Here is a 57,065-nt window from a genome sequence, read left to right on the forward strand (position 1 = left end):
ATCAACGCCGGGAGACAACAGAGGCCGATAAGAGATCTGCCACTGCAGCAGAAACAGCAGCAGTCGTGTTTTGCGTATGTGGTTAGACCAGGAACAAGCAGTATTTAAGTTTTGGAAACATTAAGTGGGACTTGCGTCACGCATGCAAGAGTATTTAAACGTTCTTAAAAATTAATTGACAATCTTTCTACTTGATGTGTCTCTTTTGTTGTTGATGACACAATTGTGTCTGCAACCAAAATTCTAGAAACTCATATCATTAGTGCTGATGAGGTGTTTCAAACATTGCGTTGCTTTCCAAAGACAACAACGAAGGTTATGTTGCGGTACTGAACTTTTTGTCTCTTAATTGACCCTTGTATGGTGTTTATTTTTTTGTTAATCAGAAGATGTTGTGGGTCTGTTGGACCTGCTGTATTTTGAGGTTTTTAATTCAACACAATCAAACAATTTATATTAAAATACTCAACAAATGTTTTCTTCATCCCAATTAGAAGCATTGTAAACAGCAAATATGATTAATAATTTAATCCAGGTACACAATTTCCACACTTTTATTAGCTATGTAACACATAGCTAACACATGCGGACGATGAAAAGTTTCTCTGATATAAGTTTTTGGCAGAAAATGTGCCACGGCCAATAAGTCTCAGTTAAAAAAATAGTGAATCATATTATTTTTGCTTGCAATTAAAATGAGTCCCACAGACCCAAACACCATATGAGGGTTTAAAAAAAAGTACAGTCATCAAATCAAGTCAAGAAAAACTCAATGTTACAGATTGCCTCTTTAAATATATGACACCGAGTTGTCATTGTCATCCTCTAACGAAATACACAGCATGTCGTATCATTCAAAAGAAATACACAGCATGTCGTATCATTCAAAAGAAATACACAGCATGTCGTATCATTCTAAACATGACTGCAACAAACACAATCACTGCTGCTGATTTCAGAGCAAAGATAATGATGATGCATTTGACTGTCATCTATGACATGTTGTGTTATGTTTACCTCTTTCCTGCTTCTTATACAAATATATTATCTTCATTTTCATACTGTACTAATTCATTTGGTCACTATGTGTGTGTGCCAATAAGTGTCCAGCCCTGCGATGACTAACTGCTAATAGTCCTCACTTTGTCTAAAAGCTTCTTTTCTTTCAGAGCCAAACTTGAGTCTGTGTCTGCCAGAGAGAAATGAATCATCATTTTTGATGCCCAGAGAGTGATCTCAGTCTGACAGTAAAGAACCAACTTTCCTGCCCAAAACAAGTGCCCTCTAACAGCGTGTGTAGTAAATATTTAATGCCTCCTTCATAGCCTCCATACAACTTGTTTTGCCGACAAACTCCTAAAAAAACCTACACTTTTGGAATCAGATACAAATGTAATTGGTGGTGGCATGATGAGAAGTGGGGTTTGGGTATTAAACATACTTTAAACTATTCATTTAATTAAAAGTGTCTCCACATTTTGAAACTTTACAGCATTGTTTTTTTGTCTTAAACCAAACACAAAAGTATTGTGAAATGTGTATTCTGCAGGAATAAATAAGGCAGGCTTGAAAAACTGTCAAACCCTGTCTCTTTGAGAAGACATGTTGATACGTCACTGAAGGAAAAGCACAGGAGTACAGAATACAATTATTGATGGTTGGATTTCATTTTGCTGCTTCAGTTTCAAAGTCCAAGGCACAGAGTCATGACTTACTGGCGCATTTTAATACAATAATCATGAATCAACAATACTCTACAGCTTCTCCTGTCATAACAGGTCTACATGTCTGCTGTGAAACAAGCATATCCAGCATATATTTTCAGTGTTTAACATGTAACAGTTAAAGTATTTCACATGTTCCAACACTATTGACCCACACTGAATATTATTGGTTTCGATACTGAGCGTGCACCAGTATAACTGTGTGACTAATAAAAACACACCCTGGAAACCATGCAGCTCCTTCTAAACAGCCACAACAGTACATCACTCGCATCACCATATTGCTCAGTTGCATTTGGTGCCGGCAGCAATAAAATACAAACTTATTGAATGTCTTTGTCATACAACGATTTATTTCTTTACCTTGTTTTCTAGGTTACGTCATTGTTTTAATTTGTAAAAAAGCAAATTAATATGTTTCTACATGTTTGGGTCACACTTGTTGAATTTTCCCTTCAGTGTATTGCACATAATTTCAGTTCACAGGACATGCTAACACTGTCTCATTTGTCATGTTCGCAGGCCGGTCGTATTTACCTTAAAAACTAATTTAAACTAAAAACTAAAATATATTACTTGTTAAGATGCCTCTGGAATGTTGTTATTAAAGTATCTCTATAGTTTCTTGAGGAAGGTTTATATTCATTGGTCTATAATCTGACATGTCATATCATATATATGATATAATGTGTTCAATACTGGTTCCCTGCGCAATATGCATTCAAGTCTCTCTCAAGGGAATAGGTATAGGACTTGAATAGGTTGATGATGGAGGGATTTCAAATTTGACTTAGGTGTGGTCCACAGCTCGTAAGCATCAGGGTACATGTGTAAGTCAGCTGATTGTGCTGTTTTTTTGCTCTTTCAAAAGGTTGCCTTGTCCAATACCAATCCATCTTTCATTAACTTCAAATTGTCTAATATCACTAATGTAATATTTAGCTCAGCATTAAAGCACAACAAACAAAGGTTGGTACCAGAAGAGAAAAAGTACAAAAGTCACAATAGTGGCAGTAGAAACCGGTCCTGTCATGTACACATGCTGCACAGTCCGCAGCCACTCACTCCAAAATAACACTCGTCTTACCTCTTCATCTCCCAGGTACTGCAACACTTCTTTTCCGCCGCTGGTCCTGATCTCGACCCGAGGAGAGACGTTGCCTCCTCGCCTTTCCACGCCAGGGGAGATTTTGTGGTCACTCGCCGGGCTCTGCGCCTCCTGGCCGGTCTCCCGTCCGGCGCTCCTCGGGGTGCGGGAGCCCCTCTGGCCAACGCTCAGGGCGTCAAAGTCTATGGTTTTACTCTCAAACGCGCCCTCGACGCTGCAGAACAAGCCGCCGTATTTCTGCCGGGGCACCTGGTCGGCCGTGCCGGGTCGGGCCAGATAAACCGGCAGGTCGTCCTGTGCCTTGTTGTCCCAGTTTCCCCTGCGCTCTGCCATGGTGGAGCCCTGCACGAGTGACCGAGAAAGACGGTTGAACCAGTGCCGAAGTGGTTTGTGTGTGTGCGTGTGTGTGTGTGTGTGTGTGTGTGTGTGTGTGTGTGTGTGTGTGTGTGTGTGTGTGTGTGTGTGTGTGTGTGTGTGTGTGTGTGTGCGCGCGCGTGTTCTGTGGAGTTGCCTTAAAACTAGCGGGGACACTGGAGCCACCATATATGGTTTCTGTCCGATTTTAAATATATATATTTTTTTAATGTGTGCAGACATGTGGACTTTGACTGTTTGTAGTTCAAATTAGCAATGAAACACAGAAACATCTGCAGTAAAGGGGCAAGCAGGGTCTGCCTAGAAATATGTAACTTGGCCTACTCACTACTTGTTTTAAAAACATACATTTTCCTTATTGTTGTAGTTTAGTTTATCAGGATAAGCTCCACTATTGTATTCGCCCTTAAAGTCGCCATATGTCTACCGGTTCCAATAATCTGCGGTGCTGATATCGAAATCAACCGATTGGTTTCAGGTGAGCACTCACAAGGTCACGTCAAGCAGGTAAAAAAGTTCCCAAGGTGCAAACGGAGCTGTCCACTTTGTCGCTGTCCTTTCAGCACCACTCGCGACGTGTGACGTGTACACCGTGGCTCCACCTCTTGGCTATCGAGGCGAAAGCACCTCAACTCAAAGTTCGGCAAACGTTGCAAAAGTTTCTGCGCGCGCCTGCGTGTGTTTGTGCGCGTGCGTGGTAGTCTGGGTTTTCCACAGCGACACCTCACGCGCCAGCACAAATGAGACGGGATCGTGTCAGCAGAGAGAGAGAGACAGAGAGAGAGACAGAGAGAGAGCAGCAGCTTCCAGGCTGAAGGTCTCAAACTGAGAGGCTGCTGAGTCCGCAGGAGGCAACACTGTCACTCAGTTATGCAATTATGTAACGGCCATATATCAGCATGTTTCACAAGTTGGAGTGGGTAAAGTTGTGTGACTGGGTCTTGTTGCTTGTTTTATTAGTCCTCCAGTTCTGAAGATTTTACAACATACCGCTACGTGCTGATAAATATTAAATGACAAAAGGAGAAAAATGGTATTCTCCTGGATTTTGCTCCGGTTTAAACCAGCTAAAGACTTAAATTAATATGACTATTGGCATATGTCATCAGTAATTAGTCTACATGAGTAAAATCACATCACAAATCTAATTTAGGCAAAGTGCCTTACATACATGTATTGTATATAATGTATGTATATAATGTATTACATTTTGTACTGTTCAAAATCCCAATTAAAATTGCTGATATGGATTAAAAATGAAAAGAACAATGGCAGTTTATTCTGGCACAGTAAGAAGGTGGCTTTTGTGTCACTGTGAGGTTGATGCTTGGTGAACATTTCCATCAGCACAACAACCAAACAAGCCTCTCAGATCAAGTGAGTGGGTGAGTCCACAGAGATGAGTATCAAGGTCAGTCCCTCTGTATTGAGAATCACACAGGCCACGACCTCGGGTCTCACCTAACAGGTTGTTAGCAGCTGAAATGAAGCCTTGTTTTCAGACAAAGGTCTACTTCATGGGGAGCAGCAGTCTGAGCCGGCATCCAGTCCTTTCCTCTCATGCTTCTGCAGAGGAAACTAGCTCATGCATCTCAACAAACTTTTAAACAAAAATGTTATTTGGCAAAGGGAAACATTTAGCTGCCAAAACAATCTAATGGAGTGAAGGAATTAATGCTAGAAATAAATATAGTACCGCACATTATTTACCCTTTAGGTACAACGTAAGTTGCTTTGAAGATAACATTATTGTTCTGATCTTGTGTGCATTACATGTGTTGTTGTTATTTTGAGTCAAAGTGGCTGACATTGCCTGTTTTTACAGATTATTTGACATTTAGGGAAAGCACACCAGTTCAAATGCAGATGGGAAAGAGGGGGATGATCAAGCTCTCTATGTTCTGAAAAGATGGCTTAGTGGGGATTTTATTCAGGGGACTGAAGCTGAGTAAAATATGATAAGTAGCACATTCCTTTGTGAATATCACTGTTGCAGTTCCTGTGGCTCTGCTGGCATCCAGCACAGCAACTTGTCGGCCAACAGAAATTTCTCCTCACATGAATGTGATTAAAAAGCATCAAGGTTTGTGGAGATGCCAAGAGCCCGCTAAAATGCCCTGTCTCTGTAATTGTGTAGTGACTTAGAGAGTTATTGTGTTCCGTCTGTCCTGTGGTCCGTTCCTCCAGTGTGTTACTTGTGTTTAGACAGTAAATCAGGCAGAGAGGAGGACAGAACAAAAGAAAACTGCATGACAGCATTTACATATCGACACTTTGTGCTTTGGCTGGTCTACACAGTCATACGCTGACACCTCAGATGACTTAAAAGGGATCAAATACCATGTGATAGAACAAGGACAGTGCTCCAAGGCCAGTGCAGATGTTTGTTTTACTGTGGTCTAGAAGGAGCAGACTAGACTGACTGGGAGGCAGAGGAGCCTCCAGCTCACACTGTCTGGTTCTCAATGTCGGCGGTGTCATGATAGCTGCAAAACATACAAACAAAACATCCGGTCATTCAGGGTACATAAGTCATCTAGTATTCTTTTGTGTGCTAATAATGACCAAAGATGCTCGCTCACAGGATATTGCCTGTACTTATTGAGGCTTTGAAAGCAATGACAGCAGTATTGCTGGAACAAAGCAGGAGACAATCCCCCCATCTACATATAAAAAATGGATGTAAGGTAGGCATGCTCGTTAAATGAATGCTCTGTGTAAGAAAACAGCTCTGATGATTCCACTGGCTTGAGTGCATGTGCATCCAGGCATGATGGAATGACAGCAGTATAGGACAGGGTGTTGGCGAATCCAAATGTCTTGATAGATTTGGCAGTGAGAGAGAGAGAGACCTTTGAAAACTGGGGAAGTGGGCCACTGTCCCACAGGCGAGTCGATAGGAGTTAATTCAAACTGGAAATGCATAAGGCCTGACAAGTTACAAGTGAGCTCTGCATTGGCGCATTATTACTGTCCACAGATGATCGCACCGCTTTCTGTGATATTTCTACGTATCTGTTGTGTGTTGAGCAATGTATGTCTGACAAAATTATGTTTTTCCACCACAAGATACAAAATATAATATGCACACAGGGAAATGTATCTTATTGTATTGTAACAACCATCACTATGTTTAGTCTCACAACACACCTTTACTTCAGTCTAACATCCAACAGTCTGCCAGTTGAATTGTAGGATACAACTTCATGCCCTCACATTTGATCTAATTTGGTCTGGCTGACACTAATTTATTATTTTATTAGGAACTGGGGAACTCAGACTTCAAACATTGCTCTTTGTTATTCACATCAGCAGGGAGCCGCTGCAGTGGCTCACAGTCACCAGCAGGAGTGAACCTTTGTCAACATGCGCAGGGTGATTAGGAGAGAGCAAAGATAAAGACCTACATTCAAGACTTGCCTGGTGCAGCCAAATAATAAATGAACGGAAAACAGAGGTCAAAGCTACAGGAAAAGAAAAAAAAACACTTCAGCTGCTTTGCACTATAACTGATGCTGGAAATGAATAATTCTCACTGTTGTTCAAAAAAGATGAAAAGAAACCAAGTGAGCTGCCGGTCCACCATGTTTAAAAGGAGTATGGGCCATGAAGTCAATGTTGCTAAGCAGCTGAACAGAGCACATTGGGCAGCTGCATCCGCCTTGGATGGTTTGGCTGCCGACCAGCTGCTGCTGAAATAAGGTTAAAGAGCCTCCAAGGATGTCCTGTCAGACATTTCTATCATGTAGCCCTTCCAGCGAGGCTGGCTTTCTAGCAAGCAATGACTCAAGGGTTTCCATGTCATCTAGTATGACTCATAATTATCTCCAACAGGAGGATCATGCTAACGGTTGCGTGTGCATGTGTGTCCGTGTCTAAGTGAGTGTCCATTGCTAATCTTGCATTCTGCTGCGGCAAACTGCAAACTGTTCGTGGTGCGTTTGACTAACGGCTAACAAAACTCCCAGTACATAGACACTGCTGCACCTCTCAGCCGTCGTTCTCTGGCTCACTTAAATGACTTTGAACAGTGTGTTTGGCTGAAGAAAGCGAGTTTAATTGATCTCTTTTTGACAAGATTGTGTGAAACGACAACTTACTTATTGCCTTCATACATTGTCGCTTGTCTTTTACGACGCCTTCCAGCCAATTGGTTGACAGACAAGGGGTCGCCATCTGTCTAAATCACACAATACAGCAAAGTCGTTGCAGACCCCCCTGAAAGAGATCTGCGTTCTACTGATTGCACCTTTCTAGTTACAATATGAGTTTTAAACTGCCCACTGTTTACTGAGCTGAGAAAGCATTGAACAGATGTTCTGCAGAGGAAACTGTTTCTATTTACACACATCAATATCTTTTGATATTATGCGTTTAGAAACTGAGAAACATGCAGAATTTATTGTAGATAGCAGAAGGAAAATGACACACAAACTCTTTTCACAGGATGTGTTTTAAAATGAAGAGGCAGTTATTCAGTTAGCCGGAGCACAGTGACCTCTGAGAGTGACCCCTGCGTGGGTGCTGAGAAGAGGACAGATGTAAGTGCTTTTATAACTGTTCTAAAACTTTAAACCTGGCTCGACCCCTGTTCTCTTCTGGTTTGGCGAGGACAGTCAGGACTAAAGTGAAAAGACAGGCTGTTATCCTGGACTGACCCAGCTATTCTGCCTTTTTTTAAAAAGCTTGTTTTTTATGATTATAGTAATATATCACTCACCTTAGAATGTTTCATAACGCTGAGCCCTAGAATGTTTGAGTTGTTTCTATTAATTAATCTATGAGAAACTTTTGAAATATCACAGAAAATAATGACATTTGCGTTGAATGCTATTGCCATCGCTATTTCTGTCCATTGAGTGAAAACATGTGCAGCGCACTTCAGATGGAAGAATAACTGACACCAGCCAGCGCTCAGAGGCTTTTTCTCTCTTCCTGACCTGAAGGAAGCAGATCCCCATGAGGGACAACTGATGACAAACACCATTAGACACCGACAGGAGTCAGCAAAAAGATGCACCACAAACAATAACTTGATGCATAATGTAAAATTGAATCCTGTTCACCAAAGTAAAGATTGATAAAAGATTGATAAAAGATTAGATCATTCTGGGCCCCAAAGGGTGATACAACAAATGCATGTCTCTGAGACTTTTATATCAATAGAAAGCTCAGAGACAGCTAATAAATGCAGCTTGTGTTGGGATTGTTTCATTCATTGTACCAAGTATCAGCAGTTCACTTTTAAGCTCAATTTGTTTCAACATGGATGAGAAATTCTCAGAAAACATCTACAACTGGGCAACTTCATCTGCCGAGAAAGATCATGTGATACCATTTTCAGCTCCAGAAAAGCTACTAAATTAACTTTTTGGTTTAAAATAATATCATTTAAAGAGCACATTGCAGTAGATATGGCAAATTAATAAATGAGAGAAATGTCTCAGATTGTTACTATTATTCTTTAACTCTCGTAAATATAGTTAGAAATGCTCACCTTCGACAGAAAACCCATAGCAAGCAAACCTGCAATAAAGATGCAAAAAGAAGACAATTTATTCTTTAAGGTCAAAGGCCATGTTTTGTTTTATTTTTTTACAGCATTACTCCTTTTTTTTCCTGTTTCTTTAATAATCTAGACGAAAGAAGGAGAAGGGGTTAAAGTCTCGCTGGAAGACAAAAGGGGTAACGATCAAAAGAAATCCTCTGTGAAATAAAGAAAAATATATATACAGTACATTATATGATGATATCAACCGCCTGAAAAAATAATCGTTGAAACTGAACATACAAGCGGATAAAGGGGGGCATTTAAGGCCACTGCTAGTTAGCTGAGTTTCCACAGAAATAGTCTCAGTCGTTCCCCTTGATAAAATGAATGGAGCGGGGCATAGTTACTGTCCGCTATGTAATGAGATGCCTTGATACACTAGACCTGTGAATGGAGAGGTGGTATGGTGGAAGATACACCAGCTCAGGTACATAGGGAACAAGGACGGCCTACTAGTAAATATTACAGGGACTGGGCAGTTGGCTTGACAGGAGAGAAGTGAAGCAGGTGTCTTGTTGCGTTCACTTTCTCCCGTTTCATTTTGGGGAAGTGGCTAGTAGTGTTTTGTAAAAGAGACTTGTTAGTATCAAAGACATTTTTGTTAGTAAAAAACAGGGGAACCTGCAGTGGTCTTGGGTCAGAGAAATGCGTGGACTTATAATGTGTGTTTCTGTCTTTTCCGTCACGAAATTCAACTGCTGAATTTAGCTTTTGTCCATTTTTGGTGCATCAAGGAAGTACTGATGACATAACTACAAGATTTGAATTTTATCCGACCAGAGTTGATAACGATATTTTGCAAGCTAGTTTGAAAATATTTACAAGTTTGTTCAAAGATTGTGTAACTGTATAGGTTGAATGAAAAGTCGCTCAGGTGAAACCAGCACCCCCCTGCTGGCCAAGCAGAGCAGAACATTTTTTAGACAGTAGCTTAATAAATACAGTAATATGTTTGTGATAAAGGGAGAAAGAAAAAGGAAAGGGGAGGCAAAAATCTCACTATTCCACATTCATATTTCAACAATTTTTCATTTATAATTTTCAAGGAAATAAAGTTCATCTTTGCAGCCGTCACCACAATATAACAGAGCAATGTATACCCTTTTTAGTCATTTATAAACCACATCAACTGTTCAAGCTGCTGAAGAGAATAAAATAAAACTGCAACTATTCACAGAAATAAAAGGGGAGACTAAATAAAATAATTCAGCAACATGTACATATCAACAAATGTATATATTACAGTACAGAATAAGGATGTAGTTCAGTGGAAATCTTGGGACACAGTATCTTGGTGGTAGGAGCTGTAAAAAAAGAAAAGAAAGACAACCAGAGAATAAAGCTCTTACAGTCTGCTGGTTTTTGAGATAAATTAAGAAGCAGTTTGACAATCTGTGGACATCCATGTTGAGTGGAGCTGGATCAGAGAGTAATTCGATTTTTTTTTTGTTCTCTTTTTACCTCTCCACTCAAGTCTTTCATGTCTTTTCGGTGAAGACGCGTCAACCTGAGTGTCCTGTATCCCCCTTTTAGTGTCACTACACATCGTCTCAGCAGCACAGTTCTGCCTTTTTCCAGGTACGGCATATAACATCTGGAGAGTCCAAGCGGTGTGTGTAAGCATCCTTCGGAAAACAGCGAGGACAGGCCAGCTCGGTGACTCACTATGTCCCATCGTGTTTTTCATAACAATCTGACCTAAGACCAGTTCTGGCCTCAGCACCCATGGGCCCTGAGTTGGCTCGCCTCTATTCACCAAGAGGTTGCATTCATGAAGAACGTCCTTTTTGAGTTTGGAAAGGAAAGGAAAGAAGAGAAGGAGAGAGAAGTTGTGGTCCGGTGGTTTGTTTGTCTCGCTGTCTGTCAGGAGCTCCGTCTGTTTATATTCCCGCTTAATGTTGGTGAATGACATATTATTACCCTGCATGGCAGAGAAAACATTTCCCAGGCTTTGGTTTGGATTTGTCAAAGCGTGTGTGTGTGTGTGTGTGTGTGTGTGAGTGTGTTTGCATCTGCATGCGTCTGTATATGCATGCGTGTCTGTAAACTGTGCGCACGTAGATATATGTGTGTCTGTGTCTCTGCATCTACTGGAAGTGTCTCACTAATTGTGTGTCATTCTTGACGCCTGTTACAGCACACCCAGCTATTTGGAGAGACAATTCATGTCCAACACCGCTCTTTAAAAAAAAAAGAAAGACGTCATCCTGTGCAGCATCCTGAGAACCCCACCCCCATTTAAAAAAAGAAAGGAATAAAATCTTAAGTGTGAACGTCCACAGCCAACACACGACACATCCACCTATACCGACAGCAGTCACTGATGTTAGGACAATAGCAGCCACTGCTACGCACATTGTTCCACACTTGTCCAGAAAATAAATAACACTGCAGTCACAAACAAGATCTCCAAGCTGACACACCACCTGAGAGACAGAGAGAGAGAGAGAGAGGGGGGGGGGGGGTCATAGAGAGTTAGAGGAGTCAAAAGTACTGTGACAAAGCAAAGAACTGCAGTAACACTGCACATTTTATTAGATTGTATTATTGTAGTATTTAGCAATGTTCCAGCAAATATGTCTGCAATTCACACTCCTTAAATTTAAAACAACTGTAAGTTAATTGGTAGAGTATACTCTTAGGTACATACTGTTTTTATATTTTATTTTTTTATATAGTGTTATGTTGGCTAACTGCTAAAGCGCCAGGTATTTTTCTCAGATGTAGTTGGAGACCAAACTAGGGTGAAAAAGGTGAAAACAAGTGGTACTCTGCATCTGCTATAACAGCTGTAGCTGAGCAACAAATTAGCAGTCACAACTTTCCCACGTGATAATATGTCCCTGTTGTTCTTAAAGCATGTTGCGCTGCCCCAAAAGCAACAAGAAACAACAGAATCTTCCTGCCAGACCCTTTGCAATCACCCAAAGACTGCATGCATCATTATTACAACACATGTAGAAACATGGGGTCAAAGCCAAGCGGTGTCAACGAACAAATGCACAAGAGAGAGGGCGAGATGACGATGTTGATGGCACGGTTTGCTTTCGGAGCTGCCTGGAAACTTTACAATGAGCAGAAAACGATATGCTGATGAAATACAGAAGAAGAAAACATGAACGTTAACAGCAGTAGCCCAGTGGCAAGATGTTGAGAGTGCAACGGTAAAGAAGGACTGAAAAGTGAATGCAAGGTGAAGCTACTAAATGTGGAGGAGGGAGAGTGAACAGACTAGGGTCAAATCAAGTTTGCTTATGGAAAGCGCTGGTCCTCCCAGTGGTCACATTGTGATACCGCAAAAGGGAAGCCTGTCTCAAAATGTCGCCGTTGCACCTTTTTTGTTGTTGTTTGTTCAATGTTAATCTGAGGGTTAAGTGCAGTCCAAAATAAGTATTTTGAGAGATGGTTTGTGTAGACTTTATTGGACGATGTATACTGCTCTCATTTGCTAATTTGCACTATGGAAAGATATATAATGACACTAGTTTTGTTGAAATTTAGTTTCCTTTCATTGGCATACTGAGTAAACACAAAATTTGATTACTTTAAAACTATTTTTTTCAAAATAAAAATAAACACTTTTTATTCTGAAGGTCGTAAGCACATATTAGGAAGTCTTAATAATGCAACAGAAATGTATTCATGAGCGCTTTTTTAAAGGCAAGTCAGGCTCTGCGGCCAGAGTATTCCCAGTTCGTACTTTGGCGGCTGCATTAAGCCAAAACACTTGCTGGAAAAGTATTTGACCGAGCTCCAGAAGAGAGTCGATGGCGGAGTGAACTTTCTACTCAAAGCCCTCAGGACTCACCTCTGCTACAGGACACGCCAAAGACTTCAAGGCCAAAGGATAAAGGCAAGAGAAAAGAACAAGAACAGAAACAGAAACTGGAGGGAGAAAGAAAGAAAGAAAGAAAGAAAAAGAGAGAGAGATGAAGAAGGGACAAAGAAAGTGAGAGGATTAGAGGCACACTCAAGATATGTTAGTAACAGCAGAGACAGAAACAGAAGATTACTGTTCAGGAAATCTAAGGATATAATTTCATATTTCATTTTGAGAGTACTTTCATTCACATAATGTGAAAAGAAATAGAATATAAATACACCCAAAATTAAATTTGACATTCATTCCACAGGCTTGAGGTGAACAAGTCTATGATCATGGCTGCCAATGCGCAAGATATTTAAAAGTATGAACTCTGTAGTATTTCAGTCTGTGTGAAGGTATTTATTGTTTTACAGAAAGACATGAGACATGGTCTACCTTTTCCTCCAGGTCTTTAATCTGCCTCCTCTGGATTTCCGTCTTGTCTTCAAGGTCACGAATCCTCTGCAAATATTCATAGAGAAAAAACTGTAAGGATTTTGAAGTGAGGAGTCAATTGTCTCTCGCCAAGGGAGATTCACACACACACACACACGCACACACACACACACAAATCATTGATACGGACATAGACGGACCTGGTGTGCCTGGTGCAGCAGCTCCATCCTCTCCTGGAGGATCTGGCAGTCGTACTCTCGACTCTTCCTCAGCATCTGCCTCCTCAGCTTCTCCACCGCTGTCCGCAGCTCATCCTTCTGAAGTTCATCCAGAGGCTCGCCGTACTTTATCACCTGGAGGAACAAGACGGGCGGGCATCAGACACAGTGGAGCGCCCTTTCACCCTATTAGACAGTCATGGGACATTGTCAGAAATAGCATCTGAATTACAGTAAGAAAAAAAAAAGAAGAAGATGAGATCACGATGACCTTTGATTTTCAAAATTCTCATCAATTAATTTGCATGTCATGGTGGACGTTTGAGCCAAACATTGAAGAAATTCCCTCCAGGCTTTCTTGGGATCTAATGTTCACGAGAAAAGAACGGACGACCTAAAAACATAATGCCTGTGGCTGTCTGCGGCATAAAAACATACTTCATTTACCACACTTAAATAAATCCTAATGGTTTTATGTGAACACTCTTATGTTATGTTTCCTGGAAGCCTCTGTTTTTATGATCTGTGTTCATAATCACAAAGTTTCTGTCGTTGTTAGAAAATGAATCTGCAATAAATCGTATAAAATGCTCATGTGGACTCAATGTTCCAGATTAGTGGAATGTGCATGATCACAAGGGCGTACGTCAAAAGCACATGAATAAAATCATTGTGTGACGCATTTCTTGACATTTAAATTCATGTTTTAATTTCATAAACTTTAGTTCTTTAGATACCAGCACTGATGTTTTACAAAGTACAAACTGTTTTGTTTGAAATTTACAATAGTTTTTGGAACTATAAGTCTGTAATGTGTTTTGACAGGAAGCACCTTGTCCTGCTGCAGGGCGTTGTATAACGTTGCTTCCAACTCCTGGATTTGCTGTAGAGAGGAGAACACAGGAAGGCTTTTTAGGTCAGACACACAAAAATATGTACAGCTTTGTATTAATTTACCTACATTCCCTGCAGGCTCAATCCAGGCATAACCCCAAACCTTCATCTAAGCTGGTCACGATTCTAACAAAAACCCCAAAACCAAGTTTAACTTGAAGAATAAATTCAAACTCTTGTGAGGACCTGAATATGAGCTCCAACTGTGAATGGATTCTGGCTCCACAAAGTGATGCAGACAAGGACACACAAACACACACGTACCATGTAGGCCTGGTCCATGGCCTGTTTTCTGTAGTCCAGCTCCTCTTCTAGATACCCTTTCTGTTTACAGAACATCTCCTGAACAGAACAAGCCGGTCACAGACGCTGGTTACTGAATGATATTTACTGTGCTGTAATTGTTGGGTCTTTTTAACATCTGTTGAACTGATTTGTTTTTATCGTTTTATTTAATTGTTTTTCTTCTTTTTAATAACATATACTTTTTATAAAGCCCTTTCTAAATTGTGTATTTGGAAAGGTGCTTTACCAAATAAGCTTCTCATAATTATCTCACAGTAAAAAAGACACAGGATTGTTTTGACTCACCATCTCTATCTCCAGGTCGATCATCTTCTGGTGCAGCGATGCCTCCGTCCCTTCGATCTGTTGAATCCACTAGACGGCAAGAAACAGCAAAATGTCAGCGCCAGCTATGAATTCTATGAAAGCTATGAATTCTGTGAATTTTATTTGTGTTATAAGAAGAACCACGACGTGGTTTCCAGACGTACCTTTTCTGCAAGCGACAAAACAGTGCTGGCCTGAATAATGGCCACTTGTTCTTCATTTCTTAAATTCTATACAAAACGGAAGAAAACAAGGTTTAAATGACGGGTCCGTTTTCGCCTAATATGTTGATTTGTTAAATTCCATCTGAATTACCCCATTGTCTCCCAGGATATCGAGAAGTTTGATGAGATCTGGTATGCACACGTCCTGTAAAACAGAATTATAAGGAGAATCCAAAAAATGCATTTACATTCCAATTTTACTTGTTCAGAGTCCAGTCATATTAAACTTTGACTAAAAACAAAAGATGCAGCATGCGCTTAAAAATTGAATACATTTTTTTTAAAGGCTCTTCACAGCCCCCACTTTGCTGTGGCGATAAGAATTGTGGATTCTGTCACAGCTTTTATGATTAATCACTATAATTAAAGTAGACGAGTCCCTCTCACTGCGTACCTTGACCCCCTCCTTCATACAGTAGATCTGCAGAGCACTGACTCCCTCAGAGAAAGGATGCATCCTCAGGTGGTTGAATGGTGGGGACTTCCTCTCGCGCTCCTACGACAACCAAAGCAAATTAAGCATTTGATGATACAAAGTGTGAACTATAACTGAAACGTTCCTCACGAGCCTCTCTTTTTAAAACGGGATGAAACAGCTAAAAAAAAAAATCAATGTTGACATTCAGAGCCAAGCACATTTCCATGAATCAATCCTTTTTTCCACTTTTATATTTTTTAGTGATGATTTTTAAGTTTCAGTAGGCTCTGCTCTTTGCTCCTTGAAAATGCTGTCTACCCATATTTCAGACAAAATTGCTACTCTGAAGAAGCATCAAACAAACGCCTGATAGCAACGATGAAAGCCTTTAATATCTTTTAGGGATGAATCACCGCGTGCCAGTGTACTGAGCACATGTGAGCAAACTGTTCTCCTCTCTGACCACTAGGTGGCAGCTTCGGCCCTCTCAAGCTGCCGTCAGTATCTGCACTGCAGCACAGATTAATCACAAAGACCATGTCAGAGGATAATATGCCTGACTGACGGACTAGCGGGCATCCTGTCTCCATGGCTGAATGGCTGAATGGTAGCTACTTTTACAAAGAAAAAGGTCACTCACCTCCAGCTCCAGTATCCTAAACTCCAACAGTTCATTCTGATCTTTGGAGTCTTGCAGCTCCTGCTGCAGTCGACTGCAGTCTGCCTCCATTTTTTCCAGCTGGACACCAAAGAGAGACAGAATTAATGAGACAGGAAGAGGCAGCTGTTCAGACTGTTTCGACTTTCTACAGTCCCTATGTTATGTAATATGATACAGTGACAATTTGGCCAGTCATGACTGTAGGAAAGTACCTCAAAGTTGTGAGGCTTTAAAAGATCAAATAAAATGCACCACCTGTGACAGGTGTAGTCCAACTGATAACAAAAAAATACATAGTTTTTCAGACAATTATAATACTATTTCTTAAATAATACCAGTACTCTGCACAGAAGAAAGTAACTTATCACGAGAGAAAACACTGAACAATCCAACGAATGATACTTTTTCACACAAACATCTTAAGAAAGACTGATGCGGTTTGATTATTGGAAACAAAACTCGGGTTAAAGTGCAACCTTGTCGTATAGCTCCTGATTCCTTCGTAAGAAGAGCTGCTTCTCATCCACCCATCTGGAGTCCTGATGGAGGACAGAAACACTCAATGCATCAAACCAAAGCTATTGAAAGACAATAGAAATGTAATTTAACACATAATGTTTCAAGAGATATCCCCTGTTAAGCAAAACAATACATTTCCAGCGATGGGCTGGCAGTGAAACAGCTTGCTACTTTCATTAGTGGACAGGCGGAAGGAATCCCAAGACGTTGTATTCTAATTCAATCTTTTACTTGTTGTATAAGTTGTCCTTAATGAGGAAATGAAACACAGCACATACAACATATTTCATATACCTATTCCTCTGTATCAACATTGTAAACAGTAAACATTGTAATTCTTCCGTCTTCTGTGAAGCTGCCTTCTATAATACAAGTTTAAATTTTGAGTGTGTGCAGGTAATAATTACATACTGTGTGGTATTCCTGTTGTTCATTCACACGTGTGCTTGTGTGTCCTACCTGTCCCTTCAGGGTCAGTTCCTTCTCCAAGTCCTCTATTTTGGCTTTATACCTGAGCGTGTCTGCTTGGAGCTGCTCCTGAGCCTGAAACATACGCAACCAGGACTTTCATTAGCTTTAGGGTTCTGTTTGTCAAGTGATGGTCCATTAACCTCAATGTGCTAGTATTGCAGAGGAAATGTTATTCAAAATAAATCATAAAATCACAAAAAACACTTAATTTGCTTCTAATTTTCCATTTCTTGGGCCAACAATGGTCAGACATGTCGTGAAAGCAGCCTCTTTCCTTCGTCACTGTAACACTTGATCTGAGCAGAAGATGTAACAAAATACATTTGAGGCTGCGGATGTAGCCTTTCATTTGCTTGTTTGTCATTTAGTGCTTGAAACGGATTGTTTTTTCCATGTCCACGAAGGTCGCTGTGTGTGTGAACTACTCATTTAAGAAGTACTGAACTTACATGTACATTACTTTTACAGATCTTGTCATAGGTGTTGCAGCTGCAGGTGTTGAGGAGAAAAATTAATCACCAGCAGATTTACTTTATTTTATGTAAAATTTCACTCAGTGAATTTATTATAAAAAGGTTAAACATGGTGAACTAACATAGTCCTGAAATGATTAGTCAGAGTAAATGAATACAAATCACATGCTAGCATCTATGGAAATAGTTTAGAGATAATCAATTTGTGGTTAACTCAGTTTTACAGTGTTAGCATGTATAATTATTGGAAGCCTGGTGTCGCCTCCAGAAGAATTCAGTTCGACAACTTCTCTAATTCTCGCAATTTATTGCCTCAATCACAGGTAAAGTACCAAGCTCTGCAGTTGCAAATGCAGGGAGTCGTCCAGTCAACTCGCAAGTTGACCGTCCAAAACAACACCCCCAATAGCCAGACGTCCGGCTCTTTAATACACGGCTTCCCGTCATCAACATATCATAAGCAAAGTAACATTTAATTGGCTCTAACCTGTCAAGAGGAGGAGAATCCCATGTTCTCATCTTTTCTCACAGAAAGGGACGTGCAACATCCAGTCTGCTTCTCTCGTGTCAACATACTGATAAACAGGTGTGTGTGTGTGTGTGTTGAGAAGTGTAAGCGTGTGACTAAAGTTCCCTTGAGAACTGGACATTTCTAGACACAACTACAGCTGCGTAGCTGTGTTGTACTGACCTTGCTAACCTAACCTGAACTTCACTAGACATGAATATGAAAAGCATCTACAGAAATTTTAGATTTATTTTATCAACTGCCTTGAAGTCGCCAAATGAGCTGACCGTGAATGTGCCATCAACCTACCCGAAAACATTAGACTTTTTATAAAATTTATTCGAGTGGATTGCAAAACAGAATGATATTGATCAAATCCTTGATGAAGGATAAGTTAAAAATATATTTCTCGTTGTTTTTCAAACTGAATTTGACCAGAGATCCAATTTGGACCAAATTTACTTCATCAATTCTTAATGTATCTTTATGTAGACTAAACGCATGAGAAACACAAGACAACCGCCTCCAATTGCTTAATTGAAAATATCAAGAAAATCGAGCGAGTTGACTAAAGTTCAAAGTTGTCAGACGATATATCCTGCGAGTTTTTGTATTAATTGGACACACTGTTTTTGATTTATAGTCCCAAATGTTTAATTTGAATGAAACTTTTGTGTACATATCCTGTAAGTTTTTTCAATGATTGGTCAAACGGTTGTGGACTGTGTTTTAGTTATGTGCTGATGAGCCACAGACATCTTGGTAGCAATTGGTCCTATGTCGGAGGAAATGACTTAAATGACGTAAAATCTAGTCAGGAGAACTTATATGATCCAAGCGGCATTTTTATTAAGCACATTGAGCTCGACATGTGTGTCGGATTTCTAGTCGATCAGACATCCAACTGTAACTCAAACTTGAGGGCACGGCCTTTTTCAAAATCTCTTTTGTATGCATCAATTGCAAGGAGTGATATTTCTTGGATTTCTAGCATGCTCCAGCTCACAGGAAGTTGAGCCGCAGTAGAAGACGACTAATAATAACAATAACAAACTGACACAAACTCGATAGGAGATAATTAGGGTACGCAAATAGATTGGTTAGGAATAGAAAAACAAACACTGGATGTACCCTGGACTCCATCTCAGCATCCAGAATGCCTCCTTTCTGTTCCTGCAGCAGGGCGTAAGCTCGCTGTAACGCCTGATACTCCCTGGTCAGCTGACGGAAGCGCAGCTCTGTCTCCTCGTTGGCCAGGCCCTTGTTTGACACACACAGGTGAGAGGTCAAAGTCTGCGGCTGAATTGTTTGACAGTGTATCCTTCTGCAGATGTAACTGAATGGGTATTGAATTAAAACAGGATGGTCTGAAACGTGTCGACATGATTGTAAATGGAGTCGCTGTGACGAATACGAGGTGCTCACCTCCTCCAGGTCTTCGTCTGGAGTAGCAGGAGTTCTGTCCATCCGGAACGAAGCCACGGAAGATGTCTCCGAGTCCATAGACTCTTCATCATACCCAAAGAAGGTGTCCACTACAATGTGCCTCTGCAGAAGAAGATTTACAGGTTTAGAAGTCTCTGATGGTAAATGTTCAACAATCAATATGCCTTTTTAACATCAGATCAAAGTCCTCTGCATTTTTTCACCTTTCCTTTCCTTCAAATGTTTTGTTTTTCAGCTCAAATCCACCAAGTTTTCAATAGAGTTGTTTTAACACGGACTAAGATTTTTGAAAGCCTCTGGAGAATTATTTTTCCCGTAAGTGGTGAAAGATTTAATTCCTGCACAACATATGTCTCCTGGTATTATTTCATATTAATCACATTGAGATAAATAGATAGCGCCACATTTAATTATTCATACCTTTATTGGCCTTGAACTTCTTTTATGTCTTTTCTTTCTCAGTAGTTTTTCTCGGTCCTGGAAAAAAAGAAGATAACACAACACTGTAAGATGATCCTTTTTTATTCCCTTCTTTTTAAAAGAAAAACAAATAATAGAAAACAAACTCAATGACAATACAACAGTGAAATAAACCTCTTTCACACATTCAAAAATGTAATAATACACATTCTAAGATGGTTAATCATCTGAAAAACTTAAATTCTTACACTTTTCTTATGTCTCCCGCTATAGTGTGTTTGTTTTACTCCAGTTTTTTAAAGCATTCAATGTCGACATGAACTTAGGATCGAACACCTTGAACCCAACTGCCTGATCGAAAATCAGATTATTTTCCCTCTCATTATATCAAAAACAACTTACTCTCGTCAGCTCATCAATCATGCTTTGTTGCTCCAGGACTTGAAGCTTGAAAAAGGCTATTTCCTGGTCATCATGTGCTTGGTCCAGGTCATTCAGAGACTTCAGCTTCTTCAGTGGAGGATGGGAGCTGATCTTCTCCTTCTGCAGATAAACAGCACACAGGGAGGGAAAGTCCTCTAAAGTCACAATATCACACTTATAAATCAGTCTGTCCCTGAAAATGAACTTCTTTATGATGACAATGTGACTTTGTGCTGACCATCTCGTGGTTCTCCTTGGCCAAGTGCTTGAGTTTGTCCTCCAGCTTCTGGATAGTCAGAGTCAAATCGTCATTCCTCTTACAGAGCAGCTTGTTCTTGTCCAGCAGCGGCTTACACTGCTTCTCTGATTCCCGAACTCGCTTCAGCTGGTGGGGAAAAAAAAGGCCCACAGGGATATATTGTTACTGACATGAGGATGGTAGACAGGGAGACACATAGTCTGGGAGATTTGAAGAAAAGATAAGTGACGGAAGGAAGAGAGAGCAGGAGATCCATCCTTAACAAAATTATTTTGTCGTACCAGTTCGTTCCTCTCATCGACCAGCAGTGAGTTGCGGTCCTCTAATTTGCGTACGGTCGAGTTGAGTTCAGCAAGACGCCTCTGGTTTCTCCTCAAGTCCTGAAACGAACAAAAAAAACAAAAAAATGATAATCATTTTACTGATTCCATGAAAAACCACACGAGGAAACACTTATTTAAGTAAAATACTACATGAGGTACGAAGCATCATTACTTTAGAATAAGCCAGTGAAACAACTACATATTTTGTTCAGTAATTCTGTTAGTTGTAACAAAACTTCCACAGTTCAGCATTACTAATAAGAAGTGGACTTCACACACACACAAAAACGTTTAAATGAGAAGCTAACAGGATTACCATATCTGTAAACTCTAATTGTAATGTTCCCACATCTGATGGACATTATAGCGTAATCCCATGAGTTAACAGAGGGTGAGCTCATGAGGCTTTAATCAAACTTTGATCAGCAGAGGCGCATTTGAGCATGCGATCCAGTCCTCTCGAATCAGAGTATGCTCTCTCAGTTCTCTTCAACTCAACTTGTATATATGGCTCCTCTGTAAGGACACAATATGACTATTGAGATGGCGCTGTGCTTCCAGTTTTGGTTTAAGCTCGGGGAGACAGACATAAGTCAGCATGAGCGGCTTTTATAATTACGAGTGGCGGCTTGAATGTTGTTACACAAGTCTTCTTGCATGCCCAAACCATGCGTTACAAAACTAGTCATGGCGCACTGGTGCTAAAAGAAAAGAGCGAAACAATATTAACGTTTGATTTGAGTGGATCTTCTCCCTGCTATGCCTCTCTACTTACTGGGCTACCACAGTGCTCAGCTCCGTCTCCAGCTCTGCCCGGTATCTCTCTCTTTGGGCTCCCCATGCCGCACTCGGCCTCTTTGACGAGGAACAGCTGGTCGTCCAGGGCGTCCTTCTGAAGCTGCAGCTTCTGTAGGAAACCCGTCGTTGACTCCAGTTCCTTCTCCAGGCCGAAGATGGTGCGATCTTTAGATTTGATTTCATCCACCTGTAGTGAGGGAGAAGGAAATAATGGTGTGTTTCAGAAATTGCTCAAAGGACTTTATTTGCTTCTTTTGAAGAGTGTGTTTTTTTTTCTTTGACAATATGATATAGTTAACTGTATGCATGCAGTGTAGCACACAATTAGTACAACATTTAAAGTCCCAGTGAAACGGAAGTTAGAGTGTCTTTATTATTATTAATATTTGAATGGTGTACAAGGGATTTAAATAAAATATCTTGTATTTAATTGGAACGTGAAAAAAGTGGGTGGCCTTCGAGTGTGATTTAAAAAATACAGAGGAATAACCATTTTTATACAAAATACCAATAAATACATTTTTTGGAAAACATTTTGCATATATTGTTAGGTACATGCACAAAATGACCAGGGATGTGATCTTAAAGGGTTAAAAAAAAAAAAGGTTATGCAGTATGCTTCATTTGTAAATGTTTCCCTGTAGCTCGCCAACAATTTTTAACAGATCACATGATCGTGGTCCATGTCTAGTAATCATTATAGAAACAATGTCTGTCATAATCATTGAATTGTCTGTAACTCTGTTACGTTGTTCATTCTGTACTAACACATAATATATATTGCTTCTTTCCATCCAGAGAGAGGGATCCCTGTTCATCTATTTTTTTTTCTTTTTCTTTTTTATACTCATCCGATGTGAGGTCCCGGGACAGGAATATCGTATGTGTGCAGTTTGTAAAGCCCCCTGATGCAAAATTGTAAATTATGATTTTGGGCTTTACAAAATAAACTGAATTGAATGAAATGCATCAGGAAAACAATCTGCAGTAGTATGCTGCAGCCCACTTCCCATGCTGCGTAGATAACCAACATCAGCAGTGGGCCTTACTAATATTTTGAAGTTAGTAGCAGTGACTGTGCCTACCAGTCTGCGGATGTCTTTCTCACTGTCCCACTTGATCTTGGAGATCTGCTCCTGGTGGTGCTGGTGCTCCACCCGCAGGTCGCCAGCCTTCATCTTGTCGGACTGGATCATGTTGCTGAGAGCCTCGTCGGTCTGCTTCTTCATACTCTTCAGCTCCACTATCTCCTGCAGCAGCTTCACTCTTTCCTGGTCAAAGAAGCGCCGCGCGTCCTCCTTGGCTTCCAGGGTCAAAGCTGTGCGCACCTAAAGAAGCAGGATGAAGAGAGACGGAGGGTTTTGATGTCGCTTGTCAGGATTTCCATAGGGTTTTTTTTAATTATTATTATCTGGGGAGAGGGAAGGGGCCACTCTGTCATGGTTTAACTTTTCACAGTTGCTGTTTGGAGATTTAATGTGGGTAAAAAATATCCGTTTTTTTTACTACTGTATATCTACACTACTATACTATGACTGCAAAATCACCTTCTCTCCGCTGCCATCGCGCATGGCGCTCAGTGCGGCTTTGAGCCTCTGGTTCTCCTGGTCCTTGATTTTGGCGTGGCGGGCCAGTTCCTGCTCATGCTGCCGTGTGAGGTTTTCCCTCAGAGTCTGGAGCTCCTTTTGCTTTTCCTCGTGCCACTTTGCCCGCTGCTCTGTGAGCATGGCAGTGTGCCGGTGCTGCTCCTGCTCTCGCACCCGCTTCACCTCCTGAAGCTTGTCGCGCTCCAGCTTGCTCACCTTGAGGAGAGGCAGAGGAGGATGAGACAGGACTTAGGTTATTTTACATAACTGGCATATTACAATTGAGCATCGGTTATTGTTTTTGAAGATTTTACTCTCTGCTTTATCTTTATTTTCATCTTCCTTGATTTCATTGTACCTCATGTAGTTGAGGTTAAAAGTTTTTTCATAATTTAGTGTTTTTGACATGGATTCCAGGACAAAGCAAAAACATCTGCACTTATATGAATTTAGGGAATTACTGGTATAATAATATTTGATTTCATATTAATAGTAAAATGATAAACGCTTAGTTTTCTTGATAGAGATCTATCTACTGTACATTTACCACCTATCTTTGACTGACCAAATGATTGTTTTAAGACAAAAAAACATTCTTTAATCAGTTCTAAGTAATGCCTGCGGTATTCCTCTCAGACCGTGTTCTTCTCCAACAACCTCTACACGTAAGGCTCGATCCAAACGTCGACCCTGCGAACATGTGGACTGAACCCTTCTGTCGTACATAACGTAAGATGTTCAGTGTCATTGTGTCGGCTCAGTGACTGCACTGTCTTCTTGTGACACATGTCCTCGCTGACATGTTCACAGTTTTCAAAAATGTAATGGCAAACTGAACCAAAACTGCTGGCTGTTCGATACGACGTGTGCTTTACTGTCTGTGGAACATCAATATTTAACCTGAACTGCATACTATAATTTGCAGAAAGCTGTATATTAACAAGTGCATTGCAAGTGTTACTTTGTAAGTCTGCATTAACTCCTTTGGCAACATGATATATATTTACTGTATGCCTACACAGTGTGCAATGTAGTACACTGTGTAGTCATCAAGTAGTACGTAGAGCTTTACCGTTAACTGTAATCATGACACACATGAAGGACGCCTAAACATAAGCATGTCATATATGGTATCCTGTCACAAGATAATTTTTTACCTCGATGACCCAGGTTTAACTTGTAGTGTCCAAAGGCTGCTCTAATGATTCCATTTTAAATGTCATAGTTTTGTGTGATCTCAAGTTATTGAGTGGCTTTGTAAAAAAAAAAAAAGGATTTCAGCCAGTATGATTTAAACTTTGTTTAAGTATCAAGGTTTAAATCTACTGAGCTTAAATTGTAATTGATCTCTAGCATTTTAAATATTTTGGGCAAACGTATGTATTTTGATGTTGTACAGTACCTTGCATTTTTCTTGGTGTAGCTCTATTTGAATGTCAGTCAACTTGGACCTGAGATCTTCATTAGCTGCCTGTAGGGCAGAGATGAGCGCTTCGGGCTTCTCGCTCTTCGTACGCCCTTTCTTGGCCATTGAGTCAAATACTAGAGAGGCTCTTCTAATGCTTTCATTGAGATTTCACAGAAACTTTCCAAGGCGGTCCAAGTGGTTTCCAGTTTCTCCTCTTCCTCATTCTCCTATCAGAAGAAAAGGGCTAGGGTGTAGAGGAGAGACAAAGAAAGACAGAATGAGACAAGGTGCAGAGGTGACATAATTGAGACTTTTGGTATGTGTGGACAAGCTTTCACACATATGTGTGTGTTTGTCAGGGTGAGTTGAGAAGGGGCGATAGTGAAAAGTTACTGATGCAACTTACGACAAGCAGATTGCCGGTTATAATTCTAAAATAAAGAGCCTGCAGCCAGCATGGCTCTTGAAGGCTGAGCTACATGCTAAGATTAGCTCATGGCTACATTAACCGCTGCTAGCAAAATACACCTGAATCTGTGTCTAAACTGTTAGCCTAGGAGTTGCATTTCGGGTAATGTGGGCACCAGGTTTTGACAAGGAAGAAGAATGCATGGAATGTAAAATATATTGTCTCCAGATCTGCTGCATTAATTAATATACTTTTTCTTTTTCATGCCCATTGTGAGTTTGACAATGTTATAAGACAATGCTTAATTAGTGGAGCCCTCTTTTAAGAGATCACCAAAGTAATTACAATCTGTTCTGTGGGGAACACAAATGCCTAAACCACATTTAATGGTAATGAATCTAATAGTTGTGCTGACAGCTCACTTAACACCACAAATGTCAACCTCATAGTGTTGCCAAAGGACAGGTCAGGGGATTTCCAAAGTGGCCCTCTGAAGACCATGAACCCAATCTCATCCCAGTTTCACAGCAATTTAGCGACCAGTTGGACCAAAGTGCTGGACCGACCGATTAACAAACATCTCCAAATCTAGAATCATTCGCGAGCTTGACTAATAAAACTGTGGGTGAAGTAAGTGAAGCACTTCAATGGAAAACGAAATACTATATTCAGAAAGGTATTAAACCTCAAACTAATCATCTGAACAGTGAATACTGGTCATAGTTTTTGAGCCGTGGCTTCTGCAACTCTTGTGTCACGGATCAATCAACCAGTAACAAAAGCAGAAGTGCTTTTGTTACTGGTTGATTGAACTAGTGTGGTGAGCCACAATGTGACTGTACTATTGATTTACTATACAATGACAAACAAATCTCTGCTGACACTTGGCATCAACAGTATGCTTTACCACAACCTACTGTTGTCAATCTGCACATATCATCTGCATGAAATGTGAATAACAGGTTGTGAGCCGAGAACAGCTTGACAAAATGAACACTGGAAAAAACTGACAGCTTAAAACAATAAACGTGTTCTCACAGTGGAATGCTTCTGTAAATCAACAACTGCACATAAACTCTACCCAGCTGAGGAACTATTACCCATGTGTGCACATGCATGAAAGTTGAAACTAAGGGCATGCAACTGATGCAATTTACATAAATGCTGAGAGTGCTGCCGGTAGACTGACTGAATATCAAGTCTTAATGACTTTGCTTGCAGTAAATGTCTACTGTACATCCAAACCACTTATAGGTCTAACAGTAAAAAAATGGCATTGGTGTATGAAATCTGCACACACAACAAATACAGTGTGTGCTCATTGACTTTGGATGCGTATTTGATTGCATACTATGCATTTTGTAAATTGTAACATGTAACAAATGGACATATTTCAAATCAGTTGTTGATACAGAAATTATTTTGCATGCTAATCTTTTCCCAAAGTGTGGTTCTTGTTTCAGTGTCTTAAGTATGAAGGCTTTCATTAGTGTATAGTTTTGATTTACTAGCCGCAAAAGTGCAAATGCATAAGAATGTGTACGCCACCATGCACAGTCAGAAGGAGTTGGATGGTGTCCGTCATAATCTGAGGAGGGATGTAACATCGCTTAAAAGATTTTGAGATTCAGATTAGAGAGGAAGGAGTCGCGAACATCACATTTAGTATACACAGGACCAGTGACTGCAAACAGGCTACTGTGTATATGTCAACACATAATGTGGGAAAAAAGATCAAAGGAACAATGTTGAACATCATCTGTGATGTTAATGAGGTTCAAACACTTTGTTAATGTAAAAGGCTAAGACCTTTATGCCTGTCAACAATAGCTCTGAATATGCGATGTTTTGTAGAAGGACCTTTAGGTTAACTTGACCTGCAAAGTGTCATTGTACAATGTCAAGTCACATAAAAAACATAAGGGAATGGTGTACCGTGAATACAAATTTAAGCATAATATTGTGGTACATCATACAGCATTTTGGCAACAACTAACCTATTTTCAGGCCATCTTTCGAATGAAGGAATCCATCATTTAGCCTACTGTATAAACTGTCTGCCATAGTGACAAGTTACAGTGAGTTTAGATGTGAAGTTATAGCTGAAAAAGTGAAACGTAATACATTTACAATGGTATTAGAGAGCAAGCTCAGCTTTGAGTTTGAGCAGCTTTTACCTGTTAATTTTATAGTATTTTATGATCAAAAGGTTAAGTTTTGGATGTTTGCAACATTTTATCTTATTCCCTGTGAAATTTTGGAGGGTTAGAAATGATCATATGGTATGTGTGTGCTGATAGAGGATGTACATTATTGGTATGCTGATTATGGGACCATACTTCCCTGAGGCTGACCTTTCTCTGAAAGCACAGTTATCTTTAAGTCAAACTCCTGCTCATACTCAGTGAAAAGACTTTCCTGTGCAATCAAATTATTAAATATTACAGGATTACCGTCCAGGAATGTACTGGGACTTGGATTATAAATTGGTTTGTGTCAACCTTCTGACAGATACAGTTTGTCCACATTAGACCACCTGACTGTACGAGTGTGTGTGCAGAGCAACGTTTGTTAGCTAACGAGTGGGGCACGCTCACATGCACTAAAAAACATCCATGGCACACAATGAGACTTCATTCTCTGCTCAGGTAGTCATTACTCCACTATATCTTTACGTTGTAAATAGTTGTTTGACGCTATATTAATGCTCTGAATCTGCTTTATTACAAGTTTATTCTTCTCCTGATGCTGTAGTATATTTGCGTAGCACATAGATAGAAAAGAAAGACTGACAAATTTGTGCATTCTCAATGGAACAAATGTGTTTTTCATAATTACATTTCTGGATATGGGCTCATTATGGACACAAAACATGTCAGCCTCAGAAAGGCCCATGAAGTGAAGAGTAATAAAGGAAATCATGAAGAACAAGCTACATGGAGGAAGCGGGAAAGGGAATAAATCTAGACAGGAAACTATCAGGAAAGGAATAGCCAGGCCTTTCTAAATAATTAATATGGTGACAGTATTGGCATGAGCCCAGAGAGAAGTGCTTTATTATGTGTTATCCTCACTCAGCACTACCTTCTCCACATGACTGCCTGTACATATAAAGATGGTTTCATATTAAGGCAAAAAGATAAATCAGGAGATTCCTCTTCCATGAAGGGGAGGTTTAGCTAATAAAGCTATCATACAGGATATACTTTAGTTACTCTTCCAATCTATATACTGGTGCTGATGTAGTACCAATTATCCAGTTTATTTTTTATATACATGTATGTATGTACATAAAATATAAAATATACAACTATTTAATTCTAAAAATGCATGATTAGCTTTTACAAATTATGATTTGGTCCCAGTTTCTGATGTAAGGTGCTTTGTATTATGAGTGTATAAGATATAAGATCAAATACGAGATAAGATTATCCTTTATTAGTCCCTTAGGGAAATAACAAGCTGCTGCAAGAGAGACATAGTAAAATAAATTAAAAAACAAGTAATATAAAGAAGTAATAGATGTACTTATTCTGCAAGGTTTCCAGGCTGTGAACAAGTCCTTTGGCTAGTGTTTAGCCTTTGTTTTTGTTTTGTTTTTTAATAAATGTTGAAAACCTGTTAACAACTGCTCGTGAAATGAATGTTAGAGCATGTTTAACTTCTGTACTGTGAACAATTTCACAGTGAAATGGAATATGTCAGCTCCGTACAGTTTAGAGACAAACTCAAATCTGATTGGACCGCTAGTGCCAGACTGAACAACAGAGAACTGTTGCATACACACACACACGCACACACACAAACACACACACACAAACACACACACACACACACACACACACACACACACACACACCTTTTGTTAAATCAAGAGAAAAAAGAAAAAAAAACATTCATCTCCAATTTTCAAGCAGCAAAGATTCCCTTGAATGATGAATTGGACCTCAACCACATTGTTTTGGAAATTAGGTTTTTGCCCACTGATATCAAAACACAAATCTCTTCTTATCGCTCCATAATTCTAATTTAAACGGTGAAGAGGGGTTTTATATAGTCGTGTTGAAGTCTCGTTTCATTGGATGAATTTTTCCTAACGGCCCCTAATGCAGAATAAGTCATCCAACATTTGATTTTGTGTAAATTTAATTTCATGTTTTAAAGAAGAGAAGAGACAGGGATATTTTCTGACATATACAGTATGTGGCATATAACAAGATATAAATAATCAATTGATACAGGGCCACAGGATTCAAACTGGTAATTTTTCATGTTACTGGGTCTTCAACAAGTTGTTGAGAAATGGATTTTGGTTTAGATTCTCTGTGGAGAGTTAAGTGGTAGATATAATCAATCAAAAGGACCTAAGAACCCAAATGTCAATGGCTGCTCTATAAAGCTTCAATGAAATGGTTTATTAACCATTATTAAAGACAATAATTGCATTTCAAAAAGTAATACAATTTATTTTAGAGTTGCCAAGAATAGTAGATTAAAAAAAATGCAATTATTTTGATCAACAATCAACCGTTTATATTTTAAGCTATCATTCTTTGGTTTACCTTTTCTCCCTTTTAAGTCATTGTAACCTGAATCTCGTTTTGGACCGTTAGTCGGACAAAATAACACGTGTGAAGACGTCACCTTGGACTCACTCTTTCTTACCTTTTATAAACAATGGATTGATTCATTGGCGGATTAAAAAATTAATGAATAAATTGTTTGTCACAGCCATACTATATTTTGAAATAATTATATTTCAATTTGTAGTGTGATTGGTCAAGCTACACAGTAATATGTATATAAAGCTTGAAAAAGTGATGATTCACTGATACACCAAAATCTGAATACACCATCAGGCGAAGCGAACCACAAGTCAGATGACTGCTAATACTGTATTAACCTACAAACCATCCGCAGCAGCCTGCAGGTACTGCTCTGAAAGGGGAGACTAGATATGAATTTGCTGTGAGCCCAAGTCAATCCTATTACTGTCATATTCCATTTTCAGCTTGCACTGTGAAGTAATCCGCTGGCTAGTCAAATGAGCGTAACACAGTCACAGACAGTGCATCGACAGGGCAATACTATTATTTTGACTTCCATTTCTATTTTAAATGTATTACTTTCAGCGTTCATCAGCTCTGTGGACATAGATTGCATCAGGGTTGTTGATTTTATCAAACATCAGGGATCCTTCTTGCTTTCTATTTCTCCCAAGTATACACAAGCAATATTCTTACACACTGCTTCCCTCTCTTCACTCATCAGGCAATGCATGGGGATAGCATTAACCTCTACACAGGAAGTTATAGCAGGAGATCTAGTTATAGCAGGAGATCTCTCTTTTTTAAAGAAAGGATTGAAAGCATTTTAGGCACACTGCAAAAATATTCTTTGCTATTTTCATCTCTTAACTCACAATCTATTTTAATAGACCGTATCTTCCTCTAAAGTTTAGAGATAACCAAGAGGTTGCAAACCATTTAGCAACTAAACAGTTGCAGCAAACATATAAACAGACTCTAAGACAATGATGAATTGTTGTGAACGCCACAACACCAATCATCTTCAAAAACAACATTATGAGTCAACATCAGTGCAGGGCCTTGTCAAAAAGAAGAAACATGTTACCGCACAACAATCCTGGTAACTGTCAAAGCCGATGAGGACACGCGACAGATACAGTGTGCGGTACTAGCTCCTCAAGCAAAAAACGTAATCATCCGTCAAGACTCAAGACCAATTTATATGGACTTCAAAGAAATTGTTAGTGAATGTGATACCAGAGAGGGTTTAAAGAAGTTGATCTTGCAAAAGCTGGTTACGTTAGTCCTCTTAGAACTAGCTAGTCGGTCAAGTAGATGACGCTGTCACCCCTTGAAATAATTGAATCCGCCCTAAAATGGAAAGTTTTGCAAAACAATGCATTCATTACCTGCATGGTAAGAGACAAATAATAGAAGAATTTAATATGCAATGAGTAACATGTCCTTCCACTTACACTAAAACAAGCAGTACAACAACAAGGATTTACATGAACACAACATGTTGCTAACTCACCAAGCACCCCTTAGCTATAGCTGAGCACACTGGTGATTGTTTACTTTTTGGTTTGCCGGTGGTTCTTAAAAAGTTGACATGTTCCTTTCTAAAAACCATTGTTAGCCTACACATCCTTCAGACACAAAGCAACATCAGCATGCCTTTTGAGCCATTTTACTACTGATAAAAGTCCAATAACAAGCAGGCCTTTTAGTTCTGTTTTGGTCTCAACCAACTCCAGAGGGAAACTTCTGTATCTTCCAGCTGCTTAACGCTCGTCGCTAACTTTCTCTGACCGCCATTTGCTGTGTGCGCTGGACATGTGCAAAACTAATACTCACTCTCAATTTGCTCAGCTTTTCTCAATGAAATAACTATTGTGGTCTTGTGCTGGTAGATATTTGATATTCCTCAGCAGCAGGTAGTAGCGTTCATTGGATTTATCAGAGTTTTTTTTCACTGGAAACAGCTAATTACTGCTGCTAGAAACTAGAAAGTAGGTTGATTTGAGCATGGGAATGTTGGAATTGGAGCCTGTGAAATGAAAATAAAAAGGGCATTCTCACTGCAGAGTTGATGATAATTATCTTTCACATGAAACAGAACTGCCACCATGACCCACTTTTTACTCCTTAGACATCGATTCTGGGTGTTGGCGTGGGGTTTTTCAGACAAGAGTGAACCAGGAAACGCAAGCCTTGCTGCTGCTGTCGGCTTTAATCTGATGGCCCTCTAAGATCTTACGCTTAAAGCCTTGGAGGATTTTTTGTTGGGTTTTAATGACTAATGACATACTTTTGCTCTTTTGGGTAGACGCACAATCTTTTTATGATAGTTTGGACTTCATGCCAATGCTACATTTTGCAATATCAGTTGTTGTAGTTTTGCAAAATTGGGCTTGTTCAATACTATTACACTTTTCTTGAAAAAAAAAAGAGTCCAAATTGGACATAAGTGGACATCTTCATTTCTGCTGATAAACAAGAGGCTAGTTTTGAATTTCCAAAATAATCCTTTTAACCAAGAGCCAACATTTTTTGGATCAGGACCTGCCATCTGTCATCCACTCAAACTATTGTAAAAGCCATACTTTGCTTTTGGGTTCGTATCAAAGGCTTAAAATAAGCTTTGGTTGCTTTTGGGGATCATATTTGGAGCTTCCATGAGTCTTCTAGAACTATGTTGAGGATGCACACTAAGCAAGACATAAGTAGCTCTTTAGTGAGGCCATTTACAAAACATTTATCAGATTTAATCAACAGGATAAAAAAAAGAGAGACTGTTAAACCTTAAGGAAAGTATGCATCTTCCATCCAGTATTTTTGACTGTTTACAAGATTAAGGTCAATGACACACTCAACAAACCCTCAATAATGAGATTGTCACACCACGGTGAGGTTTTGTCTTGCTTGGGGTTTTTTGTCTCGTAACTTCCTGTTTTATTTTGAACCCTAACTCTCCTCTGGTTTCAGGTCACTTACCCTTCCTCATGTGTCACCGGTCTGATTGTCTCCCCTGATTCCTGATTGTTTCCACCTGTTCCCCATTACCGTCCTATGCTTATAGTCTGCGTCTCCCCTTTGTCTTGTGCCAAAGTGTTTCGTCCTTGTACCTAAGCCTGTATTCACAGCCAAAGCCATTTTTGCCAAGCCAAGAGTTTGTTTTTGCTACGCCACATGAGTTGTTTTCGGAGTCCTCCTTGGAGAGTGATTTTTCGTTTGTTAAAGTTTCTCTAGTTTAGTTTGGATTTTTGTTATTTTGTAATCTGTTTCCTGCCCTCCTCTTGGGAGTGCTTTGGTGTCTAGTCGTTATCAGTCTTAGTTAGTCAGTGAGGTTTTTTCATAGCCATTTGTTTATTTATCACCCATCCAAAAGATCTGAAACCATAAAAGCATGCTTTTATGTGATCTTCTGCATATGAGTCCTCACTTTTGTCCAGGCCTGACAAAGATCATGTTTTTCAAAGACAAACATTCATTTCAACTTATTTTAAATTCAACAAATGTGGTTGCAAGGCAAAGCCTCTCCTATGTAAGCTGGTTATGATTGATGTATTTGATTTATTACATGAAAATAAACTCTTACAGATGTTATGTAAGTCTAATAATTCCTATAGTGAAGGACTGCATGATGCATACATAACAATTGTTTTATTTACTCTATCAGAACTGATTTAAAAAAATCAATATGATCATATTAAAACTAAATAAGTGCTGTGTGCCTATTTACTTGTGGGGCAAGAATCCAAACTTCCCTTTATACACTATGGATCTGTTTAACCTGCAGGTACTTCATATACCTTTTACTGTCTGTTTTTTTTCTAGCAAACTAAATCTTACATTTCTGGGCATTTTTCCTTTCTCCTAATCCAGGTTAAATTGGGTTAACCCCGGCACGGCCTCAAAGTCAATGTGCAACTTGAAGTTCAATCAGTCTGGTTGTGAAATAGGTCACAAAGAGGCATCGCATCATCAGTCAATCACTCTCCAGCTTGTTTTGGGATGTTTGTCTGCTTCTCAGTTTGACCCAAAAATGACTTCTAATCCATCCTCACTAAGTCAAAATAGCAACACAGTGTATGAACATGGCTCTACTATTACTCCAGAGAAAAGTGAAGTGCAAAACAAATGTCAAGGTTTGCATGTGGCTTGAATCATTATTAATTTAGACAGTACTTTTGTTGTATAGTTCTCAAACAATCAATATAATGACAATTCACTGTGTTGGGTTGTGTAACCAAACACTGTCAGATCCACTAGAAGGACGTTGAGACTGTTTCGACTAGTCAAACTGTTGCCAGCTGCCTGTGTCAATGAACCACTTCAGTTTAATGAGTCTGGTGTTGGTTTAAAGTGTCAAACCGAGCTCTCCTGCTTGTTTTTAAGATCCTGTTGGACTGCTTTTTAGTTCAGGCAACTAATGACTTCTAATCGCTTTGTCACGTCAAAACCCAGCGTATGAACCAGGCTCTACTAATTACGGAAAGAGTGCAATAAGGTGCAACTGTAAATATCATGCAACAACTGATTCCAGGAGAGAGATTGCCACTGATGTATACACAGGAACACAATGAATTGTAGGACACTATATATAGCAATGCAAAAACACTTAATGGAAGGTAGATACAGGATGCATACAACACTGACACATCTGCTCACATAGCCCTGGCCATCACAGAGGACTACCGTGATGGCCAAATATAAGTGTCATATTTCAAAATCTATTTCAGACTGTGGTAAATTTTGTTGAGCAACATTATTACGGCATCTCCAAGGAAAGGAAGGAGAGACATCATTGCCATATTTGAATCATGCCTGGTTGTATCAGGGTCATTATTGTGATAATTGAGCTCACATTCCGGTTCAAAATGATTCATCCAACTCTATCCTAGTGATTTTTTTTTTTTTGTAGTGCATCCTCTCGTTTCACATTGCTCCATCGGTGTGTGCCATTGAACGTGCCCCTCTTTTGCAAGTCCAATCTGAACTATTACCTTGGGGGCTGTCCCCAGCCTGCATCTGTGCTGACCCCAAAACAGTAGTGTGCCAAATGCCTTCCCAGCAGGGGTGATGTATGATAAATCAGGCCAGTGTAACACCCTCCGGCAGTTGCAGGCTGCAGACCTTGTGCCTCCGTCTGGAGGCCCTGTCAGCCCACCACTGTGGACTAGCATGCTCATCACTGCAGCATCCCTTCAAAAGCACGGCCAGTAATGTGTGATGACCTGTCAAGCAGGGGGGGGGGGGAAATGCACCACCAGCAAACCACCGCGCGCTCGCATACAGACCTAATTATGTCCATCCGGATTCACCTGGAGCGCAATCACCAAACAGCTGAGAGCTTCCTTTGCACAACAAGTAGCCGGGCCCACGGCTCCCAGAAGGCCACCGGCCACAGAAATACAAACACGGAGATGATGCTCGAGATGCGTCGTGAGCATCCGTCGTGTGCAAAAAAAAAAGAGAAGGGAAATGCCCACACAAGCTCTGTCCTCGTCATCTTCGCAGGGCTTGCTATAGTGCAGGCCGAGCTCGGCCACTTCCGACATGCAGGCTGAGCCGATGCTACGAACGGCTCGTGTTTCGTGCTTGTGCGATTTATTTTACACTGTGAAGTTGCTGCAGTGTTCTCTGTTTTCTAGGTGGAGTTTAACGGATTTTTTTGTTTTTTAAAACGTGCCCAATATGTATCTCGCACAGCTGCTGTGAGGACCAACCTCAGGCCTGCTAGTCCCAGTAACTCCCATTTCCGACGGTATTAAACCTAACAACGGCCGGATGTACAAACGCCTTGCCTTACCTCAAAATCGATTCTCGTCGCGCGTGGAGTCCTAATCTTCGTGAAATTGTGTCCATGACATTTTTTTTTTTATTAAGAGGGGAAGAGAAAAAAATGATCGTCCCGTCCGCTATGGTCGCAGCATCAGCAGCCCCGTACAATGAAGCAGCGATGGCCGGTGGTGATGATGCTGGGAGCCCCGCCCTCTTCCCAGAGCAGTCAGAATGAGCTCACTGGTTTCCAGCTCTGCCGGCTCCTGTGCCGCCGCAGTCCATCAGCACAGACTCTCCTTAACGTGTCTTAGAGGTTATGTGGAAGGGACACATTGCACCGTGTCTATTACAAATACATTAAAACTGTACATCGTCATATGTTGTGTTGTTGTCGGTTCTTTTTTTTCTTTTTTTTCTTTGGAGAAGTGCAACGTGTATCATTTCATTTTTCTTTATTACAATGATGTAATAGCACGATGTAGTTTTAGTCACAAAAGTTTTAGTTTTTTTTTCCTCTTTCCTTGAATAATGGCTACTTTTGTTATGACATATTTAAAACTAATTTAAGCGGTTCGTATAGTGGAACATTTAATACTAAATGTAATTGTTACATTTGAAATCGATTTGGCCCAAAAACAAGAATTACATTTAGTTCAAGTGTTACATGATAGGGGAGAACACTGTTGGGACTTGGAGTTTCAATTGGATTTCCAAGCTACCAAAGTACGTTTTTTCAATTCAATTCTAATTCAGTTTTATTTATGTAGCCCCAAATCACAAATACAAAATTTGCCATGCAGGGCTTTACAAACACATGTAAACATCCCAGTGTCCCATGACCTCACATCAGATCAGGAAAAACTCCTCCAAATAAAGATAGTAAAAACCCTTTCACAGGGAAAAAAGGGAAGAAACCTAAGGGAGAGCAATAGAGGAGGATCCTCTGTTCAGATGGACAGAAGCAATATGTCATGTGACCAGAATGACTCTGATACCATAATGAACCACAGAAGTGCAACTGCACTCTGAATCATTTTAAAGAATCCATTTCTCTTTGAGCCTTGGAAACCCCTGCATCCTTTCATTCATAGCTTTGGTAAAGCAATACGCCTGAATACCAGCATTATTATGCGTAAGACACTCCTATGCATGTTTTGATGCTAAAACACAGGTGATGTATTCTATTATTATTGCACTTTTGCTCAGAGAGATCTTTGTCTCTTACTGCCCTTTCAATTGTCAGGTTGAACTTTTTTGCAGACAACAACTATCTACAGCCGAAGCGTGAAAGAGAACTGACGCATATAGTATAGTGCTCTCAGACATCTGTCTATAGATCATTCAAATTTAAAACAAAAACCAATGCCAATTCATTTGTTTCCATAACATTATAGCATTGTTTTCTGTCTGTTTTAATGCATGCTTTAATGTACTGGGCTTCCGGGGGACCCCATCCAACGCATCCAATTCCACCTTTATAGTTTAATATATATATATATATATATATATATATATATATATATATATATATATATATATATATATTGAGTTCATGTTTGTCATTGGTCCTAATTCAAGGTGGGCATGTTTAGGGGGAGTAGGGCAGTTTGAAGAAAACAGACACAAAATGTGTTCTCTAAAGGATCTGTAACTTTCCTGAAATAATAATACTTTGTTGTTACAGGGGTCATTGATTACATATTGTTTTGAACATAAATAAGTTTTATGTTATGTTGGTATAGGTTGAAGTTTAACAAATTAACCTAAAAATGTACCATTTTATATATGTATTTTATTTTCAATGTATTATTATTGCTACTTGTTTTGCATTGCATAAGATGTAATTAGATTAAAATGATTATATGTAATGTATAAATCGGAAAAAGACGAACTGTTTATTTGTGCTCTCTGTGCTTTGCAATAATATGTGCTGCACGATACACTGCCACCTAACGGTCACTTCCAGCATTGTTGGTGTTTTCTCGTCAGCTGACTTCCCCAGACAAACACAAATCAAAGAGATTGACATATACTATTAGAACATGTAGTGCATGCGTCATTAATTGTTGTGTCATCCTTCTCATCACATTGTCATTATACTGAACTGACTCATGTGTAGTGTTTTCTGGCTTAAAGAACCAAGGAAGGCACACAACTCACTGATGACGTTTCAATAGGAGATCCATACGTAAGCTTCATTTAACACCCTCCCCTAATGCCCATACGTATCTGTAACGTATAAAGTTTAAATAGTGTGAAAAGACAAAGTCGGCGCAACGGCGGATCGTCTTCATAACAGTAATGCGCATTCACCGTGCCAGCGTCCTCACTTCAGCTGTGTATTCCCGCGGTGCAGTTATCTGACAGTGGGTTTAGCTAGAAGCAACCGAAAAATTATTACGTTTTAAGGCAAGGCAAAGTGGGCACTGCCAAGTAATTCTAGGAAACTAAACAACTTATTGGGAAGACTGCCATGAACGGAAAGAATGACACCTGCACAGTTGCTGTGCCAAACAGACATCCACAGAAGACAGAGATTTCAACAGAATTGGAGGGACGGGGTCAATGGGGGAATAAAGCCGAGTACATCCTGACTGTGATGGGCGCAATAATCGGACCTGGCAATGTATGGAGGTTCCCATACCTGTGCTACAAAAACGGCGGAGGCGAGTGATTTTAAGCAGCTGTGGCTGATATGTGTGTGAGTGCGTGTGTGTGCGTGTGTGTATATATATATATATATATATATATATATATATATATATATATATATATATATATATATATATATATATATATATATATATATATATATATATATATATATATATATATATATATATATATATAGTTTGGTGCATTAGTAAGTAAAACTATCTTTTGTGCAGGTGTGTTCTTCATACCATACATCTTGTTCATGTTTACATGCGGAATCCCATTATTCTTCCTTGAGACGTCCTTGGGACAGTACACCAGTCAGGGAAGTGTCACGTGCTGGAGAAAAATTTGTCCGCTTTTCCAAGGTAAATAAAATGGCTTATTTGTCTTTGCAACCATTGTTGTTATATTTGTCAAGTGGCTGGTCATATTCTTAAGCGGACATGGATGTAAACGGCACGCGTAATTACGCACGAAGTTTTTTTTTTTTTTTACATATACTTTGTCACTAGACTGTCTTGGAGCAAATACAATACTTTGTGATTTTCCTTAAATCTTCGTATAATGTTTATTTTCTACGTTATTCACGTTTGGCACAGGTCACAATGTAACCAAAAGACAGCAGTGGAATATTATCTGTGCGCAAAAACTCACTTGTATCTTCTTTTTTTTTCAGGCATGGGCTATGCCAGTCAATTAATCATCACATTCAGTGCCACCTCATATATTATCATCATTGCTTGGGCGTTCTTTTACCTTTTCTCATCCTTCAGCGCGGATTTGCCCTGGGCCACATGTGGACACTACTGGAACACAGGTACGATGTCCTCCACCTTTTGGCGTGGGCTTCGGACGCTTAGGTAAAAAATATAGTTTTTAAAATAACCCAACAATTTGTATGACGACGTTCATCTTGGTGGCGATTTTGAAAGTACGGATTTGATAACTCGTTGAACTGCAATGTTGTTGGGGAAAAAGTGGTTGTTATGAACAACACTGAATATTTGATGTGTAACTCTTGCAGTAAAACTTTAAAGCAACACTCATAAAAGACTATGCCAGATCCCATAGTTTCCATTGTTGTTCTGTTCAGGGAAATGCAATGTTTTTCATAATTAGCATGTTATTTTCTGCAACAAAGCATGTTTTAAGTTCACTTTTAACTTTGAAAATTAGCCTCTTTTTTTTTACTCCCAGCGTGTTTTTTTTCTTATACTAGACTCATGTCTGGACATCAACCATCCAAATCTGAGCGTCAGCATGACATCCAGACTGAATACCACTCTTCCTGTTGTGGAGTTCTGGGAGTAAGCATGTCAAACAAGTTGAATTGAATGCTAATTTTTCATTCAATCCCTTTCCTTTGTTCTCCTTTCCCTTTCTCTTTTCTCAACCGTCAGACAGCCTGACTGAGTCTGGCTCTGGTCAGGAGGGAGCGTGGGAGAAGAAAATAAAGTGCACTCGCTGCATGCGGTGGGGCACCAGTTAGCAGAAAGTGTTGAAACATGTAGTGCAGTCTATATCATTGCTCCACGATTTCACCACTAGATGGACATGTAGTATACCACCTCACGTTTTGTATAAGGGCTTGTTGCAGCTACCGAGGCATCTAATAGTGCACGTTTTCATACTTCTCTACTGGAAAGGAATGTCAAAGTGGGCACTTTATTGTATTTTTCCTATATACATCCAAGAGAGCACTTTTGCTGCATTTTTCTTTTAACCTTTCACCCTAGGCCAGTTTTGATTTATTCTCCTGTTGCTTTCTGTCACTCACCCAGAACCTCATGCTGATGCTTAATTTTCCAGTCTCCCTCTAATCCTTAATTTTCGCCTATTATTATAAATTTTGCTCTCCCTCCCACCCACATCATTGCTGCAACTGCACCTTCTCTGTCCAGGCGTCGGGTTTTGAAACTCTCTCGTGGTATTGAGGAGGTCGGTAGCTTGAGGTGGGAGCTGGTCCTGTGCCTTATCCTGACCTGGGTCATCTGCTACTTTTGCATTTGGAAGGGCATCAAGTCAACAGGAAAGGTTAGCTTGTCTAAGACTGAACAACATTCATAAATGTTTCACATGTTTTTGTACAAATCTCCCCCAAGCACTGGTATGAATGAAGTTGTTTTGTTATTTTTGTGAATTTCAAGTTATTTTAAAGTTATTATTTAACCTGACATCTACACATGTAGTTCAATAGGACATTATCCCTCACTGGCTTAGTGTCTTTCCCCCATAAAGAGTTATGTTGTTTACAATGCCCTTCACTTTTTTTTTTACCCACTACTACTCGCGGTACATTATCACCTCCTTTGTATGGTGGAGGGTTTGTGTGTAAACCTGTGAATCTGGGATATGTAATCGTGGGAGGGAACTTTAGCTACTTAACTTGTGATTCTGCACTACAGAAATGTCTGATGTCCAACAGAACGGTTTTGAATTGACCATAGAAGTGGCAAGAAGTTAGTTAGGGGAATATCAAGGATTAGGGTTAGGGAATCCATCATGTTATACTAGTTAACAGGAGTTTGGTGTGTCTTCAGGCCATAATACATAGTCACAATAACAGAATCCAATCAACAGACCCCATAGTTTCATGTAAGCCTGACCAGTTATTGTTTCTAGATCAATACACCCCAGCAGTACTGAAACAATTAGTTGATTAATTGATTAGTGGGTTGGTGGGCAATTGATCAGCAACTACTTTGATAAGCAAAGAGAAAGCAAGTATTAAGCAAATACAGTATGTGTATCATGTTGCTGACCTGTCACACTGAAGGTTGGTGCAACCTGGCTAAAACTGTCTTTGTTTCTTTTTTCCTTTCAGGCAGCTTTCTTTACAGCCACCTTCCCCTTTGTTATGCTTTTTGTTTTGCTGATACGTGGTGTGACCCTACCGGGGGCAATCGACGGGATCATTTACTACCTGTACCCTGATATCTCCCGCCTTTCAGATCCCCAGGTAAGTACACAGAGAGGATCTTGGGAGCAGAACCACTGGAGTGTTTTTTTTTTTTCCAACAGAGAGACGTCATGCACATAAACACACCTGTTTGTTTGAAATGTTCAGGTGTGGATGGACGCTGGCACTCAGATCTTCTTCTCCTATGCCATCGGCCTTGGATTCCTCACCTCTCTTGGTAGTTACAACACCTATAATAACGACTGTTACAGGTAAGCGCAGGCCAAACTGTCCAGCTGTGTCTCTGTGTTTCTGGATCTTTATACAATTTGTCTGTCAACAGTGACCGATTACAATCTTCTCTAGTCAGAATTATGGTATATTTAATCTGACTGACTGAAGGAATGTATGCCTCCACACTTGGCATTTTGGCATATACAATGAGTGAATATATACCTCTTTCAATAAATTTTATTGATATGAAAAATGACACCATAAAAGCAACAAACACAGAAGGAGGATTATGGGAAATGTTGCGCTACAAAGCCAAACATTTCATCCAAAAGATATAAAACCTATGTTTTATATCTATTTAGATGATCACGTTAAACACAGGCTATTAAAATGAGCGTCCACACACCTTACTAGAACTGTTTTCATTTTTCTTCCAGGGACTGTTTCCACTTGTGTCTCCTGAACAGTGCCACCAGCATTGTGTCAGGCTTCGCCATTTTCTCCGTTTTGGGTTTCATGACCAAAGAACAAGGAGTGGATATTTCTGAAGTAGCTCAATCAGGCAAGTACTGACCGAGCAAAGTTAAAAAAAAAAATAAAAAAAAATAGTGAGCAGAGAAGAGTGACAGAGCGATATATTTCCTGTGCAGCTTTTTCTGGGAGCTTGAATTATAAATTGCCAGACACCGATGTTTCCTGTATAAATTCTACCTGTTGAAATATGGAAACTGTGCCAAGTTATGTCCTGTTTTTTATCCTTATCCTTCTATCTTATCCCCCCTCCTATCTTATCTTCTCAAGCTAAGAAGCTTACTGACAGGCGCATACCTCATTCTGTCCTCTTTTTTCTCTCCTTTGATTTTTCTTTTTTCTTGTATTACAGCACTTATATCAAGTGAGCATGATTTATGTTAACTAGCAAGCAGAGCTAAAGGCAAAAAAAAAGAGTCAGTCGAGTGAGCCACACATTAATCATGACTTTCATTTTATAAATCATAAACTAATCCATGATTTATGGCAGGGGTGTCAAACTCGTTTAAGTGAAGGGGCCACATGCTGCCCATTATGATCTCAAATAGGCCGGACTAGTAAAATCCCAGCATAATAACACATAATTAACAACAATGTTTCTCTATGTTTGAATCATTGGTGAAGGTTTTTAGATGATAAACTTTATTTTAAGGTCTTTCAACAATTAACTAGAAACATAAAGACCAAAAATTCAGACATCAGCCCCCTGGTTATCTGCCTGGCTCTCCTCTGAAGATTCCCTCGCTTTGTGACACGTCTGTGGCGCCACTTTCATGACGTGATCCATGTTTAACGACTTCCAACACAATGATATCAGTCCTCACATCAATTGCGACTGTGGATCAATAGTTTGGCATGTCTGTCTTATAATCAGAGGATCAGCGGTTTGAATTCCAGCTCTGCTAATTTTAGTCTTAAAATATATGTATATATGACTGGACCCCCTGGCAGGCCGGATCCGGCCCGCGGGCCGTATGTTTGACACCCGTGATTTATGGTGTAATTTTGGCAACCACCTAGAACTAAAAGTGCATCAACAGATCTGCTACTCATATTGTAGTTGAATCAAAGCGTCAACCGTCAATGATTCCCATTTAAAACAAATAAACACACTCAACACACAGTTTGGCTTCAGTGACTCAGTTTGGCTCCTGTGACTGGCTTTGATGTTGGCAGCCAGAATATCTAGCATTTCCAACAGCGACGACATCTCTCATTTGGGGAAAAGAACTGAAACAAGAGTCGAAGCAAAACAGAGTTTGTTCTCTCCTCCGGGCGTAAAGCCTTGGGAGAGGTTATGTGTTCTGTGTGTGACTGTATGCGTCTGGAAATAAGTGAGTTTGTGCCTCTTTTTTTTTTGTCGAGGACTAAACTCGCATTCTGCTGAAGCTGGTCGAAATTTGGGCTGGTTTTTCCGTTTTTTTCCCCATTCTGCCAACTTTACATGAATGCAGCAGTAAATATCTCAACAATTACTAGATGGCTGCCATGACATCATTCATGTCCCCTTAAGGATTCATTTTACTTAATTGAGTTATACACAGACTCTTAATTGAGTTATCCACGCCATTATCAGGTCAAAAGTTGAATTTGTCTAAGACTTTGGTCTATGTCTTCAAATTCCATCATATGACAAACATTGAAATGACAGTCTTCTGCCTTCAATTTATGTTTGTGTAGGTCCAGGCTTGGCATTCATTGTCTACCCACGTGCAGTAGCCATGATGCCCCTGCCTCAGGTGTGGTCGGTGTGTTTCTTCCTCATGATTATTCTGCTGGGATTGGACAGTCAGGTACTGGCCGAACCTCTCTGAATAAATAAATAGAGGACTGAATGAATGAATGAATGCACGAATAAACACTGATGCTCTTCCCTCCCACTGGTTCCTTACAGTTTGTTGGTCTGGAGTGTCTCATGACATCACTGACCGATTTATTCCCGACTTACCTGCGCCAAGGTTTTAGACGCGAGCTGATTCTGCTGGCGATCTGCAGTGTCTGCTGTTTGCTGGGACTCTCTCTGGTCACGGAGGTTTGTACAGTTCTCCAAGCTCGACAGTTGGAAAAATCCTCTCTCAAAGTTTTCTAGCATATTTTTCATGACACACTGAATTCCTTTCTATTTCTTTTAATCTATAGTTTTCCCTCCAGTGAAAAAGCAATGCCTCACTGCTGTGGTAGCGTTTACCTATGCCCTTGTGTTCAGGGAGGGATGTACCTGCTCCACCTGTTGGACCATCATGTCTGCAGCGGCACCACCCTGCTCATCCTCTCCCTCTTCCAGTCTGTCAGCATTGCCTGGGTGTACGGTAAGTCAGAGACAACACAACTAACCACACAACGTCTTTATCCTCTTGACCAAAATCCAATGATGTGAAACTTGTCCAACAATTTATTTCAACAAGGCATTCTTTTATGCTGAGAAATTCCTCTAAAGTCGAGATTAACTTAATTTCTTTTCTTTTCCCCAAGGTGCTGAGCGCTTCTATGGCAACATCACTGACATGATTGGTTATCGTCCGTACCCTTTGATGAAGTACTGCTGGCGCTACATCACTCCCTCTTTCTGTTTTGTAAGAATCCACTGACATTTCTTCTATGTATGTTTCTATCTGTCTCCTCACTGTTCCATCATATGCAGCATATGATACAAATTCTTGAGAGAAAAGGAGGACGACAACCACGATGAGAATTATGTGCCTATAAATCTCCGGTAATGCACACAGCCGAGAATAGACACATGCATAATAAATGGTGAATATTGTATGTAAAGCACACGTCTTATGTCATCCATTTTTGAATCTTGAGTTTAAATTGCAATCCCTCCCAGCAGGACTTCACAGGTAAGATGTTGAGTTATTTGAGTAGGTGTCTTGTCGTTTGTTGTTTTGAGTTCCACAGTTGCGTAAGTATAGGGTGTAACATTTCACGCCAATCCATTTTGTCTCCTCTGATTCCAGGGCACATTCATCTTCTCCATCGTCAAATACACCCCGCTGAAGTTCAGTAACAGCTATGTTTATCCACTGTGGGCTAACATCTTGGGTTGGTTCATAGCATCTGTCTCCCTCTCCCTCATCCCTCTGTTTATGGTCTACAAAATAAGTCAGGAAAAAGGCACTCTTCGACAGGTGAATATATACTCCTCTTGCTTCACTCTGATTTGTTAAGCACATTTTTATTTCACTGACGTTTGGTAAAACTTTTAACCTCCGATAAAGACGATGGTTATTTTGATTTTGTTGGCAGTTAAATCGAACTGTGTTCAGAACCTCTTCTTTAAGAACGGTTTGCAGAAAACATCTGTGGGATTATATTACTTGAAAAACACATGTTGCAATTGCAATACCGCAATTTTACCATACACTATTCTCATGCAGACATAAAGGAGTAATAGTTATAGTGCAAAGCAAAGTACGCACAGAGTAATGTGTTTTATTCTCAGCTCAACTGAATTTCACTTCACTCTTGAATCTTTTTTTCCCCTCAGAGACTCTTGTTGCTCTGCCAGCCTGTGGACCTTGCCTTGGGTCCAAAAGGTTTCCCCACAAAGGGGACCACTGCCGTTACAGAGCTCAAACCCTTATTCCCAAATGGAGAACTCACTCAGGGAGCACAAACAGCAGTAGTCGATCATGAGTAATGTGACATTGAGAAGTCACTCCAAAATATGTCTTTTGCTTTTGGTTTCTGTACTGTAGCCAGCACAGGTACATACAGACTATTCTTCTTTAAAGTCATTTTTTTTCAATATCATTTGGCAGAAATTAAGGCATTTGGTATAACAATGTCACATTTGGTAAAGATGTTGCAAAAGAACATGACTTTGCTTGTACAATGCTTTGCAGCTGTAGTTCATTCTGAGGTACTGTATTTACCCAATTTAAAGCCTAATAATCATTGTCTGACATGTTACATTTGAATGTGTGTTTTTATGACTCTTCTACACACATTCCCTGTTTTATATATATATATATTTATATATATATATATATATATGTATATTCCGAATGATATTTAGAATACCGTTGTTTACAGAGATTTTATGAAGACATGTGTATCACACAATATAGTGTACACACGTCTTCATAAAGCCTCTGTAAACTACTGTAAGTGCCTTACAACAACACATTTAGGTTATTTTAGCTTGATAAACAATATTGTAAATGTAAGTTTGTACACTTAATATATAGGTTCAACTTGTTTTCATAATGGGCTATAGGTTAACCTGGTACTTTTTCAAACGTTAATATATCATGTATTTTTTCATATATTCTGCTCTCTGTATGCAAACAATGGATGAAAAAATTAAAAAAAGGATAGCAGATGGTAAAAATAAAGTTAAAGTGATCACTTTTTTATGTCATGTAAAAGGTATATGTTTCCAATAAATTTATACAATGCTGTTGAAGAATCTTTGCCATCAATGAAAGAGCATCAACCTTTGTGACTTGTCATAATTGGAAAAGCACAGGTGTCAATGAGCATCAACTATGACTTACCGTAGTTCTATTCAAGTTCTCCAGTAAAGTGCATGACAGTGAGTCAGCATTTCAAACATATCAAGATATCAAGAGTTTAATTTCAGGTTCAGTGTCTTACCCATGAACAATTGTGACCCAATAGTCACTATTGTATGATATGCAAGGTCAGAGCTGACAAATTGAACATCACCACACATAGATCACATGCACATGTTCTCACATGGGGCTGCACCTCACAGCCCGGGATCAATCCTTGATCCGCTTCAGACAAATTAACTGTCAAAAATTCATAAAGTCAATACCTTAATATTAAATTAAATTAGGTTAGCTCGATCATTGTTTATCTTCATCCAAACATGTTTTCGTTGCACATCTTGAAGAAGCAAGCGAGAGGTAAAAACAAAATCCAAACAGATGTTAGTTTTGGACTAAGTTCAGAATAGCTCCAGGGGACAAGATAATTATGAGATAAACACCTGATGTGACGTGTGTCGGGGAAAAAGCGATAAAACGTTTCTGCATTTATAATCAGTTTGTGAATAATAACCACTCTGCGCTTTCATTGGTGCCGTCGAGCCCTGTTCCTTCATGACCCCAAGTTCATCAATTGTGTCCCCCTGAAACCGGTGCACATTTCAGCTCCAGTAATTCATCTTATTTGTCAACTCACTAAGCCAACAGTCCTCCCAGGTGTAAGAAAAGCAGTCACGTCAACATTGATCCCATCAGATTCAAACTGTGCACAGTAGGTGTGAAGGAATGTACAAAGAAAATGAGTGTAGAGTCGATATTAAAACTGAAATAAATCTGACCTAGAACAACTCGCAAGTCGCAATGCTTGCTTTACTAAAGCTATAAAGAATAATACATAAATTCAGTGTCTACAGCTCATGTGTAGTTTGTTCTGTCAGGCAAAGTTTAGAATAACAATTGATTGTTTTACACGGAAAAAGTGAGGGAAAAAAACATGTTAATAAAATGTTTGTTGACTTGCTGGTTTGCCAAAAGGCAACAGTGTAATAATTTCAATAATATATAAATAAATAAACATAATTGGTCGCGATTTGGAGGAAATAATGTTTCTCTTTCAGGTCTGAAGGAACATAAAACACTTTGTAACTAAACTATATACTCCTGTCACTCCAATCTTTATCATTTGCACCCAACATTTTTTTAAATTAAGCTCTAAAAAGAGAAGAAAAAAAACGGCCCATAGCTTTACTTTGTTCAGAACTGACAGTTACAGTTACTTTCCGCTAAACAACTGGCAAACGTGTTCATATTGTTGCACAAGGTAATCGTCAACTCTCCTGTGTTGTAATAGCTGAAACTGGTACAAAGTCTATAATAGAGTCCACAAGTCTAAGTCCATCAGCAAAGTATTTGTTTTTCTTACCAACCAAAACAATTCTCTCTTCAAGTAGTTGCTGTTTCTTATTCAAAATGTAAAATGTAACAACTCTTAAATAAATGGGAATATCACATTCAAATATCTGAATGACCCCACTCTGACACCATTTGGTAAGGTTTTCATGATAAAAAAAAACTTCATTCCACCGGAGGGTCTCCTGAATTTCTGTCCTCACTTGTGAATCTGCCTTTTGACACTGACAAAGCAGAAAAAAAACATGCAAGGAAATAAAAACCTTTATAATAGAATACAAAAACACACTGTAAGCCTTCCCTACCACAATTTTCCATGTCAGCATGTGATAAAAGACTCAAAGTATTACCCCAGAGAAGCTTAGTGTATGCTTCTAATATAATATGAAAAGTGAGAATCACACATGCACCTAATCTATCAACACTGTTTCCATAATTTAATTGCAGGGTTTGAATTATTACTTTGTTTTGGTGTTAAACATTTTTTTACTAATATTTCAGTGATTTATATTCCTGTAAATCAAAACTGGATTAAACCACCATAGGCACTTTAACTTGACTGGTCTCCAATTGTTAAGGAGGTTTAAGAGATCTGCCAGAAGCAGTTTGTGAGACTTGCTAAACTATTATGCTCAGATTAAAAACACTTAAAGACACTTAACCCTAAATGTCTCCCATAGCTGCTTCTATGGTGGAGCGTCCTGATAGGCAGCTGGCACCTTGCATGATCGCCCCTGTCGTCAGTGTATGAATGGATGAACGATGACAAGTAGTCAAGTATAGGGCCAATTCCCATTTAGAATTCATCCTTAAATTAAAAATTGTTGGAATCCACATGAAAGCAGGCTGCTTTACAATCCTACTGTGTGTCGGAGAAAAATAAATCATATGTGTAGTCTTAAGGAAAACATCTAGGTTAGAAACTGATATGTGCCAGATGTGTAATGGATATCAGTGTCCAGTTTGGGTCAACAGTCTGAGAGGGATGAAGAGACAAAAGGTTTACTTTCACATGACCTGTGCTTCTTTCAAGGTAAACTGTTCCATGTGTGTGTCTCTATTTCTTGGTCCATCAATGACAGATGACAGAGAAGGGGAACTTCTCGTTGACCTATTCACGGAGTACAATGCCAGAATCTTCTGTGTCTTCTCTGGAGGAGGAAGAACGTTCTGAGCCATTCAGCTGAATGTACCGAGACTCCTGTCTGTATCATAGCTCATGTGCGATTGACATGTAACCTTGTTATAGTCTTTTATATCTTATTTGAATGAAATTCTTCAAAGACTAACTTGCTTAAAGTACTGTTGATTCTCAGGAGGAAACTATTGATTTCCACCACCCTGTGATCATCATTTTATCAAAAATAATCGAAATAAATGATACAAGGACATTAAAACTAACAACACATGTTACTGAGGTTTCTGTTTTGGTCTGATATGATGGATAACAGAGGAACACATTATTATGACTTCGATTTTCGCCATCTTCTTACGAAATACAATACCAACATATGGCTATTTCCTAATCCCATTCTTCAATACTTAATTTGTCATGAATCTGAACTTTGACTCACCCCACTACTTCCTACTATGACAAGACAGACTGCATGCATGGTTCTATATATCTTCCTCCTCACTCTCAAACAGATTGGACCAGAACAATGTATTTCTGCTGAGAAATGGATCAAATAACAACATTATATTAATATCCAATGAGCACAAGAGAGAAGGAAAATGAAAAGACAAACGTTAAAGAGGTCTTCATTGCGGCAGTAAGACCAAAGCAGACTTTTAGTTGCTTTACAACGACATGTGTTGTGTCATGATACGTGGGGAATAGCAAGTAGATTGTGTTGCAGCAAAAGCTCCAGAGTTACCTGGAAATAAAACCTGAAGATTATGAAAGCTTCAGAGGATTGTGCCTGAGAGTTGTCAGAATCAGAACCATTTATTTGCCAGGTATGTTACACATACAATGAATGTGTCTTTGTGGGTGGTGCATAAATTAGAGAAAAGCACAATTACTCACACAACAAATTGTAAATTACAGATGGACTTCACATTGAACAACTGTGTCAGCATTTGGGCTGAAGATTGGACAGAACAAACATCCCGGGCCGATTGAAGGTTGTTTTAAAAGTCTACCTTGCAACACATTCAGTTTTAGTGCATTTTAAAGCTGATTTAAGACGTGGGTCGGCACCGATCCGTTATCACAAGAGATGGTACTAGTAAGCTAACACAGGAGGAAGGTTAAACGTTTTGGACTGAGTTCAGTTTGGCTCCAGGGAAAAGTAGAGTTGTGAGAGCCACACCCTTTAAAAGGGTGTGTGTGAGAACTACAAAAAATATGCATGTACACTCTCGTTTAGCTTGTAAATAATCCCAACCTCAATGAATTAAATATGTTAATAGCACCTGCCTTGCTCATCATTTGTTGTTGCCGCCCCAATACTTTTATGATCCCGAGTTACTCAATCGTGTCTCCATGTGATCCAGTACATAATCCAGCCCTGGATACATGATATAAACCTACCCATATTCCCCTTTGGCGTGAACAAAGCAGTCACATCAACAGCAATCACATTAGATAGGCTATGCTGTTAGCTATACTGTTCTAAAACTGAGCAAAGTAAGTGTGAGTGAGATGAGCGTGGAGTTTATATTAAAACCCCCCAAAAAAGTGACCTCGAGAAAAATGTTGGTGTATCGTCAATAACTGTGTGAGTTTAACAGGTGAAAACCAGTCCAAAACTGTATAGATGTGAAGAAATGTGTGAGTAAAATGAGTCTAAAGTTTATGTCAAATCTGAAGAAATGTGACCCTGATTCAAAACATGTTCAAGTTGTCCAATGTTAGTATATAAGGGTAAAAAAAAAGATATGTTTTACTGAACCAAAGTTGACTGTGTGAGTTTAGCAGAGAGCCGGGAGGCCTAAGAATGGCTGTTTGTTCAGTGTGAATATAGCTTTGCATGTGTATAATGTATATCCACATGAAACCGCTCAAAATGCTCCTGAGGATCTGAAAACAAAATCATTTATTGTGGATCTGGCAGAAGACCCGAGGAACAAAACGTCCTCATAATACAGAAATACATTTGGAGCCAGTGCACGTAACACTTTTTTCCTGCTTGCAAAGAAATCCGAGCCTTGAACCCACCAAACCGCTAATCTCATTTTGTATTGTTTTAAATGTACTTTTCAGCACTAGAAAGGAATTTGCCTTCAAAGACTCTTCGTTGGCTGAATATAAGTTCAAGACAAATGACGCATTTGGTAAATAAAAGAAAAGGATCTCCACTGAGTCTTGATGACATCGTTACATTAAATTTAACAAACATTTTCGGCCAGTTTGTAAAAAATTTAAATCCCATTTGATTGTGCCAGTCACACTTGGAATTACCATCAATCATTTCATCTTTCGTGACCTGTCAGAATCCATTTTTAATTTACTGCAGAAAATTTAATAAAATAACGGCAGTGTGTTGACATCCATTGTGCACAAGTGAGAAGGAACGTACAGACAAACCCTATAGGTTACAAAGGACCTGGCTGCCTGACAGCTCCAGATGTTATCGATAGACACATTGCAATAAAGCAAAGGGAGGCAGGGTCAACATTAGTGTGCCTGAAAACACCTTAAGTAATATCCCAGTGCATAAAAACCTGCCTATATAGTGTGACAAAGAATCCAGGAAAAAAACAAACTGACTAAAGTTTTGGGGAGTTTAGCTCCAGGGGACAAGGGAAGGTGTGAGATGAATGAAAAGTACTTTATTAATCCCCAAGGGGAAATTTTCTGAAATCACCCTTCTGAAAGGGTGTGCGTGAGAACTACAAAAAACATGCATGTAGAATCTCTTTTAGCTTGTAAATAATCCCCACCTCAATGAATTAAATGCATTAATAGGACCTACCTTGCTCATCCTTTGTTGCTCCTCCCAAAACGTTCATGATGCCAAGTTACCCAATCGTGTCCCCACGTGACCCCATACATATTTCAGCCCCAAGCACATTTTATAAACCTACCCACATTTCCCTTGGGTGTGAATAAAGCAGTCACATCAACAGCAATCACATTAGGAGTGTGGAGTTTATATAACTAGAGAAAAAAATGCTGACAAAAACAACAGCAGATAAAATAGCCTCATGACAGAAAGATCACGACTGGTAAATACGTGGAGATTTAAGTCCACATGGATTTTTTAGTGGTGGATGGGTGAGGAAGTAAAACAGCCTAAAGTTTGGAAAGTTAGGAACAAAAGATTTGACAAAGGCCCTAAAACCGTGATTAATATCGGAGCTTATCTTTTGTATAAAAAATCTCAGGATCAACTAACTTAACAACAGGACGACACATTCCTGTATACCTTGTGTGAGCCCTGTGTGACGTACTTGACCTCACCCTCCAGAACACGCAGTTCAAGCATGCCCTGCTAAATTAGGCACGCACCCGCAGGTATCAGATTAATCACCAGCTTTCTTTTTAACTCTTCTTCTGCATTGATGTGCACACGCTGACAAACATCTGCTCTTTTAGCTATCCTCCCGCTGCTTCCACCCAGGCCCCTGTGCTTCCAATTCTAACTCATCCCAAGAAAACCATGAAACCACTGAGATGAAACACAATACTGTCATTCTTTCACAACATGGGATGAGTTGTGAGAACAGGCTACAGACGTTTGGAGTCCATCAGACACCTCTTGATACTTTATGTAAAACAATGGAGACTCAATATGTTGTTTTCTGACAGTTCCCTTCCTCATGCACACTCTGTTCCCACAATAAAGCTGTTCTCTCAACAAAGTGTAAACCTTATTTCCCCCTTTATTTAAAGGATGCAATGATTCATAAGTGCACATTGACTTAGTATCGGTGACTGGATAACACATTGGAACAGTGAAGACATTAATCAGATTATAGATATGAATACGTGAAGTTACAATTAATTACCAGTTGCATTTTGCTGCCACACAACACTAAATAAATAACAAGTGTTTTTAATGTAATTGGTGTGTAATTTCATGAGGGGAAACATTTTATAATTATTGCTATTGATGAGTGGTATATGACAAATAGCAAGCTCATGTGAGCTAACTGAGGCATACTCTCTGAAATGGTTTTATATATATTGAATTTAACAGTTTTATTTTATTTCTATGGCCATCATGTCCCTGCAGGAATCAATGGTTTTCATTGTTTTCTGTCCTGTTATACCGTTATATCTTGACCATATCTTATGATTGACTTGTTTATTCAGATAAGTTACATTTAGGATATAGATCAACGACGTCCTGAAGCACTTCCACATCATGTATAAGGAGAGACAATAAACATTTCCAAGTCCTTATTTTCACAACCCAGTGTGAGTAAGGGTAAAATAAAGAGGGGCCTCTCCAACAAAGGATGGCGAACAAACCTCATAACAATATGTCCTAGAAATCCAAAGTTTCTCAGTCATCCAGCAGGCAGCTGCTAGCTGCCCAGCAATGTAATTACATTGATGCTTGTATGACACAAGTTGCATTTTCAGCTAAGTTACCTTAAATATATTGCACATAATAACTCAAATATAAGATAAATCACTCAATAACTGTCCTAGAAGATGTATGAATCTCACAGTGTTATTATTATTCCGGGGGTATCCACAGAGGACATGGACATTCATCATTCGCTGTCATTTTGGGCATTCTTCACCACAGGTCCACTCTGCAAGAATAAAAGGTGATTCAGCAATACTTACGCAAACATATCATAAATGGTTCCCAGATGTAACGCACATGGAACACACACATGGAACACACACAGGGAACACACACAGGGAACACACACAGGGAACACAGCTTGGATCTATATTGTCATAGTGTGAAGGTCCCAGACTATTTCAAAAATAGATAGTTGATCAGTTTACAGCAGGGAAATGCAAGCAAGATATACAGCTGTTCAACAAGCAGACCAGATATGTTGATAGAATGAAAACAGACATTATACAAGATAAAAACTAAGTGTGATATGTACTATATGGATACTAGCATATAAGCAGATCAATGAGGAGATACATTTGCAAAAGAAGACACAACAAATAACCACACTTACATTACAGTTAACTTTGGTAACACAGAAGTGGAGAGTGCTATCAATGACAGATGAAAGGAAAGGTGACAGAGGGAAAGGAAGAGACAACAATGTAATGCTTTTTAAGGAATTTCAATAAAACGTCAGAAAAATGAGTTACAGGAAGAAGCAGGAGAGAGGAGGCAGTAATATCCTGATAAGGATTTCGTCATAAAAGACAAAACGGCACAGTATTTAAAAAGATGTGATCGTTGTGGACAAGGAGAAACTTTAGAACATGTCACGATTCATTGTCAAAGATATGAAGCTGAGAAAAGAGACCTGATTCAGCGCCTCAGAGGTCAAAATAAACTTGGCATTATCTGAGAAGAACACATCTGATTGAGAAGCTATGGTAGTTTTGTGTCCTTGGTTAGGATGGAAAAGGTAACCTTTACCAGAGTGAGGGTGTGGCACACCAATCTGAACAGCAACCTAGACATCTGGAGAGCAATGCCAGCAGCTCGGGACAGATTGTACTTGTGTGTCACTACTCTCTTGTCTCTTTGTTATTTTGTCTGGCATGGCTCGCTGTCTCCGGCTCCAGCTTCTTCCCCTCGGCTCAATTATTGGCCCTGCCCTCAGACTCTCCTGTCAGTCGTGCTTTTCCCTCCATCTCATCACCTGCATCTCATTAATGTCTTTTACCATCTTAGAATGCAAAAGTTATGGTTATACACATGAAGGCAAGAAGGATAATGTTCTAGTATAAGCCATTAAATTCAAGACGATGACATTGTGGATATAATGTTTCTTTATATATATATATATATATATATATATATATATATATATATATATATATATATATATATATATATATATTTATTTATTTACAGTGATCGTAATGCTATTAACAACTTGTGACTTTTTTAAAACACCAAATATTACTCACAGTTTCACTCTGCCCCACAAATCAACTCACACTTGAGAAGTCTTATTGTGACTCATATTGTTTTTCAACTCCATAGTTAGCAACCTGGAAAAGATGATTTATAAATCCTTTTTTTTTTTACTAATTACATTCAAAAATGTAATGGCAAAATATAATGCATGTACATTAATCATTGATACTGAATAGTGTGTATTAATAGTGTGTATTCTAATATTATTAAGACATGCCCAAATTTATTTGTTGAATAAATTAATACAATTATTATGCATGTGGTTCATTGCTAAAGTTGCAATCTAACTTGACATATACATATAAATTGAGAATATTTGCTGTATATGTTATATGTCTACAACTCACAACGCAGCTTCAGAGATTAACAGGGACGACTACGAGCAGTTCCAGTGAGGTCAATGGAATATCATCAATGAAGTTTCTAGAAGGACACACTGTGTTATGGTTTTCAAATATAATCTGTGTATGCTTTGAACACAACAAACCAAATCTCATTCACCTCCATTATATTGGGGTGAGGAAACAAATCTCACAGGCTGAGTGAGTGGTTTTGACTTTCTAATGTTGTCCCTGAAGACTTCACTTAGAGGTTCAAATGGGGTTTAAACTTTACAATCCACAAAAAAAGTAGTAAGTGTGCCTGAGTGTGGAACGTGAGATCAAGCTAAAGCCTTTTCATACCTTCAGAAGGCTCGGCAGGATACCAGGCAAAGCTTGACATTATTCTGTGATGTGTGTAGTGTAGTTTTAGCCGTTAGCATGTCGTTTTGTACAGTGTCATACGTATTGTTATATATTTGCACATTTTTTACACAAACTGTTCACTTTCATTATCAAGAGAGTGAATATTATTATATTGTGTTCATATAAAAGAATGGATATCAGATGTCTGTATAATATTGGACATGCCGTAATAATGAATGTGATTTTGTAGCATGTATTACATTATCTGTAGCCACTGTGCCGTGCCTAATGCGGGGCCTGTGCTGGCGGTGAATACTTTCCACCGAGCACTGAAAAAACTAAATCATACCCATGTGTAAGCACACAGAGTGCATAAAGACAACAAAAAGTGCATTGGGCTGTGTTAAAAAAACAAACCTTTATGTTGAAAGCACTCCAAGAAAGAACACAATCTACGGGATGTCGTAGTAGCAGGAAAGACTGAAGAGTAATCGGGTTAAAAGACAAAAATCCCTCATCCCTTTTTATACTCTGTTGTTAGATGTGATCAGGGCGCCTGTTTTGAGGTAATAGTCAGTAGCTCTAGCAAATTAAAAAATCAAAGTTGTCACAAACATTTTTTTTTATGAGACCTATATGTGACCAGAAGTACCTTTTACTATAAATACTACACTGAATATCCATTTCTTATTTTATTTGCAAAAACAGACACTTTCCGCTAAGAAAACAGTATTTATTCATTACAAATGTGAAACAAAGAAACGTGACTTCTTCACACGACCGATATGATAAGCTCACGGCCAAAGATTTTCTTCTCGTTATCGGTCTTATTTACTTTCTAAAAAAAACAATATTTAGTTGTTCGGAGAATTACAATGTGATGTTCAAGTTGTCCGCCCTTGATGACGTTGAGAACAATGCTGTGATTCCATCTGGTGGTGACCACAGGTTTGAGTGCACTTTGTTAGAGGAATACATCACAATACATGCATTTGTAAACAAAAAAACAGTTGACAAGACAAATCCATATGTCATTGTTTAAAATGTTGAAGCCCATCCTTTCACATTCATTGTTAAAGCTTCACTCTACTATCAAAATGATCTTTCCATTTGAAATGAATTTATCCCAAACAAGTTTCTGTCATGGAAATAAACCATCATGTGATCATATTCTTGTTGTTCATTTATGACCAGTATTGGTCAGACATCCCCACTGTAATTCATATGAAGGATCAACACATTTACCTAATTTAGAAGTCTTTACATAACAGACTGCTTACTTCTCAATATACCTTTATTGTTGTTCCTGCATAGAGCCTCATAGGTCCTCTTCTGTCTGGGAGAAGTTCTTCAGGTTCCCAGCTGGACGGGCTCTTGAGCAGTAACCAGTCAAAATAACAGGGTTCCCTCCTGCCCTCTGATGGCTGGAGTCTGTCAGTACAAGACAAATCTGGTGGCTCAAATCTCAATTTAAGTGGAATCGCAAATAATAGCATTTTACTCCTTGTCAGCAAATATATATATATATATATATATATATATATATATATATATATATATATATATATATATATATAGTACTAGTCAAAGGTTTGGACCAAAATGCTGTACAACGGTTAAACCAGATTGACAATAGAAAGGGCAGAAAGAAGAAAAGATCCCTTTTAACAACTTGAATAAAAATAGAATCACCGGTCATTTGTCGAATTTTTGGGAAACTTAGCATCTAAAAGTGCAGGGAAAAAAGATTAAGTTCCCGTTTC

General features: G+C 39.2%; 2 protein-coding genes across 2 annotated transcripts; one reads left to right on the forward strand and one right to left on the reverse strand.

Moving 5' to 3' along the window:
- Positions 1 to 11,039: 11,039 nt before the first annotated feature.
- Positions 11,040 to 35,593, reverse strand: jakmip2 (janus kinase and microtubule interacting protein 2). The gene is made up of 24 exons (XM_068601291.1): positions 35,434 to 35,593; positions 24,675 to 24,924; positions 23,234 to 23,488; positions 22,772 to 23,014; positions 21,664 to 21,873; positions 20,847 to 20,945; positions 20,545 to 20,691; positions 20,286 to 20,426; positions 19,884 to 19,940; positions 19,443 to 19,565; positions 19,149 to 19,277; positions 17,025 to 17,108; positions 16,523 to 16,585; positions 16,026 to 16,124; positions 15,362 to 15,463; positions 15,059 to 15,112; positions 14,908 to 14,973; positions 14,723 to 14,791; positions 14,396 to 14,473; positions 14,070 to 14,120; positions 13,220 to 13,372; positions 13,020 to 13,085; positions 12,567 to 12,643; positions 11,040 to 11,184 (listed from the first exon to the last, which is right to left on the reverse strand). Exons 2-23 carry the CDS (start codon positions 24,801 to 24,803, stop codon positions 12,593 to 12,595), a joined length of 2,469 nt encoding a protein of 822 aa, XP_068457392.1. The 5' UTR covers positions 24,804 to 24,924; positions 35,434 to 35,593; the 3' UTR covers positions 11,040 to 11,184; positions 12,567 to 12,592.
- Positions 35,594 to 37,802: 2,209 nt separating this feature from the next.
- On the forward strand, positions 37,803 to 45,409 carry LOC137803040 (sodium- and chloride-dependent GABA transporter 2-like). The gene is made up of 14 exons (XM_068601292.1): positions 37,803 to 38,071; positions 38,294 to 38,428; positions 38,740 to 38,880; positions 39,283 to 39,370; positions 39,965 to 40,097; positions 40,888 to 41,022; positions 41,131 to 41,234; positions 41,634 to 41,758; positions 43,408 to 43,520; positions 43,622 to 43,759; positions 43,934 to 44,036; positions 44,200 to 44,300; positions 44,688 to 44,858; positions 45,218 to 45,409. The coding sequence occupies exons 1-14, from the start codon at positions 37,879 to 37,881 to the stop codon at positions 45,368 to 45,370; spliced, it is 1,833 nt and encodes a 610-aa protein (XP_068457393.1). The 5' UTR covers positions 37,803 to 37,878; the 3' UTR covers positions 45,371 to 45,409.
- The last annotated feature ends 11,656 nt before the right edge of the window (positions 45,410 to 57,065 follow it).

The sequence above is a fragment of the Clinocottus analis genome, unplaced genomic scaffold (genome assembly GCF_023055335.1).
Source record: "Clinocottus analis isolate CAN_PGR_092001 unplaced genomic scaffold, fCliAna1.0.p SCAF_5, whole genome shotgun sequence".
NCBI classification, from domain to species: domain Eukaryota; kingdom Metazoa; phylum Chordata; class Actinopteri; order Perciformes; family Cottidae; genus Clinocottus; species Clinocottus analis.

Coding starts and splice junctions, on each gene's coding strand:
- LOC137803040 (XM_068601292.1), top strand. CDS start 37,879: ATGAACGGAAAGAATGACACCTGCACAGTTGCTGTGCCAAACAGACAT. Junction 38,429..38,739: donor AATTTGTCCGCTTTTCCAAG/GTAAATAAAATG, acceptor TTTTTTTTTCAG/GCATGGGCTATGCCAGTCAA. Junction 41,759..43,407: donor TTCTGAAGTAGCTCAATCAG/GCAAGTACTGAC, acceptor ATGTTTGTGTAG/GTCCAGGCTTGGCATTCATT.
- jakmip2 (XM_068601291.1), bottom strand. CDS start 24,803: ATGGCCAAGAAAGGGCGTACGAAGAGCGAGAAGCCCGAAGCGCTCATC. Junction 23,489..24,674: donor TACACCAAGAAAAATGCAAG/GTACTGTACAAC, acceptor CCTCTCCTCAAG/GTGAGCAAGCTGGAGCGCGA. Junction 17,109..19,148: donor ATGCTGAGATGGAGTCCAGG/GTACATCCAGTG, acceptor CGTATGTTTCAG/GCTCAGGAGCAGCTCCAAGC.